The sequence below is a fragment of the Solea solea genome, chromosome 16 (assembly GCF_958295425.1).
Source record: "Solea solea chromosome 16, fSolSol10.1, whole genome shotgun sequence".
Classification (NCBI taxonomy): Eukaryota; Metazoa; Chordata; class Actinopteri; order Pleuronectiformes; family Soleidae; genus Solea; species Solea solea.
Window position 1 is genome coordinate 23,414,198 of NC_081149.1, and position 56,686 is coordinate 23,470,883.

A 56,686-nucleotide genomic window follows, 5' to 3' on the forward strand; every position below is an offset into this window, starting at 1 on the left:
CTGAGCATGTTTTTCAGAAGACAAATTCTCCATGCATTGTGCACAACTGATGTAATCGGATGTGATTCAAATCTGCTGTCCCCATATGACCTGCTTTTACTTTCTCGCTGATGATTTGGTTGTTGTTTGAGTTTGTTATTTCAATGATAGGATCAAGTGCAAATCTAGCATGTAGTCCTTGACAAAGAGGAGGAATTTTCTTTTTGATAATGATCTCATATGTTGTGCTCATTAAAGCCTGTGCCTGTTTTTACAGAGGGAGCTCCAGTGACGTGGCCAAAAGGTAAATTCTCATTTCTCCCTCTTTTGTCACACAATAAGTTGCTTTGTTTGCATGAGTTCTGTCTAATGGTTTCCTGCCTCTTTCTCGGATGTCCTCACTTTAACTAGACCAGAGTTCACTTTGCTTGTGGAGCCACCTGCTGGTCACCCTGAGTACCTCATTGCCGAAATAAAGCTTCCTGGAGTGGTGAGAAACATGCATACAGTGATTCTCAACATTACATAAAATACTGTTATTAAATCCCTATACTTCACTTCTACCAAGTTAAAAAATGATTAAAACATAACGTGTTATGAGAAGAAGAAGAAAGAAAGAGCGAGGGCAGTCTATCAGTGTCACATTTATCAATAATTGACATCCTTTATTAAAATAGAAATAAGAAACAACAACAAGGCATTTTAACCCCATTCCAGTATTATGACATTTTAAGTTCCATAATTCCCTCACAGTTTGGGAGAAACTACATGAGTCAGACTGTGTTTTTGACAACTTTGCCTTTCAACCAAATTTGCTATAAAGAAATGAATTAATTAAGTAAGATATGATCTATCACAGAGGTTATATCACTAGGTTAGTGTGAGCTGTGAAGCTCACATTACTGCTGCAACTAACAATCATTTTTGTTTGGTCCATAAAATGTTAATTAATCTTTCACAAACCTTGACATTATGATGTTCTCAGATGTTTTGTTTTGTCCACAAGCCAAAAGTTTTAATCCTTTCCTTGTCGAATGGAGCAATGAAATCAGAAAATATTCACGTTTAAGAAGCTGAGAAATCATTAAAAGTTATTGAACTCTCGAACAGAGTAATCGAATAAATTCACTTTGTAATAGGTTAATAATCAATTCATCAAATAATCATGACAGCCCTATATGACAATAAACCAAGGGTCAGTGCCAGTTCATTCATACAGTTCCATTCTGTGCCAGAGGTCATTGCTGACAAGTGAATTTGAAGTGACACAAAATGAGTCATGTGACATCCGTCGCTCTATAGACACTGTGGCAAACTTGGTGGATGTTGTTGCACTCTCTCAGAGCTTTCATTTAGTTCATTCATTCATTGACAGTCAAAACCTCTGTGTTGTATAATCTCAACTGTGTGTGTGTACGTGTTCTGTGTAGCCATCTTCTCACTCTCTGGTCCTGGATGTCGGAGAGGACCGACTGGTGTTGACAGCTCGTCCCTCGCTCTTCCATCTCGACATCTTTCACCCCTTCCTGATCCACCAGGAGAACAGTGTTGCACAGTACAACAAGAGCACAGAGGTACGCAACACATACACGTATTATCTGTAACGGTTCTCACTCATCTAGGTCTTTAGTGCAGAAGTAAAGATGAGTAGTATTTGTTAGAGTTTCTTGAGGCATTTTCACCTCTTATCCATGGGGATCAACATATTAACCCCTGTTAAACCTTGCCAGGGGGGTTATTTTTGCCCTCGTTGGTCTGTTTGATACTGAGCAGCATATTCAGAATATCAACAGCAGATTTTAATGTCATTGTCTGGGGATGTAGGTTACGTAGCTGGAAGAGGACACAAGGGATAGGGCAAGATGGAGGCAGAAGATCCACTGTGGTGACCCCTAATGGGAGAAGACAAAAGCAGAAGAAGTCTGGGGATGTAGGTCATTGCCCAAGGGAGATATTATTAAATTTTGGTGATGATCTGGATACAGAAACTAAGCGGCCTTGGCAGAAGTTTTTTCGCTCGCTGAGTGTTGTTCTAGTTTCATGCTAATACCAGCATCGTCAGCCAATCACAGAGGGTCAGCAACCTGCATATTTAATGTAACAAATCACTAGGTATTTGTTTCGTTACCTCACAGAGGTCTAAAGTTAAAGCAGGATCAGGTGAGATTTTGATCAATAACAATAACATTTCCGCAGCATGTAAATTGAGTAATGTTGAAAGAAAATGAATTGGCTTTGACTTTGACAAGTAGGACAGAAGGAATCTGAATAAAGGGCTGATCATCATGTAAACACCCCAATCCGAAAACAGACAGGGCTGTTTTTGTTTTTGCCGATCGTCGCTGTCACATGGCTGAACCATGTAATTGTGACATACACTGCCTGGCCAAAAAAAATGTCACAAGATTTATTTCCGTCCAGTGTTGCATTCATTTTTCACCAAGATCTTGTATTGATGATGGGAGAGTCGGGCCACTGAGCAAAGCCTTCCCCAGCACATCCCAAAGATTCTCAATGGGGTTAAGGTCTGGACTCTGTGGTGGCCAATCCATGGGTGAATTACTCTTTCACAATTTGAGTTTAATGAATCCTGGCATTGTCATCTTGCAATATGCCCATGTCATCAGGGAAGAAAAAAATGCATTGATGGAATAATCTGGTCATTCATTATATTCAGGTAGTCAGCTGACCTCATTCTTTGGGCACATAATGTTGCTGAACCTAGAACTGACCAACTGCAGCAACCCCTTACCTATTTGCTTAGTTAAATCCAGGTGGCAACTTTTTTTTGGCCAGGCAGTGTATTTCCCTTTTGTTAGAGCTGTATTTTCATTCCAAGAACACACATGACGGTCACAGACTGGGAAGAGGGGAACAATGACGTGAATAGCCTGGGAACGAGCAGACACTTGCGGCTTTTGTTTACCACATAAAGTGGAAGTGAAGCTTCTTCTTCTGCATCTACTTCCACAAAATTACACTGCGCTTGTCAAAGTAGTCCATTCTGACTGAACGCCTGATGCACTTGTACACACGCCACAATCTGTAAAATGTAAATTGTGATTTTTCCATTGGAACAAATCTTTTTGGAATGAAGCCTTTTTGCACATGTAAACTAATCATAGAGCCTTTCAATGACAGTGAAGAGCGAGCAACTGCTTGTATTGGCTGTTTTATGCGTCCATGTTTCTTGTTATACCAGCACTATACCACAATATGGGTGGAGCATTTCATAGATGGAGAGTTTACCTCCTGTCATCACATTTTTTACCACACTAATGTGCGAAATAAGCCCCGTGCAAACAAACTCACGGTACACTTTCTTTCCCCCCACAGATTCTTACAGTCACAATGCCGGTGGTGTGTTCATGAAGTTGAAGAGGTCACGTCCATTGATGTATTTATTATATTTTCTTTTATTCAAAATGACGATGTGTTAATAAAAGAGTTGTTTTTCAATCAAATCCTTCTCTTGTGTGTGTACTCATGTGGGCCAATAAACAACAATAATTGATCCCAGTTTAGACTGTTTATACATATATTCTGTTTCCCAGAAGCTTGCTTCATCACATTCTTAAAATAACAGTGTGAGATGTTTGTGTGTTCATCCATCCAGTGTCTGAGCAGCTCCGTACAAGGCTGTTTGTTCCGTTTCTGTGTTTTTTCCCATGACTTCACAGCAGCTTCAGCCTCCAGCAGCCAGACTACTGCTTTACACAGAGTCATAACTACAGGCTCTATACAACATCAGGAAATCTGCTTTTCCAAGTAAACGTTTCAGGCATTTTATCTTTTTCTTTTTTCTACTTCCACAAAATTACACTGCGCTTGTCAAAGTAGTCCATTCTGACTGAACGCCTGATGCACTTAGACACACGCCACAATCTGATCATTTCATGTCCATGTAAATTGTGATTTTTCCATTGGAACCAATCTTTTTGGAATGAAGACATTTTGCACATGTAAACTAATCATAGATATCAAGAAATCGGCTTTTCCAAGTAAACGTTTCAGGCATTTTATCTTTTTTTTTTTCTTTTTTCTTTTTAAACCAAACAGTTTAAAAACAAAATCCCAGTAAAACTACTAAGTTTTGTTTTTTCTGCAGACAAAAGCAGTGTCAACGCAGATAATACCAAGAGAACATGTTTTATTCTCTTATTCTGTACCTGAAATGTAGCCTGTCACATCTCCTGGAAATTTGACATCTTAAGTAACTATGCGTCAACATACTGACACAGTATCCGCTGCAAGGATGTGAGACATGGAACATTTTATTGGTGGTATAAAGCCTGTGTCCATCTCTTTCTGTGAACTGGAAAGCTCTCCTTTCATGGAAAAGACAAACGAGTGAAGCAGTCACTTCTCTATTTCTGGATCTGCCCTGGTCATCATCACTCTATCTGCCCCCCGCTGCCCCTCCCCGCCTCTAATGTCTCTCTCTTTGCAGTTGCATGAGCATCCACATCAGTCTGTCTCTGCTCTCACGTTTCTGCCAGACCACTGTGTAGCGACGTGGGTGTGTCCAGAGGTAAAAATGGCACTTACACTCCCAGAACATTCCAGAAGCATATGATCATTAAAAACTTTTATTATGAATTATTGCTGTGTTAGCATTACAGGAAACTGTCATGGGATATTCGGAGTATTATAAATGGTGACATCTTGTGAGTGAGTTGAGTCAGAATGTGGATGTGTGAGAGACTGCCTAAAAGAATGTTCTTCAGTGATAATGCATTATATGTCTAAATAATGTAAATAGCAACAAACAATATTTACACATTACAACAAAAGTAAGATTTTTTTAAAGTTACTTGAACATTCAGTCCAGTTTCTGGGGAGTTTTGGAGAAGGAGTTCCAGAGGGAGCGAGCAGCTCTGTGGCCTCAGTTTCGGTGCTTGGTCTGGTGTGATGGAGGTGAAGCAGGTCAGTGAAACATGAAACTCACACCCTGGCTGCTTTGTCTCTTCAGGCAGCCTTCATGAAGCAAAACTCCTCCTCTCCCTCCAGCTGCAGTTCTCCTCTCCCAGTCTCCCTCCATTTAACTACACCCTCCCTCTTCATTTTGTCATCCCCCTCTTCACCTGCCCTTTGGTACCCCCCATTTGTTCAGTGAGGTCATCCCTCTGTTCTTCCTAATCCCGCAAAGCGCTCATCTTTCTGCCTTTGTTTAATCCACCTGTGGCCCCAAGCCCCATCCACACACACACACACACACACACACACAGACTCACAGTTATTCTTGTATTGAATACTTGGGCACTCAGTAATTCTCACAGTATGCATACTGTACACACATAGTCAGATAACACACACACACACACACACCACCTCCCTGTATAAAACTGTCTCTGCCTCGGTACATCAGTCATTCTCTTTCCTGTGTCTGTCCCTCTGTCTTGTGTCTGGTGATACTACACCTTCATACAGGTATGTCTGTCTGTCTGTCTGTCTTTTTGTCCTTTAACTTGTTCCTTCTGTTGTATCCTATCCTGATGAGACTAAAATACAACTATAAAAAAATAACTTTGACAGCCACTTTTCTCTCTCTTATGTCTCCGTGATACTTTTTTAAAAAATTGTCTCTTTTCACTTGTGTGCCCTTCCCTGCCATTTGTGACTGGCCAATATCCACACTGGCCACAATATCTAAAACATATCCAATATTTACTTCAAATTACAGTATTACAGTTTGTGTATTGATTTTTTTTTTTAATTGGTACTGAAAAAAATATATGTACCTCCTACCACAACAAGAAAAACTAGACTTTCTTTAATTCTAAATAGATCAAATATATCTAGTGTAGTAGTTACTTACACTGTAAATATGTGCATCATTGATAGGAGTTGACAAACTTAGCGGTCCACAGTGTAAAAATGAGTGACACCTAAAGGTGAGACTGCAGAGTGTGACAAACAGAGGACTGCTCATCCCTGTCCTTACTCAAGTGCATTAGGAAACTACAGTGTCCTCCGCATACCAAAAAGGATGTAGTTCTTCTCCATGTTCCTCATCAGCCTCCTCTCTTTCTTTGTACATCCAGGCTGTAGTAGAAACAAGACTGGGGCCTCCATAAAGCAAAGCTCTTGCTTCAATTGCATATTAGGACTTTTTCTAAGGCTATGAATTTTATTTAGAAATCTGATTATACACTTTTAGATCACCTCGCTATGGTTGTAGCTCGATGGCGGTTCAGAATACAACCACTAGTGAGGAATTGCTTTTTTGGAATGTTGTTAGTCGATCTTTGTAATATGTTTCAGGTTTAGCTGGCGGCTATTTGATAGCATATTGAGCGGCATTCCAAGTCTTCCGACCATATGGTATCTGTGTCTTATGTGCAGAGTCTGGCTTTGGTCAAAGTATACATGCAATAGAATTAGAATGATTTAGTCAAATGCTGAGAAATTAGATTTTGTAAAATTTGAGAGGAACATGTTGATACGTATTTTAAAGTTACCGATCAATTCAGACCAACATTAATAATTGATTCTTTATTTATCATATTTTTTGTGTTAGTTGCATTTGCATTGCTTATTCAGTTTAGGCAGCAGGATATTGCAAATATTTTCCCATCCATTTCTTAGCACCATTTCTGTCCCAATGTAAAATCTGATTGCCTGTCAGGCAGAGCTGATTCTAGGGTCTCTGGTGCTAATCCCAACTGACATAGGACAACAGGCGGGGTCACACCCTGGACAGATCGAGTGTCCACTTTGCCTAATTACCAACCGTAATTGTTGCCCCCCCATCATAAACCTATATGATAGATATGCCATCTAACACAGACTCCATCAACAAACTAGTGGTGTCCCCCTTTTGGCGATATCCCTATGTTGCGTTGTTGTCTGTAGTTTAAAGGTGTCATTGCTTTGGGGCTGTATCAGTTGTCTGTTGGGGGTTCTAGGCAGTTGCCTAGTTTGCCTGTCCCGCTGCTACAGCTCTGCCTTCAGGACACTGTATGATGTGAATTTTCCACTCAAGTTCACATATTGTTACTCAAGCCAGTAAAGCAAATGTAATGACGCTTCATTGTCTCTGTGTGGAAAACATCAGTTTGGTGTGAATGATCCATTGAGTGGCAGCTGCTCAGATTGACACGAACAATTGCAATCATTTAGAAAAGTTGGAGGAGATTATTTATGTGCTCTGTAGTCCGGGACCTGGTTAGAGTTTCATTCTGTTGACGAGACAAAGGATGATGATTAAAGACAGATCCCCACTCTGCCACTTGTGCTAAACATACTCCTGGTCTTAAAGACCTTAATGGAATTCAGGAAATGGCGGAAACTATCTGAGCATTTTGGTATTCTGATTCAGAGCCATAGTGTCATCTACTTTTTATGACCTTCAGAGCCTGTGACAGCTAATTAGTCTTGTGTGTATCTTTTCAGGACCTTTTCTGTCATAAGCACAGACCTTGTCAGGACCAGTAGCCCTCATGGAGACCAAAACTGGGTCCTAATGAGGCAGAACCTCATTTCTGAGGAACTGTTTTAGTTTAGGGCAAATATTTGAATTGTGGTTAAGGTTAGGCATTAACTGGTTATAGTTAAGGTGAGGGATTAGGCTTCGATATGAGTCAGAGTCAGTGCAGTATCCCCAGAAGAATAGCTGCACAAACCTGTGTGTGTGTATGTGGGGGGGGGGGATTCCTTTGTAATCATAGCCAACCACATACAGAGATGCTAACAGTCTAAGGTCATACTAGCTAACTTTAGCATCCAGAGAACAGTGCAGGGTATTAAGCAGGTGTTATCTATGCAGCTGGTGGCTGTGTAGGAGTGTGTGTGTGTATGTCATGTGGGGGCATTTTGACATTGTGGTGCCCCACAGCTTTAAGGTCCTTAAAGACCTGGTTTTAGGGTTACGGTTAGGCACTTAGTTGTGATGGTTAAGGTCAGGGTAAGGGGCTGGGGAATGCATTATGTCAATGGTGTGTCCTCACTAAGACATGAACACAAGTTTGTGTTTGTGTGTGTGTGCACGTAGGATTGTTATGATGGTCGCTGCATGGTTGCTGTCTGGCTAAACTGTGCAAACACTGTGTGACTTACACAGGTTTTACCACCATAGATTGACCGGATTATCAGCTTGGTTGTGTGTTTCATGCAGAAAGCGACCACCTGCTCCACGTAGACAAACACACTGTACTTGCACTTTTCCATTATACAGTTCTAGCACTACTCAGCTCGACTACTCATTTTTTTGCTTTTTTCATTAGTGATAGTACACCTGGTACCTGCTGCTTTTTTAGTACCTGCTCTGGTGAGGTTCCAAGCGAGCTGAGCCGATACTAAAAAGTGAGGTCAACAGACTGTCGGCCAATGACTGGTGATCGTTGCGCTCATGACTCACTGGAAGAGTCATGAGCGCAACGTCCGACAAAAGAGGCAAACCGAACAATGCTAAACTGTAGATCAGTTAGTAAGACTTGAAGACATGCGTTAATCTCCAACATTTAGCAAGGAAATGTCTAAAATCTTAATATTTAACAGTGGAGTCTGGTTTATTTAGCAACAGCACTGCCGAAGGCTGGTGATCGTGAATCACAACCCATTCAGCCATATTTTAGTTCCGAACGATTTGGTGAACAAATCTTTTGAATGAACTGATTCTAATGATTCAGTACACTGAAATAAATTAAATGGAAATTAATGGAAAACAACGTGTCTGATAGAGAGTCGAGTCGAGTAGAGCCAGAGTAGTGCTAGAGCTGTATAATGGAAAAGCGCCAGTAGGTTGGGCCTCTGCAGAGCTGACCCGGCTCTGTATGAATCTATAGATATAAAAGGCTCATTCTGTGGTTGCTAATGTGCTTGTTAGCTGACCCCCAAAAATACACATGCACATACACACATTGTCCTTGACTAAAATTAACCCTGCTAAGACCTGTGTCTGTTGTCTGCTGGAACTCGAGTCTTCTTCTAAATCCCCTGGTTCATCCCCTCTGTCATTCCTCCCACCCCTCCGCCCCCCCGCTCTGTAGCCCCTCATATCCTTATTTGACTTAAGGTCAGACCTTTGAAATAAAATCTCTGTAGGTTTATTAAATATGAGATCTGTCATTCTGTTATTGCAGGAAAAATCAATTACAGCTGCACAATAACTTTGAAAACATTAACTTTTTTTTACAAGCCCTAATTCCGCTGGTCAAAAAAAAAGACACTGGCTCCTGCTGGTGACTTTTCTAGTGTGACACTATCATGTGCGCCATTGAGTTTTAAATTGACTGAAAATTTAAAGCCGTTTCTAGTGAAAAGCATTGGAAATGAGCTGTTGTGTCCCTGTGAAATGGTTTTCTGATGCGTTTGAGATGTTAAACATGACTCAGTTAAGAAAAAATCTCAACTTATCTTCTGTCTATTAGACACCTCAAGTCAGTTGAGGTGTTTTAGTAGGTTTACCTGTGTTCAAAGTAATCTAAATTTACCCTCTTGTTTTGGTTTAAAATAGGTATTTAGGGAAAACTAACACACCTTGATTCCAGTGTGAGCTAACATGCTATTGTCTGTAGCTTCGTAATTAACATACAGACATGAGAGTCATATATTTTCTTTTACTCGTGCTTAATAATAGAAACATACGGAAGTAGTAAATGATTTTGAAATGAAAAAGTTCCAAATAGAGACAGCGGTAACTGATTGCTGTATGGACACTGCAGTTAGAGTAGAGTGTCAGTGATAATGCTGTTGAGAGGAGTTATGGTGTCTGACTATGCCAAGCTGCAGGGTCTGGCACCGAAGCAGAGAGAGAGAGGACATAGCTTTCAAAGACAGTTACCGTCTTCATAAATCCAGGGTGTTGTCACTTCATCCTGATGACAGAGGGACAGAGTGGAGGAGAGGATGACAGGGCGTGACACTGTGTTCAGGGTTAACATGAGAAGAGGAGATGACTGATGTATCAACTTCTGACATAAATGTCAACACCTTTTTTTTACTTTTCGACTATTTGAATGATGTCATCTATATTATAACTTTAATTAACCAGTAAATCTTGTTAGTATCTTTCCTGCAACTCTATGGCCCATGACGATGAACTTTGACATGTGTTCCTATGACTGTGTAAAACAAAGAGTTACATTTTTCACCTTATGGACATAAAGTGTCGCCATTGAAACCTGTTTCAAACTTCTTTTTTTCATCTCCCTCGCATTGAAAACATGTTTTCATTCTAAGGTCTTAGCCTCAAGCCCCAAGTCGTCGTAGATATAATGTTGCTGGTAATCCAGCAGGTGGCGGTGCAGTGTTATAAATTCAGGCCAATTCAGAAAATGCTTAAAATTAATTTATTTTGATTATTTGTTTAAAATCAGGACTGATGTTGGTTAAAAGCATTTATTCATTGAAATAAACAGATTGCTGTTTATTCAGATGGGCAAAATAAATAAATAAATAAACATATAAATGTTGTTGGTAATCAGTGACATGTCCCAGGTAGTCTTTTCCATCTGAAATAAATCGTATCATTATGTCGGAAATGAGGATTTTCTATGGATAGATGGCATTTTCTTTAGATAAAAATTGTTTAATTGCAATTTTAGCTGCACAAGTTACACATTGGAGATTTAATAGCAGTTTTAAGGAGTGTACATTTTTTGCACTTATGGCGAGAATGTTATTTTCAAAAAAGGTTGTATATAACCTCTCTTCAACAAAAGTGTTAAAACAAAATAAGTAAAAAAATAAAATACTACTCAATGTGTTAAAATACAGTATCAGTAAATATTGATCATTATTTCAATAAATGTAAGATAGTCAAGGTTGATATAACAACTGCTCACAAATCTGAGGTAAAACATCATCGCAACCCTATATTGTGTGTTTGGTCAACATTATTGTTGAATTATTGCCCTTCAGTCCTAATCTAATGCTGATGAAACTGATTCTAATACAGAATCACAAATTTTTTGTTGCAGTTGTTATTTTGACCAAGTTAAGTCAAACTGTGACAGCAGTTAGTCAGAGGTGTTACAAAACACTTTCACTCTCACACTCACACATTTCCAAAGTCAGTCGTCCAGACTTGTTCGCAGAAAAGAACAAAGACAGAGCGATTGATGTGTGACGGAGAAGAAAGTGTGAGGAACTCTACCTCCGCGGTCGCCCCGTGTTTAACCCTTGTCACATTCTCACCTGCTGTCATGCCATCAATCTGCATGATCTGTTTGCCAGGATTGTGTCAGCGCTCAGCCACCGTGTGTGTCTGTCTGTGTGTGGTTTAGTATCAGGACATTGAAAACCATCTTACCGTGCATTGTCTCTCTCTGTCTCTCTCTCTCTCTCTCTGCTCGTGTGTTGTGTGTGTTTTTGTGTATCCACAGAGATTAATCACATGACAACAGAGAGTGTGATAAAGTGATGATGACTCATGTACCAAAGCTCATTTCTTTTAAAGGCACAGTGTGTAATCTTGAGTTTATTGGCAGAACCTAAATATATGAGTATATTTTTAGAAGTGTATAATTGTTTTGTTTTAATAGCCTTAGAATAAGGCTTTTCATGAGAGTCATATCTTTTCATCAAATCTTTGACCAGTTTGAGTAATAATGTAACCATAATATTCAATAAAATGCAGTGGGGTAGTGCATTATTTAACCCTTTATATACACTGATGGTTTTCTAACCTAGTAACACAGCTTTTAATTTCAAATTTAAAAACTAAGACTAATGATAAAACAAATATTTCAGCATCTTAGTGTGTGGACTACACAGCACATGACACATTTGTGTTAAAAATCATCTTTTGCAGTGGAAAGAAAAGGGTCACCGTACAAATCACTGTGCATCATTTTCAAGTTATTTCTCTAATAGTTAGAAATTAAACATCCTACCCATATGTATGTAGTTTAGGCCTTAAGGAGGATCATTTTGGTAACACAGGAAATGCCTCATATAATGTGTGTGTGTTCATGATGACACATTTCTAGGGAAGCCTGGGTTCAGTCAAAGATGATTACAAAATGTAGCTGTGTGAAATACTTACATTTGAATAAATAACCTACTATTTACAATGATTAATGAATTCCATGCAATTTCCTTACTCACTTAAAATACAAATATGATCCAAAAGAGATGAAAACAGGAAATCTGGTCAGCAATCCAAAATCCATTTGGTTTCAAGTTATAATGAAAATGTTTCTTCAATAAATATCATGTAGTACTTGACGCCGACTACGAGTTTCAGCTCTTCTTAAAATGTAAACTTTCTGGCAATATGTTGTTCATTCAGCAAATTAGAAAGATTGATCATCATCTTCCTCATAGCTTTTTTCTCTTTGTTGCAGCCATGTCAGATGTAGAAGAGGAATATGAGTGAGTAGAGGAGCACACATCACTGTTGTCACCACATGTCTCATGTGTTCATGCCACTGTAAATGTACTGTAAGATAAACGTTAACGCTGTGTGTTCTTTCTTCTCGTCTCTGCAGGGATCAGGGTGAGTCCTCCTGTCACATGTGTCCACATCTGTCTCACAAGGACATTATTTACGAGACGTGACACAATATTCATTTCCCTGTTATTTTTAAAATTTTTCCCAGAGGCTGAAGAGGAGCAGGAGGAGGAGGAGCCTGAACAGGTGGAGGTGGAGGAGGATGGAGGAGGTGAGGCCACAAAGACTCCACAGATCTGTTGTATTTCAAATATATTCTGTCATGTGACAAAAATACAATCAGTGGGAGACTTAAGTTACAACAACCATGCCTACCTTTCTTTCTTTCTTTCTTTCTTTCTTTCTTTCTTTCTTTCTTTCTTTCTTTCTTCTGCTCTGTGTTATTAGAGGAGCAAGAATACCAAGGTAAGATCATCATGAGTCACACTTTTATATATTTGTAGCATTTATTGGCTTAAAACCCCTTGACATGTATTTTTGAAGAAAAGAGTTTATTACTTTTTTCAATTTATTGACACAATTCAACTTCTTCACTGTTTTAATTCAGGTCAAATTTCAAGCTTTTAATATTAGATTTTGCACAATATTCTCTTTTGTGAGATACTGTGCAAGGCTGTAGGCTAAATTTGGGGCAGCGTCTGTATGCTCTGATTTCACTGATTTCTCTGCTTTGGAACAAGTTCTTTTATTGTATATTAGCCCCATTCATTGAGATTAATTCTACTGCATCTACAGTATGTTCACAGAGACATCTGAATAATGTTTGTCACTGACACGCAGGTGGAGGATGATGACACTCATATCATGTGGACCTTAAATTAGCCTTTACTTCAGAGAAATATTTGTACAAATAAAACTCACAATGTCATGTGCACAATTACCCAAACAATAGAAATAAATGCTTATAAAATGTTCTACAAACTGTGTGGCTGTGCAGTGCAAGTGAACAGTGGGGTTCACAAAGTGTTTAATTAGAGTTTTAATCTTTTTGAAAATGGTGATTATTCACTTTGCTGCCTGCAGTTACAGTATAAGAAAAAACAAAACTCTCCAAATTAGTACGTTTTGGTGTCTACCAGACTTTCAGCAAAAATATGAACGGTGTAATCTGAGACAGAAATGAGACTTTGAAATCCAAACTGGGAAGGAGACACAACAATTGACAGTTTTTCTGTTGCTATCATATCTATGTGCAGCTTTCTTAATTTGCTTTAACACCTAAGCCTCAAAATGTCCGTCTGGCCTTTGTTTTTGCTCATTGGACCCAGAAAATGTCCTTTGAGTAGGCGCTTTTGCCCCTTTTTCCAGAACACAATTGACTGCATGTTAAAAGAGCGTATTCACAGTTTAAAGTCAAGAAAAACAAAAAATGGAATTTGATTTTATAGTTTTAATTAGAAAACAAACAAACACTGTAGTTGAATAAGAGATTTTGCATTTGAATTTTGAAATTTGAACAGTATAAAACTTACTTCTCAAAGTCTCAAAATCCCAATAACATGGTTGGCTATGAATGCAAGCTCTTATCTGTCAGAAACTGCTGGCATTACGGTAACGCAAAGAACGCTCGCCCAAACATGTCGCCAGCGATACACTCTGTGATAAAGGGTTCATTGAAGTCACACAGACGGAGAGTTTTAACTCATCTTTGAACTCCAGACAAGAAAGTGATGAAGGCTGTTTTCCAAAAATGACCATCTCTATTAGCTCGCTGCTACCTGTGCATCATGAAACGCTGACTTCGGACTTCTTTCAGTCACTGCACACCTCCTCGCTTCCATTTTCACCTCTTGTTCTCCTGGTTCCATTCTTTCTTGGTCATAAACCAATTGTTCCCTTTAATAAATTGCACCTTCCATCCATATTCCTACTCTCCTCATGTCCACTCCTGTCTTTAATGCCTGCTCTCACCATTCCGCCATTGTTCATTCTGTGTGTTCATTGTTGTGGCTGCTGCTTCAGATCAAGATGCTCAGGAGGAAGGTGAGAAACAGAATTTAAGACGTGTGACTCCATGAAGAGTAAAACACACAGTTTTTTGTTTGTCCTGCCCAGTACCACCCTTGTTTTACTCGTCTAATATATTAAAATCCTTTTGGATTCAGAAGTGGCCTAACAGTCACCTCACAAAAGTCTTTTGAATTGGCCTCATTTTTAAAACCTCCAGGAGTGAAGTCCATGGTTAATGTAATTTGTTGGTATTTTGTTATTTTAGCATTATTGTTTCCATAACTAACACTAACCTGCTTTATTTTGTGCTTGCTGTGCTTTTAGTCCCATTAGTAGCTTTTTAACAGTTGTCAGATCTTGTATTTGTATGAAATGTTATGAAGAGAAACGTTTATTTTAATTCTGTGATATGATATTTTGCATTTTTTGCTCGTCTTTCTCTCTTTTATCAACAGAGGAGGAACGCCCCAAACCCAAGTACGTTCACACAAGCTGTTTAAGATGTTGAACAGTATAGTTTTTTATTTGATATTTATAGTAGCAACAAATGTATCCTTAAACATTCATGGCTCCCTCTTTCCTCCAGGCCTATGATGCCTCAACTTGCACCTCCAAAGATCCCTGAAGGAGACAGGGTGGATTTTGATGTAAGTTATGAAAAATACCTGCGCGCTGCCTTGGAGCAACTTGCCTGTTTGCACAGTAATTCATTCTTTGGTTAAAGATGGCGTTCCACAGGGATCAGAACTTGGACCGCTGTCTTCTCACTTAGTCACAATTCTATCACTTACATATTATTTATCGAACTAACTGCAATATCCAGTATGATAGCAGCAAAAAGGCCTTGACACAAACTAAATAAGACTGATCTCTCAACGGTAAACTCAGGAAGCTCTGAGGAAATGAAACATGCTCTTCTTCCACTAGGACATCCACAGAAAGCGTATGGAGAAGGATTTACTGGAGCTGCAAACTCTGATCGAGGCTCACTTTGAGCAAAGGAAGAAGGATGAGGAAGAACTTATTGGCCTCAAAGGTCGAATAGTACGTTTGCTTTGATACTAAAACACACGCATGTACACAGTAATCTATACATACAGCCAATGTGATACTTGATCAGTGGAAGCAGACACTGACCAGCACAATTATTGGTTGTTTTGTTTACTTTAAAAAAATCAAAATAAACTCATGATGTCTTTGCTTTGCAACAGGAGCATCGTCGGTACGAGAGAGCTGAGATCCAGAGAGTTAGAGCAGAGAAGGAGAAGGACAGACAGAACAGGATTGCGGTAATGCCTACTCACACACACACACACATGCACACATCACAACATGCTGCCGTCTCCTCCATCATCCCCATCCCTCGTCATTTTCCAGGAGGAGCGTCACAGAAAAGAGGAAGAGGAGGCCAAGAGGAAGGCTGACGATGATGCCAAGAAGAAGAAAGTGCTGTCTGGCATGGGAGCAAACTTTGGAGGCTTCCTGGCCAAGGTCAGTCCGACGCCTGCTGTGATTGTCAGCAGTGATGATGATGATTGGGAGACTGTGACACAAAGAGATGTGACAATGGTGTGTGCATGTTGCGCTCCAGGCTGAGACGAGGAAAGGCAAACGTCTGACAGGCCGAGAGATCAAGAAGAAGACTCTGGCTGATAGACGAGAGGCACTCCCCATCGACAGCATGAGGGAGGACGCGCTCAAGTGAGTTTTCTCCAATAATATTCCAGATAACTAACTAGCAGGGGATCAAACTAATGAATCTTATATATTTATATTCATATTTTATAGTGCAAATGATTAAATATTAAAAACTTGTGATTCAATTGACTATTCGCTAAACCGGCAGATGGCAATAGTCTTAAATATACCAACACCAAAACGTTTTTCTTCCTCTTTCTTGTGACAGAGATAGAGAGAAGAAAAAGTGTAATTGTAGTGCATACCTCTGCAGTGGCTCCCTGTAGCCTCCAAGGAAAAGTAATTTTATTATTTTCACCTCTCATTTAGAGAGGCGAGGTGTGTTTTAATATTTTGGCTACTTAAAATATGCGTCACATCCTTTGCGATATTTAAAAACCTCCCCCAAAACCTGACTAAACTTGTATTTGAAATATGGAAAGCCATTCCTAACACTGAAGTTATGTAGACGTGAATAAAAATAGTCATTTATATATCCACACATTCTAAAAACTAATGCAACTAAAACTAAGCATTTAAACAAAAATAAATAAATAAAAACTAGCAAACCTGCTCTAAAAACTAATGTGGAATTTGGACCTTGGTCCACAGACAGTTATGAGATCACCAGTTATGTAACAACACCTCACCTAAAAAAGGTCATCATTTCAGTGTCAATGTATGAACGATGAAGCACACTTACAGTATTTAAGCTTTAGCAAGTTAAACACTGTAACACTAAAGGTCTTTTGTGTTCCTAAGACAACGGGCCCAGGAGATGTGGAACTGTATCTACCAGCTGGAGTCTGAGAAGTTTGACTACTTGGAGCACATGAAGCACCAGAAATATGAGGTATAATAGAAAGTAAATGTACACAGTGCTTACTGATCTCTTCTTCCCCCTGCACCTGTTCACACTAAATCCCTTTCTTTTATCCTCCTGCAGATCACTGTGCTGCTGAACCGGATCCAACATGCTCAGAAATTGTAAGTACTGTACTTTCTTTGATACAAAGTCCAATCAGCTGCTCATCTCTCCTTCACTTTACTTCTCTTTCCTCCCGCAGTAAAAAAGGTCACGGCAAAGGGAAAGTGGGAGGCCGCTGGAAGTAAAGAACAGAACAAAAGAAGGGTCCATGGTCATCTATCCACTCTTCAGACCGTCCTTGTATGTGTGAAAGATTGTTTCTTGATAAGATTTGTTGATAATAAAATAAAATGCGCTGAGTTTTATGTCGGTTGTCATTGTTCAATTCTTTTTTTCACTGGACACTCGACACTAGTCATGCAGGAAGTCTACAATACAAAACACCCAGTGTTTACAGTTTCGTCTGGGATTGACTCTAGATCCTCCACAAGCCTCAGAGGTTAAACTTCTACATCACATGTTTTTTTAATATGTTGAAAAATGAAACCTAAGCGGCTGTACCTGGTCTGAAGACGAGCAAATCCTACTTTGTTTGACTTTAAAATCAGATGATTTTTTTTCCTCAATAAATCTGGTGTTTCAACACATTTGTTTTGTAGCCACATACTTCTACAGTCGTTTATTTATTTTATCAGAACCTTCCTTGCTGTGTGGTCTGTGATGATTATGTTTCCTTCACAGCCTCACTCCCCCCTCTCCCCCCTCTCTCTAATTCCTTCTTCACATGTTTGGCTCACGCCGTGAGACGAGGACTAAATAGGACGCGGTTCTTTTAATCCAGTCTGAAGTCGACAGTGAAGACTTCTCTACCTGTGGAATAGTTGTTTGGTCCATAGAATGTCAAAGAAGGTCGACAAATCATATTGTGTTTAGTCTACAAATCAGAGATATTCAGCTTTAAGGATTGACTTATAATAGGAGTGAGCCTTTCTGTTTGTTACTGTTCTCTTCACACATACAGCATGTTTATGCTTCAAAATCCATCTGTTATTGTTTGAAAAAGTTTTATTCTATCAGCTATTCACCTACTAGACACACAGATATATATGTGTTTATAGATATATATATACATATATGTGTGTATATATATTCAAAAGTGAAACCACAAAAGTCTTTCCAGTTTTTAATTTAAAAACCACACACACACACACACACACACACACACACACTCACGTTTGCGCAGCATTCATAGTGAGGACACTCTTTGACATAATGCATTCCCTAGCCACTTACCCTAACCTAAACCCAATTCTTACCCTAAAACCAGGTCTTAACCCTGCAAAACTTCCTTAGGTTTACAAGTTTTTTTTGTCCTCACAAAGACACCCATACAAGAACACACGAAGAAAACACAAGCACATAAGGAGTCACAATTACCCACAATGGACAAAACCAACAAATTTCAGAGGGAAAGGTGGTTTAATGAGTGAAGGTTCAACGAATGCATCCACAAATCCTTAAGCAATGCAGAAGTACTGGGTTTCAACTCAACTTAAACAACCAATAAAAGCTGTCATCTGTACTGCAGCCAGTTACAGCTGCAGCTCTGTTGCTAGGCAAAGTAAGTCAGTTGTACTATGATGTTGAGGCTACTCATCAATGTTGTATTATGGGAGATGTTTGTGATCCAGGGGCCAACTCCAGGTATTGGAGGTACAATAGGAATTTGGTGAATTAACCCTTTAATTGTGAATGCATGGGTCACACGTTCCAGTGTGCATACATCAAACATCAATCGATCAAAATGGCATTTCTATTCATCAATAAAACACACAGCACACGCTGCCTACTCATATAAAGAGATTCATAAATGTAATATTAGAAAAATGAATGTTGTGTGTTTGTTTAGCGAATGGGAGCCTTCAGAGCAGTATCCACCTCCTCCTCAGGCAGCAGCGTGTGCCACTGGGCCACAGGACGCCTGGGATTGGCCAGCATGTCTGACCAGTGGCGAAGGCCCACACCAGACGCGCCGTAGCCGATCCAGCATTTGCCGATTGGATCGTTGCTGCCGAGCTTGTCGTAGTCGTACACAGTGATCAGCACCTGGACTTTCTGTGTGTGAAGAAGAAGAAGAAGAAGCTCTGGTTGGACCACATTCTGCAGGTTAGGGTTCTTTCTTGTGTCGTGCAAATAGGACAAAAGGACACAAATAGTTTTAGAAAAGTACAAACCTGGATCTGGGAGAAAGGGATCTCAAAGCTGAAGCTCTCGTTGAAGTAAGGATTCAGAGTGTTTTGTTTGACGGACGTCTTCTTCTTCTTCAGTCGCTTTCCATTGTGCTGCAGCACCACCTTAACAAATGGATCTGACACAGAGAAACATGACATCAGACAGCAGATCCGAGGAGACGGAGGACATTTAATTATTAACTGCCACGAATAAACCAGGCTCAGTCAGTGTTGTGTTCACCTGACAGTCCTCCGACGTCCATCTTCTTCAGGTTCTTCGCTTCCATGATGTTGACTGTTAGTTTCCCAGCAGTGGGCACGTAACGAAGAGAAATACAGATATCACCCAGCTTCTCTTGCTGTCGGGGACAAAACATAATCCGGAGTTATCGCTGCACAGTGTTTTGGTTACTTCAAATGTCTGTTATATTTATCAGAGGGTGAAAAACCACGTACCGTCTCTTTCTCTCCTCCAACCAGGTCTTTAAATTCGTGTATGGGCTGTGCGAGGTCGATGGTGTTCATTGGGATCTTGATCTCACCAATGACGTCATGTTTGCCAAAACGGTCAAAGTCAAAAACCTGCAGCACCAGAGTCTGACCACCCAACTCAGTGTAGGGTATCTGGAGAGGGAGAGTGAGAGAGTTGAATCAGAGGCTTCACTGAGACTGCTACGGAAAATGTGATCAAAACTGGGGTAACTTTAAGTATCAGTGTACACACTTTAAAGCTGAATGTCTCATTGAAGACTGGACTCAGGTTCTTGCGGTGAACTTTGGTCTCAAACTTCTTCTTCTTGTCTGGCAGCATGTAGACTTTGACATAGGGGTCAGAGGTGCCGCATACGTCCATAGCTGGGAGGTCCTGCGCCTGGAGGATGCCCACTATCAGCTGGAAGAGGAGAAGAAGAGTTAAAGGTGAACTGAACTTTAGAGTCAGAGGGTCCTGGATGTCAAATCCCACGAAAGCCAGCATTTCAGTATAAAGGGCTACATCATCGCTGAAGTCTGCTTGGTGGAGGTTATGTTTTGGTGCATGTTTGTCTCCCTGACTGTGAGCAACATAACTCTAACGTTAAGGTCAAGGAGAAGGAGTTCACCTTGACCTTTGAGAGACCTCCACCATAGAGCCAAAACATCCAACATAGGGAAGGAAAAGAAGAAGATAAAGTAACTAGTAATTTTGATCATGCCTGCCGATTTTGGGTGAATTGAACCTTTAAAACTAAAAGTATTTAGACCAGGGGTGCCCAAACTTTTTTTTTTTTAACAAAGCCAGATTTGATAAAGTAAGATGTTCGGGGGCCAAAGGTCAATTCACACTTCTTCTTTTTTTCACAGTAACTTTTACATATAGTTCTCAGTAGAATGCAAACACTCTAACTATGACTTTTTTTGACAGATTTTGGACGACATACTATACTATGACTTTTTTGTCTCATTTTGGACGACATACTATACTATGACTTTTTTGTCTCATTTTGGACGACATAATATACTATGACTTTTTTGACTGATTTTGGACGACATACTATACTATGACTTTTTTTGACAGATTTTGGACGACATACTATACTATGACTTTTTTGTCTCATTTCGGACGACATACTATACTATGACTTTTTTGAGTGATTTTGGACGACATACTATACTATGACTTTTTTGAGTGATTTTGGACGACATACTATACTATGACTTTTTTGTCCAATTTTGGACGACATACTATACTATGTCTTTTTTGTCTCATTTGGACAACATATTATACTATGACTTTTTTGTCTCATTTTGGACGACATACTATACTATGACTTTTTGTCTCATTTTGGACGACATACTATACTATCACTTCTTTGTCTTATTTTGGACGACATACTATACTATGACTTTTTTGTCTCATTTTGGACGACATACTATACTATGACTTTTTTGAGTGATTTTGGACGACATACTAATACTATGACTTTTTTGTCTCATTTTGGACGACATACTATACTATGACTTTTTTGTGTGATTTTGGACGACATACTATACTATGACTTTTTTCAGTGATTTTGGACAACATACTATACTATGACTTTTTTTGTCTCATTTTGGACGACATACTATACTATGACTTTTTTGTCTCATTTCGGACAACATACTATACTATGACGTTTTTGTCTCATTTTGGACGACATACTATACTATGACTTTTTGGAGTGATTTTGGACGACATACTATACTATGACTTTTTGGAGTGATTTTGGACGACATACTATACTATGACTTTTTTCAGTGATTTTGGACAACATACTATACTATGACTTTTTTTGTCTCATTTTGGACGACATACTATACTATGACTTTTTTGTCTCATTTCGGACAACATACTATACTATGACGTTTTTGTCTCATTTTGGACGACATACTATACTATGACTTTTTTGAGTGATTTCGGACGACATACTATACTATGACTTTTTTGTCTCATTTTGGACGACATACTATACTATGACTTTTTTGTCTCATTTTGGACGACATACTATACTATGACTTTTTTGTCTCATTTTGGACGACATAATATACTATGACTTTTTTGACTGATTTTGGACGACATACTATACTATGACTTTTTTTGACAGATTTTGGACGACATACTATACTATGACTTTTTTGTCTCATTTCGGACGACATACTATACTATGACTTTTTTGAGTGATTTTGGACGACATACTATACTATGACTTTTTTGACTGATTTTGGACGACATACTATACTATGACTTTTTTGTCCAATTTTGGACGACATACTATACTATGTCTTTTTGTCTCATTTGGACAACATATTATACTATGACTTTTTTGTCTCATTTTGGACAACATACTATACTTTGACTTTTTAGTCTCATTTGGACGACATACTATACTATGACTTCTTTGTCTTATTTTGGACGACATACTATACTATGACTTTTTTGTCTCATTTTGGACGACATACTATACTATGACTTTTTTGAGTGATTTAGGACGACAAACTAATACTATGACTTTTTTGTCTCATTTTGGACGACATACTATACTATGACTTTTTGGAGTGATTTTGGACGACATACTATACTATGACTTTTTTGAGTGATTTCGGACGACATACAATACTATGACTTTTTTGTCTCATTTTGGACGACATACTATACTATGACTGTTTTTGTCTCATTTTGGACGACATGCTATACTATGACTTTTTTGAGTGATTTCGGACGACATACTATACTATGACTTTTTTGTCTCATTTTGGACGACATACTATACTATGACTTTTTTGAGCGATTTTGGACGACATACTATACTATGACTTTTTTGTCTCATTTTGGACGACGTACTATACTATGACTTTTTTGTCTCATTTTGGACGACATAATATACTATGACTTTTTGGAGTGATTTTGGACGACATACTATACTATGACTTTTTTGAGGGATTTTGGACGACATACTATACTATGACTTTTTGGAGTGATTTTGGACGACATACTATACTATGACTTTTTTGTCTCATTTTTGACGACATACTATACTATGACTTTTTTGTCTCATTTTGGACGACATACTATACTATGACTTTTTGGAGTGATTTTGGACAACATACTATACTAAGACTTTTTTCAGTGATTTTGGACCACATACTATACTATGACTTTTCTGTCTCATTTTGGACGACATACTATACTATGACTTTTTTAAGTGATTTTGGACGACATACTATACTATGACTTCTTTGTCTCATTTTGGACGACATACTATACTATGACTTTTTTGTCTCATTTTGGACGACATACTATACTATGACTTTTTGTCTCATTTTGGACGACATACTATACTATGACTTTTTGGAGTGATTTTGGACGACATACTATACTATGACTTTTTGGAGTGATTTTGGACGACATACTATACTAAGACTTTTTTCAGTGATTTTGGACCACATACTATACTATGACTTTTCTGTCTCATTTTGGACGACATACTATACTATGACTTTTTTGTCTAATTTTGGACGACATACTATACTATGACTTTTTTGTCTCGTTTCGGACGACATACTATACTATGACGTTTTTGTCTCATTTTGGACGACATACTATACTATGACTTTTTTGAGTGATTTCGGACGACATACTATACTATGACTTTTTTGTCTCATTTTGGACGACATACTATACTATGACTGTTTTTGTCTAATTTTGGACGACATGCTATACTATGACTTTTTGGAGTGATTTCGGACGACATACTACACTATAACTTTTTTATCTCATTTTGGACGACATACTATACTATGACTTTTTTGTCTCATTTTGGACGACATACTATACTTTGACTTTTTAGTCTCATTTTGGACGACATACTATACTATGACGTTTTGGAGTGATTTTGGACGACATAGTATACTATGACTTTTTTCAGTGATTTTGGACGACATACTATACTATGACTTTTTTGTCTCATTTCGGACGACATACTATACTATGACTTTTTTGTCTAATTTTGGACGACATACTATACTATGACTTTTTTCTCTCATTTTGGACGACATACTATACTATGACTTTTTTGAGTGATTTCGGACGACATACTATACTATGACTTTTTTGTCTCATTTTGGACGACATACTATACTATGACTGTTTTTGTCTCATTTTGGACGACATGCTATACTATGACTTTTTTGAGTGATTTCGGACGACATACTATACTATGACTTTTTTGTCTCATTTTGGACGACATACTATACTATGATTTTTTTGTCTCATTTTGGACGACATACTATACTATGACTTTTTTGTCTCATTTTGGACGACATACTATACTATGACTTTTTTCAGTGATTTTGGACGACATACTATACTATGACTTTTTTCTCTCATTTTGGACGACATACTATACTATGACTTTTTTCTCTCATTTTGGACGACATACTATACTATGACTTTTTTGTCTCATTTTGGACGACATACTATACTATGACTTTTTTCAGTGATTTTGGACGACATACTATACTATGACTTTTTGGTCTCATTTTGGACGACATACTATACTATGACTTTTTTGTCTCATTTCGGACGACATACTATACTATGACTTTTTTGTCTCATTTTGGACGACATACTATACTATGACTTTTTGGAGTGATTTTGGACGACATACTATACTATGACTTTTTTCAGTGATTTTGGACAACATACTATACTATGACTTTTTTTGTCTCATTTTGGACGACATACTATACTATGACTTTTTTGTCTCATTTCGGACAACATACTATACTATGACGTTTTTGTCTCATTTTGGACGACATACTATACTATGACTTTTTGGAGTGATTTTGGACGACATACTATACTATGACTTTTTGGAGTGATTTTGGACGACATACTATACTATGACTTTTTTCAGTGATTTTGGACAACATACTATACTATGACTTTTTTTGTCTCATTTTGGACGACATACTATACTATGACTTTTTTGTCTCATTTCGGACAACATACTATACGATGACGTTTTTGTCTCATTTTGGACGACATACTATACTATGACTTTTTTGAGTGATTTCGGACGACATACTATACTATGACTTTTTTGTCTCATTTTGGACGACATACTATACTATGACTTTTTTGTCTCATTTCGGACAACATACTGTACGATGACGTTTTTGTCTCATTTTGGACGACATACTATACTATGACTTTTTTGAGTGATTTCGGACGACATACTATACTATGACTTTTTTGTCTCATTTTGGACGACATGCTATACTATGACTTTTTTGTCTCATTTCGGACGACATACTATACTATGACTTTTTTGAGTGATTTTGGACGACATACTTTACTATGACTTTTTTGACTGATTTTGGACGACATACTATACTATGACTTTTTTGTCCAATTTTGGACGACATACTATACTATGTCTTTTTGTCTCATTTGGACAACATATTATACTATGACTTTTTTGTCTCATTTTGGACGACATACTATACTATGACTTTTTGTCTCATTTTGGACAACATACTATACTATGACTTCTTTGTCTTATTTTGGACGACATACTATACTATGACTTTTTTGTCTCATTTTGGACGACATACTATACTATGACTTTTTTGAGTGATTTTGGACGACATACTAATACTATGACTTTTTAGTCTCATTTTGGACGACATACTATACTATGACGTTTTGGAGTGATTTTGGACGACATAGTATACTATGACTTTTTTCAGTGATTTTGGACGACATACTATACTATGACTTTTTTGTCTCATTTCGGACGACATACTATACTATGACTTTTTTGTCTAATTTTGGACGACATACTATACTATGACTTTTTTCTCTCATTTTGGACGACATACTATACTATGACTTTTTTGAGTGATTTCGGACGACATACTATACTATGACTTTTTTGTCTCATTTTGGACGACATACTATACTATGACTGTTTTTGTCTCATTTTGGACGACATGCTATACTATGACTTTTTTGAGTGATTTCGGACGACATACTATACTATGACTTTTTTGTCTCATTTTGGACGACATACTATACTATGATTTTTTTGTCTCATTTTGGACGACATACTATACTATGACTTTTTTGTCTCATTTTGGACGACATACTATACTATGACTTTTTTCAGTGATTTTGGACGACATACTATACTATGACTTTTTTCTCTCATTTTGGACGACATACTATACTATGACTTTTTTCTCTCATTTTGGACGACATACTATACTATGACTTTTTTGTCTCATTTTGGACGACATACTATACTATGACTTTTTTCAGTGATTTTGGACGACATACTATACTATGACTTTTTGGTCTCATTTCGGACGACATACTATACTATGATTTTTTGTCTCATTTTGGACGACATACTATACTATGACTTTTTGGAGTGATTTTGGACGACATACTATACTATGACTTTTTTCAGTGATTTTGGACAACATACTATACTATGACTTTTTTGTCTCATTTTGGACGACATACTATACTATGACTTTTTTGTCTCATTTCGGACAACATACTATACTATGACGTTTTTGTCTCATTTTGGACGACATACTATACTATGACTTTTTGGAGTGATTTTGGACGACATACTATACTATGACTTTTTTCAGTGATTTTGGACAACATACTATACTATGACTTTTTTTGTCTCATTTTGGACGACATACTATACTATGACTTTTTTGTCTCATTTCGGACAACATACTATACGATGACGTTTTTGTCTCATTTTGGACGACATACTATACTATGACTTTTTTGAGTGATTTCGGACGACATACTATACTATGACTTTTTTGTCTCATTTTGGACGACATACTATACTATGACTTTTTTGTCTCATTTCGGACAACATACTGTACGATGACGTTTTTGTCTCATTTTGGACGACATACTATACTATGACTTTTTTGAGTGATTTCGGACGACATACTATACTATGACTTTTTTGTCTCATTTTGGACGACATGCTATACTATGACTTTTTTGTCTCATTTCGGACGACATACTATACTATGACTTTTTTGAGTGATTTTGGACGACATACTTTACTATGACTTTTTTGACTGATTTTGGACGACATACTATACTATGACTTTTTTGTCCAATTTTGGACGACATACTATACTATGTCTTTTTGTCTCATTTGGACAACATATTATACTATGACTTTTTTGTCTCATTTTGGACGACATACTATACTATGACTTTTTGTCTCATTTTGGACAACATACTATACTATGACTTCTTTGTCTTATTTTGGACGACATACTATACTATGACTTTTTTGTCTCATTTTGGACGACATACTATACTATGACTTTTTTGAGTGATTTTGGACGACATACTAATACTATGACTTTTTTGTCTCATTTTGGATGACATACTATACTATGACTTTTTTGTGTGATTTTGGACGACATACTATACTATGACTTTTTGGAGTGATTTTGGACGACATACTATACTATGACTTTTTGGAGTGATTTTGGACAACATACTATACTAAGACTTTTTTCAGTGATTTTGGACCACATACTATACTATGACTTTTCTGTCTCATTTTGGACGACATACTATACTATGACTTTTTTAAGTGATTTTGGACGACATACTATACTATGACTTCTTTGTCTCATTTTGGACGACATACTATACTATGACTTTTTTGTCTCATTTTGGACGACACACTATACTATGACTTTTTGTCTCATTTTGGACGACATACTATACTATGACTTTTTGGAGTGATTTTGGACGACATACTATACTATGACTTTTTGGAGTGATTTTGGACGACATACTATACTATGACTTTTTGGTCTCATTTTGGACGACATACTATACTATGACTTTTTTGTCTCATTTCGGACGACATACTATACTATGACTTTTTGGAGTGATTTTGGACGACATACTATACTAAGACTTTTTTCAGTGATTTTGGACCACATACTATACTATGACTTTTCTGTCTCATTTTGGACGACATACTATACTATGACTTTTTTGTCTCATTTTGGACGACATACTATACTATGACTTTTTTGTCTCGTTTCGGACGACATACTATACTATGACGTTTTTGTCTCATTTTGGACGACATACTATACTATGACTTTTTTGAGTGATTTCGGACGACATACTATACTATGACTTTTTTGTCTCATTTTGGACGACATACTATACTATGACTGTTTTTGTCTAATTTTGGACGACATGCTATACTATGACTTTTTGGAGTGATTTCGGACGACATACTATACTATAACTTTTTTATCTCATTTTGGACGACATACTATACTATGACTTTTTTGTCTCATTTTGGACGACATACTATACTTTGACTTTTTAGTCTCATTTTGGACGACATACTATACTATGACGTTTTGGAGTGATTTTGGACGACATAGTATACTATGACTTTTTTCAGTGATTTTGGACGACTTACTATACTATGACTTTTTTGTCTCATTTCGGACGACATACTATACTATGACTTTTTTGTCTAATTTTGGATGACATACTATACTATGACTTTTTTCTCTCATTTTGGACGACATACTATACTATGACTTTTTTGAGTGATTTCGGACGACATACTATACTATGACTTTTTTGTCTCATTTTGGACGACATACTATACTATGACTGTTTTTGTCTCATTTTGGACGACATACTATACTATGACTTTTTGTCTCATTTTGGACAACATACTATACTATGACTTCTTTGTCTTATTTTGGACGACATACTATACTATGACTTTTTTGTCTCATTTTGGACGACATACTATACTATGACTTTTTTGAGTGATTTTGGACGACATACTAATACTATGACTTTTTTGTCTCATTTTGGACGACATACTATACTATGACTTTTTTGTGTGATTTTGGACGACATACTATACAATGACTTTTTGGAGTGATTTTGGACGACATACTATACTATGACTTTTTGGAGTGATTTTGGACAACATACTATACTAAGACTTTTTTCAGTGATTTTGGACCACATACTATACTATGACTTTTCTGTCTCATTTTGGACGACATACTATACTATGACTTTTTTAAGTGATTTTGGACGACATACTATACTATGACTTCTTTGTCTCATTTTGGACGACATACTATACTATGACTTTTTTGTCTCATTTTGGACGACACACTATACTATGACTTTTTGTCTCATTTTGGACGACATACTATACTATGACTTTTTGGAGTGATTTTGGACGACATACTATACTATGACTTTTTGGAGTGATTTTGGACGACATACTATACTATGACTTTTTGGTCTCATTTTGGACGACATACTATACTATGACTTTTTTGTCTCATTTCGGACGACATACTATACTATGACTTTTTGGAGTGATTTTGGACGACATACTATACTAAGACTTTTTTCAGTGATTTTGGACCACATACTATACTATGACTTTTCTGTCTCATTTTGGACGACATACTATACTATGACTTTTTTGTCTCATTTTGGACGACATACTATACTATGACTTTTTTGTCTCGTTTCGGACGACATACTATACTATGACGTTTTTGTCTCATTTTGGACGACATACTATACTATGACTTTTTTGAGTGATTTCGGACGACATACTATACTATGACTTTTTTGTCTCATTTTGGACGACATACTATACTATGACTGTTTTTGTCTAATTTTGGACGACATGCTATACTATGACTTTTTGGAGTGATTTCGGACGACATACTATACTATAACTTTTTTATCTCATTTTGGACGACATACTATACTATGACTTTTTTGTCTCATTTTGGACGACATACTATACTTTGACTTTTTAGTCTCATTTTGGACGACATACTATACTATGACTTTTTTAAGTGATTTTGGACGACATACTATACTATGACTTCTTTGTCTCATTTTGGACGACATACTATACTATGACTTTTTTCAGTGATTTTGGACGACTTACTATACTATGACTTTTTTGTCTCATTTCGGACGACATACTATACTATGACTTTTTTGTCTAATTTTGGATGACATACTATACTATGACTTTTTTCTCTCATTTTGGACGACATACTATACTATGACTTTTTTGAGTGATTTCGGACGACATACTATACTATGACTTTTTTGTCTCATTTTGGACGACATACTATACTATGACTGTTTTTGTCTCATTTTGGACGACATGCTATACTATGACTTTTTTGAGTGATTTCGGACGACATACTATACTATGACTTTTTTGTCTCATTTTGGACGACATACTATACTATGATTTTTTTGTCTCATTTTGGACGACATACTATACTATGACTTTTTTGTCTCATTTTGGACGACATACTATACTATGACTTTTTTCAGTGATTTTGGACGACATACTATACTATGACTTTTTTCTCTCATTTTGGACGACATACTATACTATGACTTTTTTCTCTCATTTTGGACGACATACTATACTATGACTTTTTTCTCTCATTTTGGACGACATACTATACTATGACTTTTTTCAGTGATTTTGGACGACATACTATACTATGACTTTTTGGTCTCATTTTGGACGACATACTATACTATGACTTTTTTGTCTCATTTCGGACGACATACTATACTATGACTTTTTTGTCTCATTTTGGACGACATACTATACTATGACTTTTTGGAGTGATTTTGGACGACATACTATACTATGACTTTTTTCAGTGATTTTGGACAACATACTATACTATGACTTTTTTTGTCTCATTGTGGACGACATACTATACTATGACTTTTTTGTCTCATTTCGGACAACATACTATACTATGACGTTTTTGTCTCATTTTGGACGACATACTATACTATGACTTTTTGGAGTGATTTTGGACGACATACTATACTATGACTTTTTGGAGTGATTTTGGACGACATACTATACTATGACTTTTTTCAGTGATTTTGGACAACATACTATACTATGACTTTATTTGTCTCATTTTGGACGACATACTATACTATGACTTTTTTGTCTCATTTCGGACAACATACTATACGATGACGTTTTTGTCTCATTTTGGACGACATACTATACTATGACTTTTTTGAGTGATTTCGGACGACATACTATACTATGACTTTTTTGTCTCATTTTGGACGACATACTATACTATGACTTTTTTGTCTCATTTCGGACAACATACTGTACGATGACGTTTTTGTCTCATTTTGGACGACATACTATACTATGACTTTTTTGAGTGATTTCGGACGACATACTATACTATGACTTTTTTGTCTCATTTTGGACGACATGCTATACTATGACTTTTTTGTCTCATTTCGGACGACATACTATACTATAACTTTTTTGAGTGATTTTGGACGACATACTTTACTATGACTTTTTTGACTGATTTTGGACGACATACTATACTATGACTTTTTTGTCCAATTTTGGACGACATACTATACTATGTCTTTTTGTCTCATTTGGACAACATATTATACTATGACTTTTTTGTCTCATTTTGGACGACATACTATACTATGACTTTTTGTCTCATTTTGGACAACATACTATACTATGACTTCTTTGTCTTATTTTGGACGACATACTATACTATGACTTTTTTCTCATTTTGGACGACATACTATACTATGACTTTTTTGAGTGATTTTGGACGACATACTAATACTATGACTTTTTTGTCTCATTTTGGACGACATACTATACTATGACTTTTTTGTGTGATTTTGGACGACATACTATACTATGACTTTTTGGAGTGATTTTGGACGACATACTATACTATGACTTTTTGGAGTGATTTTGGACGACATACTATACTATGACTTTTTTCAGTGATTTTGGACAACATACTATACTATGACTTTTTTTGTCTCATTTTGGACGACATACTATACTATGACTTTTTTGAGTGATTTCGGACGACATACTATACTATGACTTTTTTGTCTCATTTTGGACGACATACTATACTATGACTTTTTTGTCTCATTTCGGACAACATACTATACGATGACTTTTTTGTCTCATTTTGGACGACATACTATACTATGACTTTTTTGAGTGATTTCGGACGACATACTATACTATGACTTTTTTGTCTCATTTTGGACGACATGCTATACTATGACTTTTTTGTCTCATTTCGGACGACATACTATACTATGACTTTTTTGAGTGATTTTGGACGACATACTTTACTATGACTTTTTTGACTGATTTTGGACGACATACTATACTATGACTTTTTTGTCCAATTTTGGACGACATACTATACTATGTCTTTTTGTCTCATTTGGACAACATATTATACTATGACTTTTTTGTCTCATTTCGGACAACATACTATACGATGACTTTTTTGTCTCATTTTGGACGACATACTATACTATGACTTTTTTGAGTGATTTCGGACGACATACTATACTATGACTTTTTTGTCTCATTTTGGACGACATGCTATACTATGACTTTTTTGTCTCATTTCGGACGACATACTATACTATGACTTTTTTGAGTGATTTTGGACGACATACTTTACTATGACTTTTTTGACTGATTTTGGACGACATACTATACTATGACTTTTTTGTCCAATTTTGGACGACATACTATACTATGTCTTTTTGTCTCATTTGGACAACATATTATACTATGACTTTTTTGTCTCATTTTGGACGACATACTATACTATGACTTTTTGTCTCATTTTGGACAACATACTATACGATGACGTTTTTGTCTCATTTTGGACGACATACTATACTATGACTTTTTTGAGTGATTTCGGACGACATACTATACTATGACTTTTTTGTCTCATTTTGGACGACATACTATACTATGACTTTTTTGTCTCATTTCGGACAACATACTGTACGATGACGTTTTTGTCTCATTTTGGACGACATACTATACTATGACTTTTTGGAGTGATTTTGGACGACATACTATACTATGACTTTTTGGAGTGATTTTGGACGACATACTATACTATGACTTTTTTCAGTGATTTTGGACAACATACTATACTATGACTTTTTTTGTCTCATTTTGGACGACATACTATACTATGACTTTTTTGTCTCATTTCGGACAACATACTATACTATGACGTTTTTGTCTCATTTTGGACGACATACTATACTATGACTTTTTGGAGTGATTTTGGACGACATACTATACTATGACTTTTTGGAGTGATTTTGGACGACATACTATACTATGACTTTTTTCAGTGATTTTGGACAACATACTATACTATGACTTTTTTTGTCTCATTTTGGACGACATACTATACTATGACTTTTTTGTCTCATTTCGGACAACATACTATACGATGACGTTTTTGTCTCATTTTGGACGACATACTATACTATGACTTTTTTGAGTGATTTCGGACGACATACTATACTATGACTTTTTTGTCTCATTTTGGACGACATACTATACTATGACTTTTTTGTCTCATTTCGGACAACATACTGTACGATGACGTTTTTGTCTCATTTTGGACGACATACTATACTATGACTTTTTTGAGTGATTTCGGACGACATACTATACTATGACTTTTTTGTCTCATTTTGGACGACATGCTATACTATGACTTTTTTGTCTCATTTCGGACGACATACTATACTATAACTTTTTTGAGTGATTTTGGACGACATACTTTACTATGACTTTTTTGACTGATTTTGGACGACATACTATACTATGACTTTTTTGTCCAATTTTGGACGACATACTATACTATGTCTTTTTGTCTCATTTGGACAACATATTATACTATGACTTTTTTGTCTCATTTTGGACGACATACTATACTATGACTTTTTGTCTCATTTTGGACAACATACTATACTATGACTTCTTTGTCTTATTTTGGACGACATACTATACTATGACTTTTTTGTCTCATTTTGGACGACATACTATACTATGACTTTTTTGAGTGATTTTGGACGACATACTAATACTATGACTTTTTTGTCTCATTTTGGACGACATACTATTCTATGACTTTTTTGTGTGATTTTGGACGACATACTATACTATGACTTTTTGGAGTGATTTTGGACGACATACTATACTATGACTTTTTGGAGTGATTTTGGACGACATACTATACTATGACTTTTTTCAGTGATTTTGGACAACATACTATACTATGACTTTTTTTGTCTCATTTTGGACGACATACTATCCTATGACTTTTTTGAGTGATTTCGGACGACATACTATACTATGACTTTTTTGTCTCATTTTGGACGACATACTATACTATGACTTTTTTGTCTCATTTCGGACAACATACTATACGATGACTTTTTTGTCTCATTTTGGACGACATACTATACTATGACTTTTTTGAGTGATTTCGGACGACATACTATACTATGACTTTTTTGTCTCATTTTGGACGACATGCTATACTATGACTTTTTTGTCTCATTTCGGACGACATACTATACTATGACTTTTTTGAGTGATTTTGGACGACATACTTTACTATGACTTTTTTGACTGATTTTGGACGACATACTATACTATGACTTTTTTGTCCAATTTTGGACGACATACTATACTATGTCTTTTTGTCTCATTTGGACAACATATTATACTATGACTTTTTTGTCTCATTTTGGACGACATACTATACTATGACTTTTTGTCTCATTTTGGACAACATACTATACTATGACTTCTTTGTCTTATTTTGGACGACATACTATACTATGACTTTTTTGTCTCATTTTGGACGACATACTATACTATGACTTTTTTGAGTGATTTTGGACGACATACTAATACTATGACTTTTTTGTCTTATTTTGGACGACATACTATACTATGACTTTTTTGTCTCATTTTGGACGACATACTATACTATGACTTTTTTGAGTGATTTTGGACGACATACTAATACTATGACTTTTTTGTCTCATTTTGGACGACATACTATACTATGACTTTTTTGTGTGATTTTGGACGACATACTATACTATGACTTTTTGGAGTGATTTTGGACGACATACTATACTATGACTTTTTGGAGTGATTTTGGACGACATACTATACTATGACTTTTTTGTCTCATTTTGGACGACATACTATACTATGACTTTTTTTGTCTCATTTTGGACGACATACTATACTATGACTTTTTTGTCTCATTTTGGACGACATACTATACTATGACTTTTTTGAGTGATTTTGGACGACATACTAATACTATGACTTTTTTGTCTCATTTTGGACGACATACTATACTATGACTTTTTTGTGTGATTTTGGACGACATACTATACTATGACTTTTTGGAGTGATTTTGGACGACATACTATACTATGACTTTTTGGAGTGATTTTGGACGACATACTATACTATGACTTTTTTTGTCTCATTTTGGACGACATACTATACTATGACTTTTTTCAGTGATTTTGGACAACATACTATACTATGACTTTTTTTGTCTCATTTTGGACGACATACTATACTATGACTTTTTTGTCTCATTTTGGACGACATACTATACTATGACTTTTTTGTCTCATTTCGGACAACATACTATACGATGACGTTTTTGTCTCATTTTGGACGACATACTATACTATGACTTTTTTGAGTGATTTCGGACGACATACTATACTATGACTTTTTTGTCTCATTTTGGACGACATGCTATACTATGACTTTTTTGTCTCATTTCGGACGACATACTATACTATGACTTTTTTGAGTGATTTTGGACGACATACTTTACTATGACTTTTTTGACTGATTTTGGACGACATACTATACTATGACTTTTTTGTCCAATTTTGGACGACATACTATACTATGTCTTTTTGTCTCATTTGGACAACATATTATACTATGACTTTTTTGTCTCATTTTGGACGACATACTATACTATGACTTTTTGTCTCATTTTGGACAACATACTATACTATGACTTCTTTGTCTTATTTTGGACGACATACTATACTATGACTTTTTTGTCTCATTTTGGACGACATACTATACTACGACTTTTTTGAGTGATTTTGGACGACATACTAATACTATGACTTTTTGTCTCATTTTGGACGACATACTATACTATGACTTTTTTGTGTGATTTTGGACGACATACTATACTATGACTTTTTGGAGTGATTTTGGACGACATACTATACTATGACTTTTTGGAGTGATTTTGGACGACATACTATACTATGACTTTTTTCAGTGATTTTGGACAACATACTATACTATGACTTTTTTTGTCTCATTTTGGACGACATACTATACTATGACTTTTTTGTCTCATTTCGGACAACATACTATACTATGACGTTTTTGTCTCATTTTGGACGACATACTATACTATGACTTTTTGGAGTGATTTTGGACGACATACTATACTATGACTTTTTTCAGTGATTTTGGACAACATACTATACTATGACTTTTTTTGTCTCATTTTGGACGACATACTATACTATGACTTTTTTGTCTCATTTCGGACAACATACTATATATACTATGACGTTTTTGTCTCATTTTGGACGACATACTATACTATGACTTTTTTGAGTGATTTCGGACGACATACTATACTATGACTTTTTTGTCTCATTTTGGACGACATACTATACTATGACTTTTTTGAGTGATTTTGGACGACATACTATACTATGACTTTTTTGTCTCATTTTGGACGACATAATATACTATGACTTTTTGGAGTGATTTTGGACGACATACTATACTATGACTTTTTTGAGGGATTTTGGACGACATACTATACTATGACTTTTTGGAGTGATTTTGGACGACATACTATACTATGACTTTTTTCAGTGATTTTGGACAACATACTATACTATGACTTTTTTGTCTCATTTCGGACGACATACTATACTATGACTTTTTTGTCTCATTTTGGACGACATACTTTGGACGACATACTATACTAAGACTTTTTTCAGTGATTTTGGACCACATACTATACTATGACTTTTCTGTCTCATTTTGGACGACATACTATACTATGACTTTTTTGTCTCATTTTGGACGACATACTATACTATGACTTTTTTGTCTCATTTTGGACGACATACTATACTATGACTTTTTGGAGTGATTTTGGACGACATACTATACTATGACTTTTTTCAGTGATTTTGGACGACATACTATACTATGACTTTTTTGTCTCATTTCGGACGACATACTATACTATGACTTTTTTGTCTCATTTCGGACGACATACTATACTATGACTTTTTTGTCTAATTTTGGACGACATACTATACTATGACTTTTTTCTCTCATTTTGGACGACATACTATACTATGACTTTTTTGAGTGATTTCGGACGACAAACTATACTATGACTTTTTTGTCTCATTTTGGACGACATACTATACTATGACTGTTTTTGTCTCATTTTGGACGACATGCTATACTATGACTTTTTTGAGTGATTTCGGACGACATACTATACTATGACTTTTTTGTCTCATTTTGGACGACATACTATACTATGATTTTTTTGTCTCATTTTGGACGACATACTATACTATGACTTTTTGTCTCATTTTGGACGACATACTATACTATGACTTTTTTCAGTGATTTTGGACGACATACTATACTATGACTTTTTTGTCTCATTTCGGACGACATACTATACTATGACTTTTTTCTCTCATTTTGGACGACATACTATACTATGACTTTTTTCTCTCATTTTGGACGACATACTATACTATGACTTTTTTAAGTGATTTTGGACGACATACTATACTATGACTTTTTGGTCTCATTTTGGACGACATACTATACTATGACTTTTTTGTCTCATTTCGGACGACATACTATACTATGACTTTTTTGTCTCATTTTGGACGACATACTATACTATGACTTTTTGGAGTGATATTGGACGACATACTATACTATGACTTTTTTTTCTCATTTTGGACGACATACTATACTATGACTTTTTGGAGTGACATTGGACGACATACTATACTAAGACTTTTTTCAGTGATTTTGGACCACATACTATACTATGACTTTTCTGTCTCATTTTGGACGACATACTATACTATGACTTTTTTGTCTCATTTCGGACGACATACTATACTATGACTTTTTTGTCTCATTTTGGACGACATACTATACTATGACTTTTTTGTCTCATTTTGGACGACATACTATACTGTGACTTTTTTGTCTCATTTTGGACGACATACTATACTATGACTTTTTGGAGTGATTTTGGACGACATACTATATACTATGACTTTTTTCAGTGATTTTGGACGACATACTATACTATGACTTTTTTCTCTCATTTTGGACGACATACTATACTATGACTTTTTTCTCTCATTTTGGACGACATACTATACTATGACTTTTCTGTCTCATTTTGGACGACATACTATACTATGACTTTTTTGAGTGATTTCGGACGACATACTATACTATGACTTTTTTGTCTAATTTTGGACGACATACTATACTATGACTTTTTTCTCTCATTTTGGACGACATACTATACTATGACTTTTCTGTCTCATTTTGGACGACATACTATACTATGACTTTTTTGTCTCATTTTGGACGACATACTATACTATGACTTTTTTGTCACATTTCGGACGACATACTATACTATGACTTTTTTGTCACATTTCGGACGACATACTAACCATTGACTTTTTTTGTCACATTTTGGACGACATACTAACCATTGACTTTTTTGTCACATTTGGGACGACATACTATACTTTGACTTTTTTGTCACATTTTGGACGACATACTAACCTATGACTTTTTTGTCATATTTTGGACGACATACTATACTATGACTTTTTTGTCACATTTCGGACGACATACTAACCTATGATATTTTTTGTCATATTTTGGACGACATACTAACCATTGACTATTTTGTAATTTTTTCGGACGACATACTAACCATTGACTTTTTTTGTCACATTTCGGACGACATACTAACCTATGACCTTTTGGTCAAATTTCGGACGACATACTAACCTATGACGTTTTCGTCATATTTTGGACGACATACTAACCTATGACTTTTTTGTCACATTTGGGAAGACATACTAACCTATGACTTTTTCGTCATATTTTGGACGACATACTAACCTATGACGTTTTTGTCATATTTTGGACAACATACTAACCTATGACTTTTTTGTCACATTTGGGAAGACATACTAACCTATGACTTTTTTGTCACATTTTGCACGACATACTAACCATTGACGTTTTTGTCATATTTTGGACGACATACTAACCTATGACCCTTTGGTCACATTTGGGACGACATACTAACCTATGACGTTTTTGTCATATTTTGGACGACATACTAACCTATGACTTTTTTGTCACATTTGGGAAGACATACTAACCTATGACGTTTTTGTCATATTTTGGACGACATACTAACCTATGACTTTTTTGTCACATTTCGGACGACATACTAACCTATGACGTTTTTGTCATATTTTGGACGACATACTAACCTATGACTTTTTTGTCACATTTGGGACGACATACTAACCTATTACGTTTTTGTCATATTTTGGACGACATACTAACCATTGACTTTTTTGTCACATTTGGACGACATACTAACCTATGACTTTTTTGTCACATTTGGGACGACATACTAACCTATTACGTTTTTGTCATATTTTGGACGACATACTAACCATTGACTTTTTTGTCACATTTGGGACGACATACTAACCATTGACTTTTTTGTCACATTTGGGACGAAATACTAACCATTTACTTTTTTTGTCACATTTTGGACGACATACTAACCATTGACTTTTTTGTCATATTTTGGACGACATAGTATACTATGACTTTTTTGTCACATTTGGGCCGACATACTAACCTATGACTTTTTCGTCATATTTTGGACGACATACAATACTATGACTTTTTTGTCACATTTGGGCTGACATACTAACCTATGACTTTTTTGTCACATTTTGGACGACAAACTAACCATTGACGTTTTTGTCACATTTTGGACGACATACTAACCATTGACTTTTTTGTCATATTTTGGACGACATACTAACCTATGACTTTTTTGTCATTTTTCGGACGACATACTAACCTATGACCTTTTGGTCACATTTCGGAGGACATACTAACCTATGACGTTTTTGTCATATTTTGGACGACATACTATACTATGACTTTTTTGTCATATTTTGGACGACATAGTATACTATGACTTTTTTGTCACATTTGGGCCGACATACTAACCTATTACGTTTTCGTCATATTTTGGACGACATACTAACCTATGACTTTTTTGTCACATTTGGGAAGACATACTAACCTATGACTTTTTCGTCATATTTTGGACGACATACTATACTATGACTTTTTTGTCACATTTGGGCTGACATACTAACCTATGACGTTTTTGTCATATTTTGGACAACATACTAACCTATGACTTTTTTGTCACATTTGGGAAGACATACTAACCTATGACTTTTTTGTCACATTTTGGACGACAAACTAACCATTGACGTTTTTGTCACATTTTGGACGACATACTAACCATTGACTTTTTTGTCATATTTTGGACGACATACTAACCTATGACTTTTTTGTCATTTTTCGGACGACATACTAACCTATGACCTTTTGGTCACATTTCGGAGGACATACTAACCTATGACGTTTTTGTCATATTTTGGACGACATACTATACTATGACTTTTTTGTCATATTTTGGACGACATAGTATACTATGACTTTTTTGTCACATTTGGGCCGACATACTAACCTATTACGTTTTCGTCATATTTTGGACGACATACTAACCTATGACTTTTTTGTCACATTTGGGAAGACATACTAACCTATGACTTTTTCGTCATATTTTGGACGACATACTATACTATGACTTTTTTGTCACATTTGGGCTGACATACTAACCTATGACGTTTTTGTCATATTTTGGACAACATACTAACCTATGACTTTTTTGTCACATTTGGGAAGACATACTAACCTATGACTTTTTTGTCACATTTTGGACGACATACTAACCATTGACGTTTTTGTCATATTTTGGACGACATACTATACTATGACTTTTTTGTCACATTTTGGACGACAAACTATACTATGACTTTTTTGTCACATTTTGGACGACATACTATACTATGACTTTTTTGTCACATTTGGGACGACATACTAACCATTGGCTTTTTTTGTCACATTTTGGACGACATACTAACCATTGACTTTTTTGTCACATTTGGGAAGACATACTATACTATGACTTTTTTGTCATATTTTGGACGACATACTAACCATTGACTTTCTTTTTTTTAAGTATTTTTTTGGGCTTTTAATGGCTTTAATCAATAGTGTAGTGCAGAGAGACAGGAAATGGGGAGGCAGAGAGGGGGAACAACATGCAGGAAAAGACTGTCCACTGTCGGATTCGAACCGAGGCTGCAGTGAGGACTGCAACCTCAGCATTGGACAGCAGCTCTACCAAGTGAGCTAACCAATGACTTTTTTGTCACATTTGGGTGGACATGCTAACCTATGACTTTTTTGTCACATTTCGGACGACATACTAACCTATAACTTTTTTGTCACATTTGGGACGACATACTAACCTATGACTTTTTTGTCATATTTTGGACGACATACTAACCATTGACTTTTTGGTCATTTTTTCGGACGACTTACTATACTATGACTTTTTTTGTCACATTTTGGACGACATACTAACCATTGACTTTTTTGTCATATTTTGGACGACATACTAACCTATGACTTTTTTGTCACATTTCGGACGACATACTAACCTATGACTTTTTTGTCATATTTTGGACGACATACTAACCATTGACTTTTTGGTCATTTTTTCGGACGACTTACTATACTATGACTTTTTTGTCATATTTCGGACGACATACTAACCATTGACTTTTTCTGTCACATTTTGGACGACATACTATACTATGACTTTTTTGTCACATTTCGGATGACATACTAACCATTGACTTTTTTGTCATTTTTTCGGACGACATACTAACCATTGACTTTTTTTGTCACATTTTGGACGACATACTAACCATTGACTTTTTTGTCATATTTTGGACGACATACTAACCTATGACTTTTTTGTCACATTTGGGACGACATACTAACCATTGACCTTTTTTGTCACATTTTGGACGACATACTAACCATTGACTTTTTTGTCACATTTGAGACAACATACTATAATATGACTTTTTTGTCATATTTTGGACGACATACTAACCATTGACTTTTTTGTCACATTTTGGACAACATACTAACCTATGACCTTTTGGTCACATTTCGGACGACATACTATACTATGACTTTTTTGTCATATTTTGGACGACATACTAACCTATGACTTTTTTGTCACATTTGGGACGACATACTAACCATTGACTTTTTTGTAATTTTTTCGGACGACATACTAACCTATGACTGTTTTTGTCTCATTTTGGACGACATACTATACTATGACTTTTTTGAGTGATTTTGGACGACATACTATACTATGACTTTTTTGTGTGATTTTGGACGATATACTATAGTATGACTTTTTTCAGTGATTTTGGACGACATACTATACTATGACTTTTATGTCTCATTTTTGACGACATACTCTACTATGACTTTTTTGTCTCATTTTGGACGACATACAATACTATGACTGTTTTGAGTGATTTTGGACGACATACTATACTATGACTTTTTTCAGTGATTTTGGACAACATACTATACTATGACTTTTTGTCTCATTTTGGACAACATACTATACTATGACGATTTTGAGTGATTTTGGACGACATACTATACTATGACTTTTTGGTCTCATTTTGGACGACATACTATACTATGACTTTTTGAGTGATTTTGGACAACATACTATACTATGACTTTTTTTAGTGATTTTGGACGACATACTATACTATGACTTTTTTGTCTCATTTCGGACGACATACTATACTATGACTTTTTGTCTCATTTCGGACGACATACTATACTATGACTTTTTTGTCTCATTTTGGACGACATACTATACTATGACTTTTTGAGTGATTTTGGACGACATACTATACTATGACTTTTTTGAGTGATTTTGGACGACATACTTTACTATGACTTTTTTGTCTCATTTTGGACGACATACTTAACTATGACTTTTTTGACTGATTTTGGACGACATACTATACAATGACTTTTGACTGATTTTGGACGACATACTATACTATGACTTTTTGAGTGATTTTGGACGACATACTATACTATGACTTTTTTGTCTCATTTTGGAAGACATACTAAATTATGACATTTTGGAGTGATTTTGGACGACATACTATGACTTTTTTGAGTGATTTTGGACGACATACTATACTATGACTTTTTTGTCTCATTTTGGACGACATACTTTACTATGACTTTTTTGACTGATTTTGGACGACATACTATACAATGACTTTTGACTGATTTTGGACGACATACTATACTATGACTTTTTGAGTGATTTTGGACGACATACTATACTATGACTTTTTTGTCTCATTTTGGACGACATACTAAACTATGACATTTTGGAGTGATTTTGGACGACATACTATGACTTTTTTGAGTGATTTTGGACAACATACTATACTATGACTTTTTTGTCTCATTTTGTACCACATACGATACTATGACTTTTTTGTCTCATTTTGTACCACATACGATACTATGACTTTTTTGTCTAATTTTGGACAACATACTATACTGTTTCCCAATTGCAGCTCTTAAGATTTCATGTATACCTGGTTATCAGTGAAGCTATAGTCAAGTGTGTATTCCAGTTTGCCCAGGGACTCCTTCTCCTCCTCTTCCTTCCCGTCCTCTCCTTCCTGGAGAACAAAAGTAATGTTTATACTGTATGTGCAGACCATACGTGTTCAAGTTCATCTTCAGCAATATAACTTCTCTTCCCTCACCTTCTTCTCATCCCCGTCTTCTCCCTCTGCATTCTTCTTTCTGCGCCCTCGGCCTCCCTTCCTCTCACGGACCTTCTTGGGCTTCTTGCCCTTGTTGCAACACTTCCTGTAGATGCAGAAACACAGGCAGCCGACGAGGGCAAGGACCACAACCACGATGGCTCCCACTGCCCACATGGGCACTGGAGGAAGTGAGGAAAAATGGTAAATAGTTTCCCATATCTTTATAATCAAGTTTTTTATCCATGCCAGTGGCAGTGGCAGGGCAGTCAGCTGGTCAGTTCACCAAATTGAAATATGTCATTCTTGGTCCCTTGAATTTAATTAACGCTAATTGTTTTTGATCTCTTAACTATGTTTCTGCTGCAACCATTAAATTAAAATTTGATTTTGTTATTGGTGATTTGTAACAGATTTCCAATCTTCCTAAAGTATCAATTTGAATGATTTTGTTGACCCCTGACCTTTCACCTAACACCACAATCAGGTTAAAAATAAGAATGTATCTAAATGTTTGGTAGAGCAACAAATACCTGCAAAGATAATGTACCTTTTTAGTACATGAGGTAATTAACTTATTAGAACTTAAAAATTTGATTTGATCATAGTACATATGTCAATTCACTTCCACTGCAAAAGATAACAACTTATCTTTTATATTGTTATCTTTTACAGATAACAACTATCATAGTTTATAGACCTGACTTTCTTAAATATCTCAAAGATTCACATGGGCATACACACAGGAGATAAGATAGTGTCCTCTCGATGTGATTTTTAAAAATGTGTGTATGCCCACCAAAATATTTACATTATATTGTCTATTTTCACAAACACTGCTCAACTACACTTGTAAAATGTTAACATAGAGGGTTTTTTTGTTTGCCACCAGGGGAAGGGTTAGCATGTGTTGTCTAAAAACAAGAACTGAGTCATAGAACAAGACGTGTGATGGACTTACAGTTGAGTTTATGATCTTGAACAGTGAAGAGTGGACACATGGAGAAATCACGGAGGAAGGAACAGAGAAATGAAGCATTATTCAAAAATGAGATGATTAGACAGTGGTATGATATGAGACGGAAGAGGCCAAGATACAGATAAAAAGTTGTAGGCTCTATAGTTGATGGAATGTGGAGCATGAGCATCAGTTTTCACATATTATATATGTGTGTGTGTGTCTGTGTGTGTCTGTGTGTGTCGGCTCACTTGGCAGGTGCGTGAGCTCGTTGAAGAACTTGTTCTTCATGCTTGTGAACTGGTGGTTGGAGTGGTGTGAGGGGGGTGGAGGAGGTGGTCGCTCCCTCTCCTCCCTCTCCTCCTCCTCCTTCTCTGCTGCCCTGCGGAGCCGCGCCCCCGCCGCGCTGACCAATCGCATTGCAGCTCTGTGACAACAGAGAGAAGAGCAGGAAACAAAAGATTTACAGCGTGTGCATCCAAAACAATGCTTAATCAATATAGACTAGACTTTTGTTTATTGCTATTAATGGTGACTTCAAATGAGGTCATATTCATGTCATCATAACGGGAAAGTCTCTAAAAACTCTGAATTCACAGGTTGTGCTGAATCCCACTGAAGTTCACTTTGTAAACCAAGTCATATTTATTGGGAAATTGATTAATTTATCTAAACTTTTCCTTTACCATTTGAATGGCGAGCAAGTCATGTTCAAAACATTTTCATTTTATAATTATATATATATAAGATTTAAAAGTTTCATAAAGTGCAAACAAAAACTTCTTCTTTTTTTTTTTTTTTTTTTTTTATTATAAACAAATACTTCTTCTAAAAAAAAGAAGCATGAATAGAGAAATTGTGAGTCTGTGGTAATTGGGCTTTTCTGTCCAGCTCAACACAAACAAACACGTACAGTACATTCCATCCCCTCCCACAGCAGACATCGCTCTGTGGCTGCACAGCGATATAACAAGATTAATTGCCGATGGTAATCCTTAAATCCCTCAGTTTATCCAAATTAAGAACAGTTTGCCTCTCTGAGTCTCCTCCCTCCTCACCACCCAGCCTGCCATCATCTCTCCTCTACTCCTCCACTCTGGCCTCTACGTCTGTCATGTGTCATCATCAGCTGAGATAAAGATATAAACACACACAGACACACACACCATATTTCCAGCAGATAAGAGTGTTTGTGTGGACAGAGAGAAAGGTGGACAAATTCATACATAAAGTCTTGCCTCATAGTGCAGCAGCAGCTTTGTACACTGAATATTACATTATTCTCTCCCATCCTGGTCTGTTAAAGGTACAGTGTGTAAGAATCAGCAACATTTATTGGTGAAGACCATGTTTATGAGACTGGATGGTTGTCTGTTCTTATGTGGCCCTGTGACTGGGGACCGGTCCAAAGTATACCCTGCCTTTTGCCCTGTGTTCCCTGGGATTGGCAGAATAATGTAATCTTACTCACATCCATTATTAAGTAAAATGCTGATGAATGATGAGTACAGATTAATATGAGGACAGGTGAATATGTTGAGGACAGGTGAATGATGATGACAGGTGAATGTTGAGGAAAGGTGAATGATATGGACAGTTGAATGATGTGGACAGGTGAATATGTTGAGGACAGGTGAATATGATGAGCACAGGTGAATGATGAGGACGGGTGAATATGTTGAGGACAGGTGAATATGATGAGGACAGGTGAATGTTGAGGACAGGTGAATATGATGAAGACAGGTGAACGATGAGGACAGGTGAATGTTGAGGACAGGTGAATATGATGAAGACAGGTGAATGATGAGGACAGGTGAATATGATGAGGACAGGTGAATGTTGAGGACAGGTGAATATGATGAAGACAGGTGAATATGATGAGGACAGGTGAATGTTGAGGACGGGTGAATATGATGAGGACAGGTGAATATTGAGGACAGGTGAATATGATGAAGACAGATGAAGGATGAGAACAGGTGAATATGATGAAGACAGGTGAATGATGAGGACAGGTGAATGTTGAGGACAGGTGAATATGATGAAGACAGGTGAATATGATGAGGACAGGTGAATGTTGAGGGCAGGTGAATATGATGAAGACAGGTGAATATGATGAGGACAGGTGAATGTTGAGGATGGGTGAATGTGATGAGGACAAGTGAATTGGTGTTAAGGTCCCTGAGTGAGAGAGAAAGTTAAACCATTTGTGACCTTTGCCCCATGTTGACTGATACATTCAGTCTTTACATACTTTATTTTTCAGCACTTTAATTTGTAAAGTTTTGCCTTTAATTAAAAACAATTCATGTGAGATGTGTGTCCCTTGTCCTTTTTGCACAACACCAGAAAATTGTTAAAAAAGTAACTAAGTAACTTTTACTCTGAGTACATTTTAAACAAGCTGCTTTGTTACTTTAACTTGAGTACATTTGTAGACCTGTACTTTTACTTGTCAAAATTGTGGTGCTTTTACTTGAGCAGAATATTTCAGTACTTTCACCATGTGGCGCCCTCATGTGGAGGATAAAGTGGCAGATAATTGTACACACTGGATATTTATCATTCCACCATGTCTGGACTACAACTGAAGGCCTTTCCATTTTTGCATTTGTGTCTCAATGGTAGAGATGCATATACTGCATGTGTATGTGTCTATTGTGTGACACTAGAGCACATCTCAAACATTTTGTTGCTGTGTATCTCATCTAGACCAGTCAACTACAATATTGACATGTACGTATCTGATGGCAGAGACTGTGTGAGGTTTGGGGCAGTTCGAACAACCTACTGTTCCGGTGTGTACCATTAAAATTCATAATGCCACCATTGCAACACAAATTTGATAAAAACCCACAATTTCCAAAGAAACATGTGATCATTTGATCATTTCTGACCTGGTATTATCTAATATGTTCATTTGTTTTTTGTACAAATGTCAACAATAGAGGAAGAACAGGTTCTCAGTGATGAGGATGACTGAAATATAACTCAACTCACCTGAAATGCTCTGTAATTTCACAGTTTAGGTTTTGAGTCCGTGTTCAGATACGGACAGTCCCTGCAGAAAATAAAATAGAACACTCAGCTTTCAGCTGCATCTCACAATAAAACTAAAAATAAATAAGCCAAACTGACAAAAAAATAACTAATATTAATTTAAAAAGAAACATTTATAACGAGGGACTAAAGATTGCTGCAGTAATCTGAAAATATTTGGAGTATGGACTCGCTTACAGTTCCAGTATGTAGACTTTAAGTGTGGGCTCTATTAACAGAAATTACAATATGTTTTCATTTATGCACTTAATTTATCTCCTGAAAATTAAAGACTCTTGTGTTTTCATTACTTTAGTTTGAGACATTTATGATAACACCAGAGCATGACTTTGTCTTTCCTGCTGAACCTCGTGTCAGTTTGCAAAAGCATGGAGGTGGTTGCAATATGAAGCTTCACCACTAGATGCCACTACATCTCCAACACATTGCTTCTTCAGTGGCAAACTGGACTGTAGGAAGGTTTTTAGCTGGTTTCAGATATACTACAGATGAACTAAACTGATGTAAACCGTGTGACACGTCCTCTCCAGCAGGAATAAAGCATCTGTTTAGTAGAGGTCGTGATATGAGCTTAAAATGACATCAATATTATATCATATCACAACCATGACATATTTTGTTACAATAAATTGTCAGAATTTCAAAATAAGTGTTTATTTTGAAGTAGAATAGTATATAGTTCACATAAAATGATGCAAAATTTATTTTTAAATAAACAATTATATCATTATAACTTGAGATTAAGTGGTGGGCCACATGTGGCTATACAATATTATAATTTATATTATTGCTTTATTACATTTTAGAGTATAGCTAATGCAGTTTGATGCATTTTAAAGAAAACAAATGATTTATGCGACTCGTCACGTCAACAAAAATCACTGCTACTGTTAATGAGTGAGCTTTACACTAACTTTGGTCAGAAGTTACCCGTTCTCAGCTCCCATCTCTATGCTAAGCTAAGCTAAGATACTGTTTGCACCATGAGGCACTGGAGCTGGATTTTCTGTAAGTAAATACTTAAAGGCATTAGTTCATTATGAATTCATTTTGTTGAGAAATCACAAATGTTTGCATTTGTTGTATATTAAATATATAAAGCAGCTAATTAAGAGTATGACAATATCACTGCTGTTGCTGTGCAGCCTGGTGTCAGTAAACGGTTTATACTGCAGGTAAATGCACACACTGTGTCGCTGTAAATAGAAGTGCGTCCGTGTCCCATAATCCAATTAAACTAATCTTTGCCAGTTTTGTAAAGCAGCCTCCACTGTGTGTAAATAATCAAATGCCTTCTCCAAGAAAAGCTTTTTCAATGAAATGTTGCAGCACAAATCAGATACATATAAAAGCAGAATTAGAAGACACTAAATACACTGAGAATAAGTTATTAATAGGCCTGATGGACAGTAAGCAATCCAGGTTTCATGAGTAATTTTAAGTAAAAGAGAGTAGCTCATTAAATGACAGTTCAAAATCCAAAAACAAAAGAAAACAGCAAATAACTCACCTAATTTATAAAAGGCCTTCTTGTTTCTCTGGTTTTTATTGTTGCCGTTATTATTCTGCATCCAAACGTCCTCTGGACAAATTCACCTCGACTGAGATCTTCTTGCACACACACCTCCCTCGGTCTCTCCCCCTCCTCCAGTGTTAATCTCCACTATATCCCTCACCGTCAACCACTTACTGTCTACACGTCCACTTCATCTCAACATTAAGGATGTTTCATGGTTTTGAACAACTTGTAAAAGAATTAGTAGAAACAAGTGAATGCAGGACAAATATCTTACATTGGAGAAAGTGCACTGATTTTATGCCATTGCTGTTTTGTTTAACCTGTCACAAAAGTCAACACAAGTTAAGTCCCTGAGATACTAACAGGTTGTCTTACTTTATCACCTGGAATCAAAACAGTGACGACACTACATTTTTCTGCTTTAAGCTTAAGTGACTGCAGGTTTCAGCACTGGACAGCAACCAGGAAATGACCTGTGGTCCCCAACAACTGGCAACTTAAACCTGCAACAAAAAAAAAAAATCACATTTTTAGTGATAATTCCTTTAAATTCAGATTGACATGGATGATTTACTGTATGTACAACATTTCACGACCTTGTTCTCAAAAGCTCAGTTCAGTCAGACAATTCATGATTGTATGTAAAACAGTTCATTGCATATAAACAGCGTGGCGTCCACACTCCAACGTAATCGGATACGTTACATTGATATATTGCGGAGCAAGCAAGCATTTAAAACTTTAAAAAAAAACTCTGCAGGTGCAGGTGAATGTTGGGGTGGTGGTGGGTATGAGCAGCAACAGCAGCACGGTGCAGCCGTATCACTGAGAGCAGAGGGAGAGTAGGGAATTAGATTTGTCTCAACATTTTCAAACACTTTAGAAACTGAGCAAAATAAATGATCAAAATACAAATAAAATATCAATTTAATTTCAATTCAAAAATAGTGCACTTTATTTGTTTGTTGTTGTGGAGTATGTGTGTGAAAACAACAAGTGCACCCTGAGAATCAAAGACCTGAGAGACAGTGACGCGTCTCCAGAAATAACCAGAAATAATGGAGGGCAGCTCAGTGTCTCTGGCCTGCAGCAGTGACGCTAACCCAGCAGCTATTCACACCTGGTTCAAGGAGAACAGAAATGGACAACACCGTGTTGTCAGGGAAGGGACACAGTTTGTCTTCAGGTCCATTCAGTCCTCAGACTCTGGACAGTATCAGTGCAGAGCTCAAAATAAGCTGGGCTGGAGTTCACACAATATCTCCGTTGCTGTGTCATGTGAGTTACCTTTTTTTTCCCCATCATGCAAAGTCCTCCTCTCCTCAAACTTCACTTGTAGGATGTGGACACACCTCGGATAATCAGTCTGTTCATTTGTCTTTTCCACATTTCAGATGGTCCCAGACCTCCGTCTGTGTCCGTGAGTCCCTCTGGTGAGATAGTGGAGGGAAGTTCAGTGAATCTGACCTGCAGCACTGATGCAAACCCAGCAGCCACGTGTATCTGGTACAAGAACCAAATGTTGATCAAAGGAGCAGAGAGAAGTTACTTCCTGTCTCCCGTCATGTCAAACGACAGAGGGATGTACGAGTGCAAGTGTGAGAATAAACATGGATGTAACTTTACCTCGAATTTCCTAAATGTCCACTGTAAGTCACATTTGTATCTTATCTTACTAACCCCATTTCCATATATTGATATTTTCAGCACTTCAAATCATACATTCCGACATTAATGTCTTCATAAATGTTAACCAGACGCTCCAAAGCCTCCCTCTGTGGCAGCGAGTCCCTCTGGTGAGCTTGTGAAAGGCAGCTCAGTGACTCTGACCTGCAGCACTGATGCAAACCCAGCAGCTACTTATACCAGCAGATCAGTAAAAGCATCCGGACACACGTTCACCATCTCTGACATCACAGCTGAACGTGGAGGAAATTATTACTGTCAAGTGCAAAACAGATATGGACACAGCAACACCTCCTTAAAACTGTTTGTTGCACCAGGTGAGATATGACCTCCGACCTTTAACCACACATCCACTAAGGCCACAGTCTAATGTTACTGCTAATATCTCCAATCTGTCGCCTAGTGAAATCACCCTATGTAAATGTGAACATCATCAGGCCGACTTTGTTGATCCCATTACTGGTTCCAGTGCTTGTCGTGACTTTGTATTTGAGGTAAAAACAATTGAATCAATAGAAGCTGGACTTGTAGTTGCTACTAATTCAGTGACTTGTGCAGTGGATTACAAATAATAATATAAAAGTGTTTGTTGCTTTCAATCCAGGATGAAGAAAAGCCAGAGTTTGGAAATGGAAGCAAATGAAGTTGTAGAGATGATGGAGGTGAGAGACGACTGTTCTGTGTATTAGAACACGACCACTACGGCGGCACTGACACAGGATTAGAGTCAAGTTAGTGTCAACACAGTAATTAGGATTTGAATATGTAATAGTGATTGCTTTTAATCTAAATTGTGTGGATTAACGCTTTAAACATCTCTTCATCCATGTTGGACAGTCTCTTTGAATACTATGCTGTAATATACATGATATTCCTCTCTCCTGACTCTCCCTCTTTAAGGTTTGCTTTGTAGCTGTGTGTAGAGAATATAAGAATAATTGAGAATATGGGCTATAAAGTTAAAATTTGATTGAACAATGAGTGTTGGCTTTCACAGTTTCCAACATGAGCTCAAACAAATTGGAGGATAATGATGCCATCATGTGGTCAAAGGTGGAAATGTACTAATATTTCAGAGCAGCATTTGTGTGAAGATTGTATTCCTTCAGTATGCATTAACGTCAGAGATATCTAGCATGTTTATTGCAAGCCATTATAAAATATCATCCAAAGTTATAACCAGGAGCTGGTTATAAATTTAAATCTCATTCTGCAGTCAGAAAAGCAATTTAGGGTCAAGTGATGTAAACTGAGCAAAAAGTATTTTGTCTTCATTTTCTGCCAAATTAAAATAGGTTACTTAAATTTTACACACTGAACTTTAAAGCAACCAGATTCAACGATGTAAAACACACCAATGCAGACAATGTCCAGCTCAAAAGGTTTATTCAAATCATCAAGAAGCCACAATAGGTTTGTAGTCAGAGAGGGAAAAGCATGACCAAGCAACATTAACCCTTTAGGACAATAAACGAGCACTCATCTTTGCCTTGAGCATTTTAATGCCGATTACACTTAAGTGAATGAACAGCTGGAACACAAAAGGTGCATTTGATTTAAGCCTGTGTTATGATTTTCAATACCAGGATAAATGCTAAACTTTTGCATTTAGTCCTTGCTGCTCATGGTGTGCTTGTCAAACAGGTACTCCGCCATCTTGTTGGTTTGGGCATCCATACGGGTGAGGGTGCCGATGTAGTCGCCCAGCTTCTTGATGGCCTCCACCTGCTCGTTCAGGTAGTGGGTCTCCAGGAAGTCACACATCTAAGGAGCGGACAAAACAATGGGTTTAGAATAAAATCAGACAGACTTTAAAGTACAAGGTTGTCTGGCCTCAGCATGACCCGACTGTTTAACACAACTTACATGAGGGTCTCCATGCTGTGAGGCCAGCTTGTGCAAGTCCAGCAGAGCCTGGTTGACGTTCTTCTCCAGCTGCAGAGCGCACTGCAAGGCCTCCAGACCACTGCCCCACTCATCACGTTCAGGTTTCTGTGAAAAAAAAAAAAAAAAAGAGCATCCAATTAAATGATTTCACCTCCAAAACACGCCAACAATTTTTAAATTGTAGCTGAGAGGAATAAGCACTATACAATTATGACATTTAACTAAATCAAGGCTGCGGTTACCATAACATTTTAAGACAATCTAGAATCTAGATCACTGCACATCTACATTTCTTCCTGGGGAGGTAATAAAATGCACATTTTACTTTGAATTACACTGCTCTAAATTTCACAAACTGACCAAAAGACAGATATAGCTGAAAACACAATATCCATATTGAAAGTAATTTGGGCCAATGTTGCACATTATAATATAGTTTTTACAGCGGATACATAAGACAATTTAATACGATGTAAACACAGCACAACTTCAGTTTATCTGCATCAGACACACATTAGTGTGGTAAAATGTTAGGCTCAGATCTAGACTCTGTACTGACCTTCACGTCCTGGAGGAAGATGCGTCCTCCTCTCTTGTTCTGGAAGCACAGCAGCTTGTCAGCATGCTCCCTCTCCTCCTCACTGTTCTCCTTAAAGAAGTGGGCAAAGCCTGGGAGGGCCACGTCGTCACGGGAGAAGTAAAAGCCCTGAGAGTGGACGAAGGCAAACACATTATTATTATTATTACAAGACTGCACCTGATATTTGACAAAAACACCCATGTACAAACAGTAGTTATGTGACCAGGCAGTGGTCAGGCACGCCAGTCATTATTTAGGATCAGTCTGCTTAAGTCTAGACTGACACAACACGCCACTGTGACCGTGGGGGGGTGGAATCACCAACCGTCTGTTGGTGATAAACAACTCGGCAGCAAAGCAATGACTCAGACAAAGGCCCTTGAGGTTGTTGTAATGAACCAACATAGCACTGTACAGTCGTAAAATACTAATAATCACATAAAGTGTGGTTTTACTCACCATGGAAGTGTAGGTGTAGGACGCGAACAGCTCCATGTTAACCATACGATTGACGGCGGCCTCGCAGTCGCGGTTGTAGTTCTGACGCACTTGAGACTCCATTTTGGCTGGCGTTTTTTCTCGGTTTTTTCTTATCAAAAACGGTACAAAAATAGAGTTTTCTTTACGTCAAGTGTTTTCAGTAGCGTTTAAGTACAAACAGTTCTTATTTTTTAAATTCGGCAAACGAGAGTAGTCGGAAGAAATCGCGGGACGAGAGAAAGAAGCTCCGTTCAAACACTGTTGAAGCAAGAACTCCTTACTGACTTGTAATGGCTGTGGAGACGCAGGCTCTATTTATACCACGCGGAACGACCTCGTGACAGACGTGACGTCACTGGGCACATTTGCACCAATCACGAAAAGCCCAGGGTACCACGTGAGCTGTGAGGTTAGCGTTGACGTTGCATTTTTTCTTCTTCTTTTTCACGGAAATCGCCGCGTAAGGGTTCACTCTTTGACCTAATCGGATCAGACAATGACGAAGCACATTTTCAGTTAAGTCCTAAAAACAACAACACATTTGAAGGGACAGGATGTACCCAGTTTCTACAGGTATACCGTATTTATTTAACTTTAACTCTTAAAATGTATTGTACCTGAGAATAATGACAATAACTGTGTGTATTTAATGTGACGTGGATTTTTTTTCCTCCATGTAGGCATTTAAACAAAACAAAAAGCAAAATAAATTAATAAAATAATCCCTCCACTTTCTACTGCTTTATAATAATAATGTTTTTGTAAACGATTTTTTTCATGTAATCCAAACACAATTGCACCAATGCACTAATGCACTAATACAATTTCTTGTATTAGTATTTCACCAGGTCTAGGTCTTTGATTTAGTTATTTTTCTCAGTCCTTTTTTATTTTTTAGATTTCTACAGCTTAACCTACACCCCATGGTTTCTCAAACTGTGGTAGTGGTATGCAAGCTTCCTCTGGTGGTACTTGGAGGACAATCCGAAATACTGTTCTACTGTATATACCAGGGTATGTGATCGGAAAAAATAAATAAATACAATAATAAATCTGCCTCCTGTGAAAAGTCTGTAGCTCCCTACACCAATCGTCCAATCACCCCACATACATTGTAAACAATCTGTGTATGTAGGTAAGACGTGCTGTAAAGACACTGCAACCGCACAAAATGTGAGGATGAACTGGACCCGTGACACTTAAATACAGCACATGACATCTAAAAACTGCTGATAACACGTTTCCAGTCGAGGCTGTTTTACTGCATTACACTCAATGTACCACAGCACAGTCAGTCTATAAGCCCCGAAAAGGCCCGTCAGTGCTTATTAAACCACACTGGGACCAAGAAATGATTATTGTGTTTATATTTTAATGGCGAGCAAAAATGAAACATTTACCAAACTGCACATGTTACATAAGTTAGTAGTAAAAATAGGCTGCAGATCTGCTTCTAACAGCATATAAATACACAGTTTTGTTTATGCTTGTGTGAATTTAGCTTTCCACATTTTGACTTAACATGTGAAGTAAACAGTACAATAATAAGCTTTATGAGACTGTAATGAAGTGGCACAGCACTGTGACTCAGTACTTTTCCACTCGCATAGCACGTCTTTGTCTCAAGTGGATTTGTTAGGTAAGGTTGGGTGTGGATTTGTTAGGTAAGTGTCTGTCAGTCTGTCTATGGTTGCTTTCTTCAGCACCTGTGTTTCACGCAACAACATATCTCCTGTATCCTGTTATTCACAGTAAGTCATATCTTTCTTTTCATTTGGTTTAATATTGAGTGGTACATTTCTACCATTTCTGCTCAGTTGTTTCCATTTTAATGAGTTGCAAAACCACAGAAGAATAGAGCACAGTAAAATAAGCACAACATGTAAGGGTTAGTTAGGGTTAGTAATAAAAAAACAAAGTGTTTATTACTTTATATCTCACATTCCACAACTCTACCATCTTTACTTTGTGCTGTGTCATGCCAGTGAACAAAAGTAAAGTCAGGTTGAACTGAGGATTACGCTGTGTCATTGACTCAATGACTCAGCATTGTGACTCAGCATTACACAGAAACCTCCTGAAACACTATCTTGATCTGCTGGACTTGTGGTTGCACAACACTGTCAGGCAGGAAGCTCCGCTGGATGAGACCAGTTTAGGAGAAGAGAATAAAGGAACCAATAACTGCACATAATACACGCACGTCTCAGTGCATTTACTGTAATAAAGATAAAGAGAAAACATAAACCAAGGCCACTCAGTTTCTCACCGTTAACATAATCCCCAATTTTCCAAGGTCTACACCACCTGAATCTGTATTCAGATCTGTATCCACATCACCACCATTGCTAATAATTTCTGTTGCACGATAATCTGTACTACCAGAAAATAGTTTTCTTAAAGCAGAATAAATGTGAAATGTGGTCCAAACTTGGTGGAAGTCATCACATAATCTGAGCTACACATTTATACAATGGAAAGACCATGACTTGTGTTTTGTGTGTCTTAGTCTGAAATAAAAAAAAAAAGGAACATTCAAAAATGGGAAATGTTTCTTTTAGACATCAGCTGACGAGTGTGGTCATATCATGTGTCACCAGGCCTGCTTTTTGTAATCAGATCTGAAGATGCATTCAGGTGTCTTTCTTCTATTACACCTGACCTACAAACTGCTGAACGACGGGTTTTTAGAGCGGTAGAATTCACCTCTCAAACTTTGTGTTTTCACATTTCATCACTTTTACTGGCGGTTGACTCCGTCTGTGTTG

General features: G+C 36.8%; 4 protein-coding genes across 5 annotated transcripts in view; 2 read left to right on the plus strand and 2 right to left on the minus strand.

The window, feature by feature from the left end:
• The window catches only part of pih1d1 (PIH1 domain containing 1), a 10,803-nt gene extending 7,300 nt beyond the window's left edge, over positions 1-3,503 (plus strand). For both annotated transcript variants that reach the window (XM_058653047.1, XM_058653048.1), the window contains exons 8-11: positions 257-283; positions 391-469; positions 1,410-1,553; positions 3,316-3,503. In XM_058653047.1, the coding sequence (XP_058509030.1) occupies positions 257-283; positions 391-469; positions 1,410-1,553; positions 3,316-3,351 (286 nt within the window). In that variant the 3' untranslated portion in view covers positions 3,352-3,503. The remainder of the gene's footprint in view (positions 1-256; positions 284-390; positions 470-1,409; positions 1,554-3,315) is intronic.
• An 8,893-nt stretch (positions 3,504-12,396) lies between these two features.
• On the plus strand, positions 12,397-17,236 carry tnnt1 (troponin T type 1 (skeletal, slow); the record flags this gene model as incomplete). The annotated part of the gene is made up of 13 exons (XM_058653050.1): positions 12,397-12,421; positions 12,525-12,587; positions 12,764-12,781; positions 14,339-14,359; positions 14,782-14,803; positions 14,913-14,973; positions 15,254-15,370; positions 15,538-15,615; positions 15,704-15,817; positions 15,918-16,027; positions 16,766-16,856; positions 16,950-16,990; positions 17,071-17,236. Coding segments are annotated over 13 exons (807 nt in total), but the record flags the coding sequence as incomplete, so codon positions are not given.
• An 841-nt stretch (positions 17,237-18,077) lies between these two features.
• On the minus strand, positions 18,078-49,512 carry syt5a (synaptotagmin Va). The gene is made up of 11 exons (XM_058653046.1): positions 49,277-49,512; positions 47,707-47,767; positions 44,961-45,136; positions 44,713-44,727; positions 43,752-43,933; positions 43,578-43,664; positions 19,827-19,994; positions 19,559-19,726; positions 19,344-19,461; positions 19,106-19,239; positions 18,078-18,986 (listed from the first exon to the last, which is right to left on the minus strand). The coding sequence occupies exons 3-11, from the start codon at positions 45,127-45,129 to the stop codon at positions 18,777-18,779; spliced, it is 1,251 nt and encodes a 416-aa protein (XP_058509029.1). The 5' UTR covers positions 45,130-45,136; positions 47,707-47,767; positions 49,277-49,512; the 3' UTR covers positions 18,078-18,776.
• Positions 49,513-52,340: 2,828 nt separating this feature from the next.
• Positions 52,341-54,218, minus strand: LOC131475156 (ferritin, middle subunit). The gene is made up of 4 exons (XM_058653049.1): positions 53,898-54,218; positions 53,418-53,564; positions 52,838-52,963; positions 52,341-52,735 (listed from the first exon to the last, which is right to left on the minus strand). The coding sequence occupies exons 1-4, from the start codon at positions 53,997-53,999 to the stop codon at positions 52,580-52,582; spliced, it is 531 nt and encodes a 176-aa protein (XP_058509032.1). The 5' UTR covers positions 54,000-54,218; the 3' UTR covers positions 52,341-52,579.
• Positions 54,219-56,686: the final 2,468 nt, after the last annotated feature.

Coding starts and splice junctions, on each gene's coding strand:
- syt5a (XM_058653046.1), bottom strand. CDS start 45,129: ATGCGATTGGTCAGCGCGGCGGGGGCGCGGCTCCGCAGGGCAGCAGAG. Junction 19,727..19,826: donor ATGAGACATTCAGCTTTAAA/GTGTGTACACTG, acceptor CTCCCTCTCCAG/ATACCCTACACTGAGTTGGG. Junction 18,987..19,105: donor TCCCTTTCTCCCAGATCCAG/GTTTGTACTTTT, acceptor CTTCACACACAG/AAAGTCCAGGTGCTGATCAC.
- LOC131475156 (XM_058653049.1), bottom strand. CDS start 53,999: ATGGAGTCTCAAGTGCGTCAGAACTACAACCGCGACTGCGAGGCCGCC. Junction 53,565..53,897: donor CCTACACCTACACTTCCATG/GTGAGTAAAACC, acceptor GTCCACTCTCAG/GGCTTTTACTTCTCCCGTGA. Junction 52,964..53,417: donor TCTTCCTCCAGGACGTGAAG/GTCAGTACAGAG, acceptor TTTTTTTCACAG/AAACCTGAACGTGATGAGTG.